Below are 72089 nucleotides of genomic sequence, written 5' to 3'. Positions count from 1 at the left end.
GACGATGGCTAGCTAAACCCTCAAGTCCTAGTGGTGGTGATCGTGAGATAGATGTATGTCTGTGTAAAGTTACAAAATGTATATAACTCCTAGAGTGACTTCATGTCTCTAATCCTCAAACAAGACCTCTAATCTCTATTGCCTCTACCATAACCCTCATATTCTCATGTTGCAACTAGTCTCTCTCAGCCCGCATTCGATCTACCTTAGCCTATAAAAAATTCACACAAGAGAAATCTGCCATCCTCTCCTCATACATTACTCTTAGTCGTGTCACTAGCTCAAATATGTATGCGCATCTCCCTACACTATGTGGAGGCCTCCAAGTAGCTCGTACTAGTTGATGGGTGTCTATGGAAGAGACAATCTTTGATATGACATGACCCACAAAGTCATGCCATCCTTGTGTTCCAACTACAAGAGAAGTATAAAAGTATGGAATTAGGAATCTCATCATGTATATGAAAAATTGAAATAAAATTACAGCATATAAATCAAATACATATACATAAAATCTTACTTGAATCTCCATCTCGCCAATTGAGATCAACTACAATGGTAGGAGTCTTTGACACTATAGCTTTTTCTATATTTGGGGAAATTGTAGCATCAAATCTACTCGACTCCCCATGCTCATAACTAATTTGTTCTTGAACTAAAGATGGTGGTGATCCTAATATAGGTGCTTGAGACTTAGGTATCTCTAACCATGTATCATCATATTTGTCCTCTATATCCTCTATTCTCCTCACCCTATCCTTTACAATTGGTGGGTCCTGATCTTGGTCTTGATCCCAATCTCAATCCTTATCCTCATCATCACCATCTCCATCATCATCCTTCTCAGCATCCTTTGAGTCATGTCTATGACAAGCCCATAGTTTAGGATCACCAATGGGATAATCTTCAAGAAACACAGGAGCAAGACGAGCAGTGCACCACCATCTAGTTGCAATATCATACAATTGTGATCCCTGCAATTTTAACCACATTTGGGGTCCTCAACTTGGCGATGACATCTCCTTCCCTAATCGGGAACTATTTCTACATTTCCAACCCTTCACTCTCTCTCTCCTTCATGTCATGTATCTTCTCTAGACCCTGTCCGGACCCCAAAATAGGGTAGCAGAGTGGCATGGCGCCCTTTTCCCCCTAGGACATGGGCATGGCAGCCCTGTCCCCACCTCTTAGGGTGACCCTATGTCAAGTCTGCCCGATCTCATATGCACAATTTGTCTTCGGGGTTTGCAATTACTCCTTGTCAGCCTTCGGTGGTTGAAAATTAATCCTTGAGGCATGTATAAAAAGGAATTCAATACCCTCATTCATGGACAAATGGATAACTAAAAGACATATAAAGAGCATACATAGAAGATACAAGATTTCACAGTCATCATTAAGCATTCAAACATTCAAGTCTTCTTCACTCATCCATTGGAGCAACATTACAACATTCATTTGCAAGCATGTGTGTGTGTGTTAGGGTTTTGTCATGTTACATGCCATTTCATACAACATTTGTGGTTACATTCAAGAAGCAAATCAATCACCATCAACAAGTTACAGATCTACAAGGTATACATCTCCATTGTTTACATTCAAGCATTTGCAATTACTTTCTTTCAAGGTTGATTCCTCAATCGGGATTTGACTGAGGAAAACCCCTATCCACAACCCCCCTTTCTTCTCTTTTCTATGTGTAGGTTACAAGTGCGCAGCTATAATTGCAGGTTTGGGTTTCATTCGCAGAGACGTAAAAACCCTTTTCATTTTGTGGATTTTGTGGCGGACCATGTACATTCCTACCCTAGTCCTGAATAATTTTCTCCAAATTTGTAGAGCATATGTGCGTCAGTTTAATTAGCTCATATCCGAATTTACTGCATGATCCCAAATTGGTAGCTCCTCATTTCACTCGTTTCCTCTATCTTTTCTGCATAGTCAACAAGTCAACTTTCTCATTTACAAATAAGGGTAAATCACACTTCAATCCTTGCAATCCATTTGGAATTCACATCCTTGTTTCCCTTGGATTTGGATCTAGTGGATTCAAGCCCCTCTTTTGAATGTAAAGTTCCTCCTTAGTGAAAATCATCCTAGTGGCTTCCTTTCTCTCTCCTAGGTGGGGAGTCACTAGGATCCAATTTTCTACTTTACACTAGTGTATCCTTGGGATGCACCTACATCATTCTCGATAGAGACTATAAAATAATCTCACTCCTCATCATTTGAATCACCGAGGACAACATCTAATGTAGTTGATCGAGGCTCATCTCCTGGTCTCACTGCACTATGAAATGACTGCACATATGTTGGTACTAGGCGAGGAGTTTGTTGTATTTGTCCAAGTTGTCATGTCGCTCGGTCATAGTAGAATAGCATAACAATGTATTCATGTCAACCAACAAGGAGTTGATACTGTTGCATCATTGCCATTTGTCGTGTGATGTCTTCCCATGATCCCGTACTCCTATATGGCCTCCATAGGATATCTTTTAGGCTCTAATATTTCAAATACAACTCTTCAGTACAACAAATCACCTCTTTGCCATGGTATGTTTAGTGGATAGGCATGCACTCATGATCTCACCCAATCAACCTCAATTGGGTATCCTAGGTATCCCACTAGCCTTGTACATGTAATATGCTCGAATGCCCACACCTAGAGTAGTGTGTGGGTCATCAAGCTATGCACCTCATAGTGAACATACCGACCAAGATCATAATAGAGGTGTGCTAACATACTTCAAGGCCCCATGCACAGACAATCTTTCTCTCCTCCATTTCTTAGATAGTATGTACAAGGCCTCCATGTAGATGATTTCCTCACCCATTAGGTGCTATGACAAGAGCGACTATAGCAATCAATATCTTCTATAGGATAGGAATGTCTGCAATACTTTCTAGAAACCAGTGTAAATAGATGTGGCCTCTTGTGTCTCTTGGTATGACCTTCCCTATGCAATACATCTGGTCCTCATCATTTATGCTAGGTATATATGGTCCTACTAGTCTCACAGTTTCACCTCACACTAGAAGACACAAAATTCGATATATATCCTCTAATGTGTTTGTCATCTCCCCTATCGGAAGATGGAAAGTGGAGGTGTCAGTGTCCCATAACTCCATCAATACCATCAACATCACATTATGAAATCTCATCCTTAGCATGGTGTAGACCCATCGTAGCCCAATATCTTGTAGATGGGATGCATCCTCTTGTGATATGGGTTGTACATGACCACATAATAGGTTATATATGCCATTGCTTGAGTGTTCTCGCATCACTGGATGGGCTTGCACAACATCAAAGAGATTTAATTAGTAATTTTCATCACATTAAGAAATTCCTATTAATCTCACCAAGTTTCATGTAAAATTCCCAAGACACATGTTTGCACTCTGGCACTCAAATAAGGGCCAAAATGGAACTATGGTTATCAAATTTGGACAATAGTCAATATGACCTACCTCATGGGTTTGGATGCCCCCCTTGATGTGTTGTCTCAACATATCAAGTCTAGCTGGATGATATGCTCACTTGTGTGGCATCCTTGCTCTCACGCTAGTGTGGAACTCTCTACAATAATGACAAAATTGAATGACACAAATGAATAATAAAACTAGTATAGATATCTTGAATACATCTATCTAAAGAAATTTCAATAGATATCAACTGAAACTATTTTATTTACCTTAAAATTATTTTATTCATTTTAAATTATATTGTACAACATAGAAAAATATTTAAATTATCTTGTATCTACATTATTTATTTTTTCCTATTTAAATAATATTGTATTTACATCTTTTATTTATTTTAAATTATTTTTATATGGTGTTTATTTAAAAAATATTAGTTTAAAATTAATATTAATATTTTGACATGTGAATGGTTGTCAAAATTAAGCTAAAAGATAAAAAGTTAAAATTAACAAACTTAAACCATTTCACTCCACCCTTGTATAATGTCTAATGACATTAGAAATTAAAAGAGATTTCACTATTCAAGGTCAAATAGTGAAATTCTCTCTAAAATTATAATTTAGCACAGATTAATATTTTCATCATAACTTGAGCTAGATATCTTTGATTTGCATGTCGTTTATTGCATTGGAATTTTGATTTCATTGTTGTTCATACCAATTTCTCTTTTAACATGTTGTCATTTTGTTAAATGACCCTATTAGAGGAATTTTCATCACCCCTTTTCACAATTTGACGCGGTACACATGATACCCTATTTCTACCCACATAAGAAGCAAACAAAAATAGGGGGCATATATCTACCCTCAAATTTTATCACTCTTAGTAATAATTCTAAGTGATTTTGATTTTGCAAACAAAGTGGCTTTACAAGATATGATTCCTAATGTTGTATTGTAGGTATTGCTACATTGGCAACTTCATTGAACATCCTTATGACTATCATTTTTCATAAATGTTTACTTTTTTGTAGTTTATCTTGCATATTTACATAGTATCACATGACCACTAAAGTCTAGGCTAAATGTAGTGTCTTAAATTCTACTCCTTAATTGTGAACCAAATTTCACTCTCTATTTAGCACTCCCCTTGACAATTTTAGGACCATTTCTTGCCTTGAATTTAATCCCCTACTCAAGGATATGCATCTTATCTAATTTAAAAACTTAATTATCTTATTCTGCATTTAATCATCTTCAAAACCAAAAATTAGGGCTACATCTAATACCACGAGCCTAAAATCTCCCATCCCACTTTTGGAGATCCTATTTTGGCTAGGATTATGCCAAATCGCATGCTAGTCCCACCCAAACCTTTTAGAATATCAGATATTTTATGTCAAATTTTTAATAAAATATTAACCTTGTGGCTCATATAAAAGCTAGTTCTTTCCTCATTTCGATGTACAATCTTTATGACAAGGAAACTCTACCGAATTTCATCACACAAGTCTACATATTTGAAGAATAATTAGTAAACTAAAATCTTCATCAAATCTTTATTAATCATATATTCACCATTATTGCAAAGATGATGGAAGCTTCAAGGAATGTTAGAGGATCATAAGGAATTACTAATTGATGATTATATTGTACCCCTCCTCAAGGGTTTGGTATAATTTCATGTTATCTCACATTTCTAAGTTTTAGCTCTAGATTTAATTAATTTATCACTCTAATACACTTGAGTAGGCTCTTGTTTATGTTTATGTTTATGTTTATGCATATTATTGCTCATCATACTCTTAGACACACTTAAGATTTAGAGCACACACTTTTATTTATCCATGGTGGTGGAAACACCAAAATAGGAGTTTGACTAAGTCAAGATTCCCATTTTTTCTCTCTGTGTTTGTGCATGTCAATATTCATAATTTTATGATGGCCTGCAAGTACAAGAAGACTTAGTAAACAAAGATGGAGACAATTGTCCTAAATGATTTTATATGAAATAAATGGTAATACATGTCTTGATGTTTCAATCTAGTTTTTATGGAGAATTTTTTTGACAACTAATAAAAATGTAGCAGATGTGGCTAAAATGTTGATTTCTCAAATCCTTATGTTTAAAAATGTTACAATTTTTACAAAAAATTAACTTGCCATTTAAAATAGTAAAGAATACAAAATTAAATATTTATATAGGTGAAAATGAAAGTTGAGATAGAATTTAAAAGAGTTTTAGAATTGAAAAAACACTACGGTATAGAGGAGATTGCAAGCATTCTAGAAGAATACAAAAATGATAGTGATTGCTCTAGTAATGCATTGTTAGGTCTAACAAAAACTTTGGAAGTCAAAATCTCTACATTTTTAAGGATCTAGATGAGGGTTAATAGGAGTTTAGAAAGCATCATCATGTTAAATGATAATACTATTTCGTGCAATGAAACTTCTTGGTGTTCAATTTCAATTAAATGAAAGTCAATATCCTCAAGCCTTTTGAATGTTGTGAGATCAAATTTGAAATATTACTCTCCAAAATTGATTTGCAATAAAAATAAGAAAGAACACTCTAATGTAGTTACTCTCTTGCAAAGCATCAACAATTTGACAATATGATATAATTACTCACCTACAAAGCTTCAATTGAAACCTCTATTCTCAAAGAACAAGAATCAACTAAAGACTACAACAAAGGTCTAATACCATAAGGGATTTAATAAAATTCTAAATAAAAAATCTAGATTTATCATATACTTCAAAAGATTAACAAAACTCGTAGATTTTGATCCAAAATTTAATGTTGTAACTATGTATTATGATCTATATTAATACTTTTACAATTTTTACTTTTATGTATTTCTATAATTGTAATATTCACAAACTATTGTTTTTAGATTCTCCTGCATTTATCTTTGTTCTCTTTTATTATTATTCTTTTATGATTTTAAATGGTATTTTTAATTTTGTTTACATAATTCTTATCCTTTTTATTCTACTAATTCAATATAAAGAAAACAAATACAAAACATACTACTAATTACCAATTACAAAATAATTTAAATTTTTCATCCAAAAAAACAAATTCATACACTAGGCAAGTTGAGGATGATCATTCAATATGGATAACATATATAATTTGTTATGGCAACAACACATAAACCTCATTTTCTTTTAAAAGGGCATTATGCTGGTTTTGGATAAATACAAACAACATTCCCTAAGCATATAATTTCCCATTGTTGAATGGAAGATCTAAGGGGTAAGTTGAATTCTTTAGCCACAAGCAAGCTTTTTAATTGTCTTTTCTCTAGAAATGGTCCATATAAACTTGATTTGGGCCATATTTGAGGAGCCCACATATCTTAGTGTTGTACCTGCTAACCAAACAACAACATCATCTGGCAAGCATATCATGTCATGAATTGCAAGGATGGCAAATATAAGTTAAAATATGGCATTGAAAAGGTAGGAGGACATAACTATAATAAAAAAAATAGTGGATTATATATATAGAGAGGAAGTTTCTAATGCCAACACCTTGTTGACCATAGATGGCTAGATGAAAATTAACAATCATATCTTGTGAGTGGGGTCTAGGGCTTCATCATATCTTTGTAAATATTTCAAACATTTTATGATGGTGTCATAAAGCAAGGAGACATGTCTTCAAAGCCACATATTGAGAATGTGTAAGCCACAAGATTAGTATTGGACGCTTCTAGATGGCGTGCTTTCCCAACGGATTATAATAAGACCAAAAATATTCAATCAACTCGCACGATTATTTGGAACGTTTTATTATTTAATGAACATTATTAAAATAGACTTTTTAAATCGCTATGCCAGTTTTCCGTGTGCAGTCTTTTAAAAGAAATGGGCATTTTTTAGTTTATTTTATATAAGGATTTTCTTTCGATGTCTTTAAAAACAACGACCTTTTAAAATTTATTTTGTATATTTTTAAAAAATAATTATTTATTTAATGTAATCATTTTTTTTAGATTATAAATGTTTGATAAGTTTTATAAGTGTTTTTGGATTATATAACATGGTTCATATCATAATAATAATTTTTGTATCAACATTTCAGATCATTATCTTTATATTACATGATCCATAGAATGATAACACAAAAACATAGAGTTAGAAAAGATAGTGATATGAAATGTTGATGTTGATGTAAAAATTATTAATAGTTAAAATCTGGAAATATCATTACATTAATATCATAGACTATAGGTTTTTGTGTTGCATGAATAATATTTTTCTGGTTAAAAAATAAAGATTGGTAGTGTCCACTTTCAAATAGTTAAGGATTGAAGCATGAGCTTGACCTAATCTCTTATTTATTGCATCTTTTCAAGTTTGAATGTTGGTTGATGATTCAATCAAGGAACATACTATCATCTTCACCAATTGTGGTAAACCAATTGAACAAAAAATCTTTGATATCATTGTGAAGTTTTGAAATCAATTGCTCTTGAATTTTTATGGGACTAATTTTTTATTATATTCTCCCTAAAAAATATATTAAAAGATTCACTCTATAAAATTTAAGTTTATTTAAATTTGTGAATTTCAGTATTGATATTTTAATCTTGAGTGTTTTCGGATTAGATTGTGTATGAGTTTTTTGCATCAACATCATCAAGATGACAAATAGCAAATAGAGAGCATGCAGAAGTGAGAAGATAGATGAAGCATGATCCAAAAACGTTGATGAAAAATTCAAACACACAATCAAATACATAAATCGTCAATTTAAATTATCATAGCCTACATAAATCGTCAATTTAAATTATCATAGCCTCTAGAAATGTCAATAATTCAAGGTCTCTTTCCAACTCTTTTTTTAAATCATTATTGCAATATGAATTCCAAACACATAATTTGTAAGTTTTTCTTTTTAAGTCATTTATTGCAATAAAGGTTTCAAACACATACATTTTGTAAGTTGTCATTTAACCATTTATGACAATGATCTCACAAGCTTAAAAAATAATTAAGTTGACCAAACCTAATATAAATATGTTTGTATGTGCTACCTAGTGAAACAACATTCATGAATTATATTATATTGAACCCTACCAAACTTGACCATGTAGCCCACACATGCCATACCCTCCTCTTGACCATGGAAACTGATGAATTATATATTACGATGTGATGTATGCATGTGCACAATCTGTTTTATTTATAATCATTTTCTTCGTCCCACAGTGAACTGAATGCATGATGTTTCAATAAGACAAATGGTTAAATAAGCTTCATGTCACTCTCTGTATGTACAGAAAAGAAAAGGTTAGGGTTTTCAGGTACTGTCTGTATTTCCAAAAGACAAATGACAGCACACAAATCCAGACGGCGAGGAAACAAAGAAAGGTCATGCTTTCATAGAATCCAAGAAGTACATCCGACATTTTGCACACAAATTTAGCTAAAAAATTCACATTATTGAAAAGATTGAGAGCACAGTACACTTCAAAGAATAATTTGCTACAAATTTTGAAAGCACGGTCCTATTTAAATAATAATTTGCTGAGATTTTTAATTATTTTGTAGCTGACATGCAATTTGAATTCTCAGTTTGTTTTTTTGTTTTAAATTCTGTGATCTGGAATTTGCATGTGAAAGGATTATGTCATTCAATCAAACATGTAAATGGCTACGAATTCTGTGAAATATGTAACAATGACTAACAGTTAAATTGAAAAACAAAATGATAGGGTTGATGAGAGATTTAACATCAAAAAGTTCATTTCTTACTTGTCAGCGCTGTTCCGGATCGGCTACGTCGAATCTTCTATTTAAATATTGGAATTAGCGAAGGGATTCGAACTCGACACCTTTTCTTTTCAGAGCCTGCCAATAGGAATTGACGGGCCCCCTTGCAGACTTTGCTTTTAAATTTTGGAAGAAGCAGGGGGATTCGAACTCGACACCTTTTTCTTCGGTTCCCTGCAACAGGAATTGAGGGCCCACCTTCGCAGAAGTTTTCAAGAGAAATTTAATTGATAAGAAGAGCCGTTTTCAATGAATTGGACATCTTTATGATGTATATAAATATGTTCTTTAAAGAATAATTTGGTTATTGACTTTATCTTGTCGGCTTAAAAGATATTGATAGGCAATAAAAATGATTTAATTAATAAATCAAGAAGAAATATATATTTATTATTAATAATTAACTAATGATATAGGTGCAAAGATTGATTTAGGATAATTTAATAATCTCTGTATTTAGTGGTAACGGTATTATTATATATTTGAGGATTAATATGTCTAGATTAATTTATGGTATACATCTAAGGATTAATGTAATAATATGGAATTAAAGGTTAATGCAATATGGATTTTAATGTTAATATAATATGGACTTAAATGTTAAGATTTGACGATAAATAAGAAAATAAATATATTTAATTTGAAGATTGAAAATTATTTGTTGTTATTATCTTTTTGTCAATAAAATATTTTGAATCTTATATTTAGTTTATTGGCACCTCATTTTGAGTATGTCCATTTTTTTTGGCACCCCCTTTTAAGTATGTCTATTTTTGTTTGAGTCATGACCCCCTTCTGTATTGGGGCCTTATCTAGCCCATCATTTATAATCAACTTGAGAAATTTTTCTAATGGTTTTCTCTCAATCAAAGTTTGCCTAAGTTTTGTTATTCATCACCCCCATGTATCTACTAATGTTGACTATTATCATAAGATCACCTTTTATTTGTACTATATTATAGTACATGATTTGTAAATTTGTAACCCCGAGAAAAGGGCTGGGCTTCCACCTCATTGTTTGTTCCTACCTTGAAGTTGCAAAGACAAGACTTATGTTCACAAGAGTTAAAAAATACGTTACATATTTTAGATCTTTACTGTGCCATCTTTGGTTCTCAGTAAGCTCACAAAAAGATTGAATTTATGTTGTCTCAAGTTGGGCCTACTCCTAATTGGATTCCAAAGAAGTGGAGACAAATTCACCATGGAGAGATTACTAGGTATCTTGGTATTCCCTTTGGGGTAGGGGTCTCTCTTTTTGACATGTGGGTTTGGTTTCTTATCAGACTTAATAATAAACTTTTTAACGGGGGCAATAGATTTTTATCTTTGACTGGAAGAATTCAAGTCTCATGTTTATTATTCTTCTTGTTGATGCTCTCCAAGAACAAGTATGAGGACGTAACTAAATTTTAATCACACGATTTCTTTGTCAAAATAGGATGTTAATAATGGTTTTATTGTTGCTTCTTGGTCTCAGTGTATCCAACCGAGGCATAAGGGTGGGTTGGGAATCATTGATCCCAAAACTCAAGGTTCATGTCTTGCTGCTAAATGCATTAAATTAGAGCTGCTAAAGGGGAAAAACCATGGAAAATTCTTGTTCGTAATAGAATTTTGCAAGCTGCAACAAATAGAAAATGACAATTTGTCAATTGGTCTAATAAAGTTATTATGGCTCTTTTCTTCAAAATCAAGGCCTCCTTTGCCCTACAATCCATTTGGAAGGCTTGGCAACATGTTTGTCAATTTCTTCAGTGGAATGACCTCTCCTTGTAGCATGGTTTCAACTTTGCATCATCATCTATTTGGTGGAACAAACTTGTTAATTACCATAACCAGTTGCAATCTATTTGCTTTCCTAAACATGCCACTTATTTGTATAAGAAAGGTGTTTGGCATTTTAAGGATATTTGGAACTTTAAAACCCTTGAATGGGCTTCGCGGCTGAGTATCAAGATTCAATATGCATTGAATGAAAAATATAGAGCATTTCTTATATTTGTGCAATCATTAGTTTTAGCTGAGTTGTCTATTAAAATTTGTACTTCAGAAAATTGCAATTTCTTCAAAGACTGGAAGTGGTTTGCCTCATCTCATTTCAATCATCCCCCACTTAAGTCAATCTATCTAAATTCCTTACCTCATTAGGAAATTATTCCTCATCTTAATCAGAAATGGAAGTGCAAATTTAGTGCTAAAAGATGGACTAAAATGAGTGCACAAATATGGAAATTTAAAGCTGATGCAAAGACTCAAATGTTGTCCTGGAAAGTATCACATTTTAAGTTGCCCGTGATAGACTAAATTGTATTACAATTCAGCCAGTTAATTGCCCTTTTGCAGGTGTATTGAAAATATTAAGCATATATTTTGGGATTTTCACTTCATTAAAAAGAAATGGAATATTGTCTTTAATTATTTTTTTGCTATTTTTCGTCATAAATGGAATTGGAAAGAAGCTCTATTTGGTTTTGGTTTGCATGATGATATCATAGTTGGTTCTATTCGACAAGTTATTTTGAGACATATTTGGAAAGTTGGGTGTACTACAATGTTTTCAAGCAATTCTTTTTAGGAAATTGGTATTCTAATGCTTTACTTTAACATAGTTTTTCAAGTTGCCTTTTTGTTGTCACAACTTCTAGATTTATCCAAAAAGAATGCTTCAACCATGGCACAACTTCAAAAAATTCAAGATCAAGTGATTCAACTTCAGAATAGTTGCAATATGAACCTATGCAAAGTGTTTTGTCGTGTTTCCGCTTTGTAATGCCTTTTGGCTTATTGTAATTGTTTGTAATTTGTAAGTGTTTTGTCATGTCTCTTCAAACAATGTCATTTGCTAGCTCGTTGTATTTTTATTTTTTTTCATTTATAGGTTCTATCTGCTACTTGTGTGATTTAGTTTAATGTTTCTCTCTTTCAGCTACAACTCTTGTAGTTGCTATTCTTTGTAATTCTACTTTGATTAAATATAAAAAAAAAGACTAATGTTCACGTAACTAATGATACTCCATGTATTTGAAGGTCTTGGATTGCCTTTGATAGTGCCATCAAATTGAATTTTGACCATTCCTTAGAAGGTTTCTTCCACTTGATACCTACCCATTAATTTAAAGGAGTTAACTATCCCTTGAATAAGAATTTTTTTCTTCTCTTTATTTATACTTTAAATTTATTTTAAATTTCAACATTAAATAAATTTAAATTATACAAATAAAAAAATCATTTATCAAAACACAAAAACATTTTATTATGAAATATTTTAAATTTTTAAACATATTTTAAAAATTAAATATAGTTTTCTTATTTTATCATTGATTTTGAATTTGAACTTTGAAATACATTTATGATGTACAATGTAAACACTGATCTCAAAATTAATGAGAAAATTTGTATTTCAAAGTGAATGGTTTGAACTTTCCTTAATTTACTCTTTTATTTTCTAATGAATTAGGATGTTTTAAATATGAAAAACATCAATCATTTCTCTTTTATAATTTTTTTTATCTTAATTTTTTTTCTGTATTTTCGTATATCTTGAAATGTTCATGTTTTTCTTTCGATTTCTTAAGATGTTTCTAAAAATAATATTTACTTATGTGCTCTAATATTTTCACTTGATGATAAATTTGATACATAGTTGCTTCTATACTTCATATTTTGGTGACTCTTTGTTGTACACCTACAATCTAATCAAGTTTTAAATTAATTGTATCACTTATCTAATGATAGGTTGATCCACAAAGAACATAAAGGTTATATAAGCTCCTGACACTCAATTAGAATTCTTTGTCTTCTTCACATGATTTAGATAAAGTAAATTTGTGATACAAGCACTTTAGAAATACAGTTGAAGAGGGAAATAATTTATTAAACCAAGTCCTTTGGCTAGTTGAGCCATTAATTTTAATCTTTGGGGGTGTTATAATTGAAATTAATATGTCTTTTACATTATGTTGTTTTTGGAAGTGATTAAACTGCACTTGAATGTTCTATGGTCCAATCACTTCGTGAAACATTTGAAGGAAAACAACTTTTTCAAGAGAAGGCACTCTCAAAGAAAACAAATTTGAGCAAATTTGAAATTACAATTTTGAAGGTTGTTAACAATAAAGTTCTTAGTTAAATTTATGATTTTAATGTAATAAAATAAATTCAATTATTTTTCTTGTTTTAGGTGTGTTATCATAATGGATGATGTTTTTTAATTGATGCTAATTAGTTCATTATTTTTATGATGGCATTTTTAAGATGTTCATTTTTATATTCAAATTTTTCATAATGGTTGTTTATTTAACAAAAGTAGATTTTCTTATTGGAAGATTTGATTTATGTTCTACAATACTATGTTTGCAACCATAATATTAGGTGCACAAGTTATTACCTCATTTATCCTAGAGTCAAGGTTTGAGGGATATTAATTCCACCAAATTCACCCAACATTATAATATCAATGAGAGCACAAATTATCGCCTCTTTCTACTTAGAACCAAGATTTGAGGGGTGTCAATTCTACTAAATTCACCTATTTTTGCAACTATGGCATCAAGTGCACAAATTATTCGTCTCCTTTGAATTAGAGCAAAGGTCTTAAGGGTATCCATACTACCAAGTTTGTCCTCTTTTCAATTGTAGACTGAGTGCATGAAACATTATTTCTTTTAGTTTATAACCAAGGTCTACTAGATTCACCCAATTTTGTAATCATGGCAATAGGTGCATGGATTATTACCTCTTGCAACTTAGACCCAAGGTTTGAGGGGGTTTTGTTCCATGTTGAATTCACCCATTTTTTATCACCATGACATTAACTCCATAAATTTATCACTCATTTAGCTTAAAGCCAAGCTCTAAAGGGTATACATCCACCAATTTCATTCAATTTAACAATTGTAGCATTGGTTGTACAAATTATCACTTATTTCTACTAGTGTCAAGGTTAGAGTATGTATGCAAAATTCATCCATCTTTACAACTATGACATCATGTGCATGAATTATCACCTCCTTTGGCCTAAAGCCAAGGTCTAAGAGGTATACATTCACTCATAACACAATCATTATTCCATTTCTTATGGATGACAATCCATTGCAATTACCAAGATTTGATCCTTCATAAGATCTTTCGAATCTAATTATGCTTCTTGTTTGATTCTCTTTGTACAAAATTTTAAAACTTTGAAGTAAAAAATATATGAAATGAATAGAAATAGTAGAGTACACACCCACACAATCACAAGCACAAAACTCTATTTTAAGAGCAGAAATTTCTTCTTTATACCACCCTGTAGCTGATCATTCTCATAATAATTACTGTGTTCTTTAGTGAAATTAATGTGAAAAAGAATGAAATTTTTTACAGATGTGTAGAAGTTATATCATTTTTTTCTTTTCCGAAACCTGTATTATTGCACGTTCCGATATAACTTTGGTCAATTTTTCATGCAAAACATAGATCTATATAGCGAACTAGCTTTCTGGCACACTTCAAAAAAAAAAATGTCTAAAATGTAAAATTTCAAGGTCCCACCGGGATTCGAACCCAGGTCGCTGGATTCAAAGTCCAGAGTGCTAACCACTACACCATGGAACCTTGAACTTGTCCTTTAAATTTAAATGTATAAAGCAGAACAAGCCTCTAAATCTTCATGTAGAAGAGTCCCCTAAATCTTTTCCAATTTATCTCTTGATGAAGACAAAACGCAGCAACCATTTTTGATACAAGATTAAATTACATTCAATGAAGGATTTCTTTTTCTTAAAATCTAATATTGACGTGAACAACAATCAATTACTTGGGCAAAGACTGAGTTGAGTAGAATTGCATTCAGAGAGTAGACAGCTAGAAAACAGAAAGAGAATTACTTAGTGGTAATTTGCAGCATTTAAGATTCAAACAGTTTGTTTAGGACAAGAGCTTCAAAGTAAATCATGTTTATACATTTCTTCACCCCCAAGTAACCAAAGTGATTCTGAGGTTAGACTCTTTGAGATTCAGAGTGGATTTATGTTGAATTATTGTTAGATAATTAGTACCATTAGCACTGGAATTGTATGATGTAATGAATAATTTTGTTGGAAGAGGTTCATAAGCTTGGTCAAGGTCTAGTCTTCTTCCAGTTTATGTGGTATTAGAGGATCGGTTACACCAATGTTATCAGTCATGTTAAAAAGTTTACCAAATGCACTTCAGTTTATAAAAAGACTCCTCGATTTTTGTTGTCTTAAAAGAATGCTCAAGCTCTATTTTTTGAGCTTAACTTTGTGGTCATCTTAATATAAGAAACATCTAACTTGAGGGAGATTTTATAATAATTATAAATACAATTCAACCAATTAAAAAACTAACATTATGTCTCTGGTCTGGCCATTGCAGGATGCTTTGTCCTCCTCTATCCAGCATATATAGAGAAATCCATTCAGGAGGAGACTTATTGATCAATCAAGCCATATATATGGAAGCAAATTATGTTGTTGGTTACAAGGCCGAGAGATAGGCACTGTTTGAGACAAGTTTACATTATAGGAGTTGGGTTGAATTTAGAATAATCTAAGATAGAAGTAGAATAATATTATTCAGCACAGTGAATAGCATAAACATCACAGACAAAATGAAGTCTCAATCTCATGGGTATTCTTCCTTTTCAGTGTGCAGGTAGCTTTTATCTTATTTTAGTTCAAGAATGGCATCAACTTCTTTTAGCCATGGAGGAACCATTGTGGAAATGAACGAGTGGATGTTGACAAGGATGAAACTATACCATCTCCAAAGGAAGTAATTGCTGTTGCAGAGAATCAGAAATTAGGGGAGCCTGAGTATTTACTCCCTCCATCATGAGAGGTGAGACATCTATCTATGCAAATACAACCATGACTTTAGATGATAGCACTTCAACTTCCATTATAGCTCTCAGCTTGCTACTTGGCTCAAAATTTTCTTCATCACTTAGTTTATTTTCTTCTATAGAACTCTCAATGTGGATTACACTTGATGCTTTGTCAAATTTGCGACTTTTTAAGCTAGCTGAGCAGGAAACCTATTCATATGCATGCTATAGACATAAAAAAAACACTAATGGCCACCACTCACTATAAAACAACTTTATGATCAGCACAAAATATTCTCGTGTAAGAACATAAAACAGCAGTGAATTGGTAAATATATTTCAAAGAACAGTTTTGCTAACAAGACACAACATCCTTGACCATCTAAGAAAATAGCTGTACAACAACATTGACAATTTTTCTTCTGCTCAGCCATTTGTCTCTATTCTTTCCCTAGTTCTGCAATTCTTCACAAATTTGGTGTTGCACCCATCATGTTGTATAAGCTCCATCATATAGAAATTGTGCCTCGGGTAAGCAGAGTATCAATTGAAATAAAACAACATAAGCATTGACATACCATCAAGATTTAGAATTTTGCCAGCATTAGTGATCGTACATTTGTTCAGCAAGTCTCTTACTAATTAATAATTTTGGCCACTTTGCATAATTTTGTTCTAATGGAATACATACTGTTTTACAATCTTCCATATTAAACCTTTGGATCAGTTTCTTTGGATACTTAATTTGAGTAATCCATACTTTAATTCCTAAACAATAATACATTTTGTCAAGATGTTTCATTTCAAATGCTTATGATAAATTTATTTTAATTTCATTAATCAAATCTATAACGCTTCCTGTTATAATTAAGTCATCCACATACAATGACATCAAAACAACATTTACAGATGCATCATTCTTTATGTACAAATTTGGATCATTTTTATTCTTGATACACCCTTGTTGAAAAAAGAATTTATCAATTTTCTCATACAATGACCTTGGTTCCTGTATGAAACCATACAATGCTTTCTTTAACCTGTATACCAAATGTTCTTTTCCCTTGCAGCCAAACTAGTAAAAAATGTAGAATTTTGAACCTGACCTATCCTCTCTGAACCAACTGATTAGCAATTAATAACAACAAAAAGAAGAAAACACCAATATCTTTATTGAAGCTTAATTAAAAAATTACATAGAGGTTGTATATATAAAGAATTTGCAGTCTAGAAGAATAAATAATAACTGCAGTTCTAAATATAGTCCTAGCTTTGCATGGAAAGCTACTAAGGCTCTCAAAAAAAAAGCAAACTACTCCCTAAATTAAGAATACAATAAGTGCATGCACAACATGCTTTATTTACTAAAAACAAACTCATGCAAAAAGAAAAACTAAAAATGGTCCTAAGGATTCATGCATGCTGGAGTACATGCTTTATTTGCATGAATAAAAAAAAAAATATTAACTAAAAATAGCTTATGCATGGTGATGAATGGATAGCTTCATGTCCAAACTGGAGTTGCATGGAGTTGCATGCTAGAGCAGCATCACTTATCAACATACTCCCCCTTGATGTTGAGAGGGCTGACGATCTTATCTCATAGTGCTATAAACTGAGCTTTCACAACCGCTTTGGTGAATATATCTGCTAGCTGATCCTGGGTGTTGATGTGCTTCAATTCGACATCCTTCTTTTGCACCAAATCTCGTATGAAGTGATATTTCAAATCAAAATGCTTAGTTCTGCTGTGATGAACCGGATTCTTAGCTAACTTGATGGCACTCACATTGTCACAATAAATTACTGTAGGCTGAATTTGTTTTTCTCCAATTTCTTCCAAAACTTTTCTGAGCCAAAGGGCTTGTGTACCTGTTGAGGTAATTGCAACATACTCTGCTTCTGTAGATGAGAGGGCAACAATACTTTGCTTTTTCGAGCTCCAGGTAATCAAACCAGAACCAAAAGAAAAATAATTTCCAGATGTAGATTTACGGTCATCCATACTACCTCCCCAATCTGAATCACTAAAGCCTACAAGATTGAACTTTTCAAAAGAGTAGTAATGAATACCAAAACTTGATTTCCCTTTCACATACCTCAAAATCCTCTTGGCTGCCTTCATATGTATTTCAGATGGATTTGTCATATACCTTGAAACAAGTGAAACTGAATAGGCAATATCAGGCCTCGTGTGGATTAGAAACATCAAGCTCCTCACAATACTTCTGTAAGTTGTCTCATCAACTAAATCAGCACCATCATCTCTACATAACAAATCTCCATGAGCACTTGGAGTGGAGGCAGGGTTACAATCAGTCATATTAAATTTCTTCAGCATATCCTGTGCATACTTTGTTTGACAAATGAAAATCTCATCCTTACTTTGATAAACCTCCATTCCTAGAAAATATTTCATTAGACCAAGATCTTTCATCTCAAATTCTTTCATCATAGCAGCTTTGAATTCATCTTTCATCTTAGAACTACTACCCATATACAAAAGATCATCAACATACAAACTTATGATGAGAATATCAGTACCTTCTTGTTTGTAGTATAGGGTAGGATCACTCTTACTTCTCTGGAAGCCATTCTCCTGAAAGTATCCATCAATCCTGGCATACCACGCTCTTGGTGCTTGCTTGAGGCCATACAAAGCCTTCTTCAACTTGTAGACATAATTATCTTTTCCTTCCACTTTAAAACCTTGTGGCTGCTCCACGTATACTTCCTCTTCTAAGTACCCATTCAAGAAGGCACTTTTCACGTCCATATGATGTATGCTCCACTTCTTCTGAGCTACTAATGAAATCAGCATTCGTATGGTTTCTTGTCTTGCTACTGGTGCAAATGTCTCTTCATAATCAATTCCATACTTTTGTGTGAAGCCTTTAGCAACTAATCTCGCTTTGTGTCTTTCAACACTCCCATCACTGTTAAATTTGGTCTTGTAGACCCATTTGGTGTCAATCCTTTTTTTGTCATGTGGAAGTTCTGTTAACTCCCAAGTGTCATTCCTATGAATGGAATCCATCTCTTCTTCCATGGCTTTCACCCAAACTTCATTAGTACATGCATCTTCAAAACATGATGGTTCAAAATCAGCCATGGCTAATAAAGCAAAATTCACTGTCTCACCTATTGGGTTTTCTTCATGTACTTGATTTCCACTCTTCTGGTAGATATCACTCAATCTCCTTACTTTCCTTGTAGAACTTGGAGAAGAAGCTGGACTTGAACTTGGTACTAAAGTACTTGATGAAGGATTGCTTGGTGGAGTTAAACCACTGGATATAGAAACATTAGATGGCTGCTCATGATCAATATCAGCAATTATATCATCATTCAAAATAGATTTTGGCTTCTCAACATGGCCTTTTTTATGACTATAAACTCCCCCTTCATCAAAAATCACATCTCTTGAGACAATAAGCTTGTTAGTGAGGGGATTATACAATCTATAAGCCTTGCTTTTCTCACTATACCCAATAAAAATACATGACTCACTCTTTGCATCTAACTTCTGTCTATTCTGATCCGGTACATGCAAATAAGCCAAACAACCAAAAACTTTGAAATGATTAACATTAGGCCTTTTACCATACCAAGCTTCATAAGGATTCATCTTTTCTAGTGTACTGGTGGGGCTACGGTTGAGGATGTACACCGCTGTAGCAACTCCATCTCCCCAATAAGAATTGCTCAATCCCTTGGTTTGTAACATGCACCTTGCCATTTCAACCACAGTATGATTCTTCCTTTCAGCTACTCCATTTTGTTGAGGTGTGTATGCAGTAGTAAGCTGCCTCTTGATGCCATTAAAATCACAATAACTTTGGAAAGCCTTTGAGCAAAAATCTCCTCCACGATCAGTCCTTAAACATTTGATCTTGCACCCTTTCTCATTTTCTACAAGGGCTTTAAACTTCTTGAATGTATCCAAGGCTTCATCTTTGGCCTTCAAAAAATATACCCAACAATTTCGTGAGTAATCATCAATAAAAGTGATGAAATATGATGACTTACCCAAACTCTTAGTCTGCATAGGACCACATATATCTGAATGAACAAGCTGAAGTGGGTGATGAGCCCTCCATGCATTGCCCTTTGGAAACTTTTCTCTTGCATGCTTTCCTTTAGCACAACCTTCACAAACCTCCTTGTGTTCCTCAACCTTGGGCAAACCAGAAACTAATGCATGTGAGGTTAGAAACTTCAAACTATGAAAATTTAAATGCCCATACCTGAGATGCCATAACCAACTTGAATCCTCATAAGCCATATTTGCCAAACTGTTGTTATGTTCACCAAACCTCAAGGGGAACATCCTATTTCTTGTCATAGGAACAACAGTGATCACCCTATTATCCTTATTCTTATCATAGATAGTACAAGTCTTATTCTCAAAGACTACTTTATAATTTTTCTCACATAGCTGCCCAACACTTAACAAATTGTGCTTCAATTGTGGAGTATAATAAATATCATGAATACTCTTTATACCTTCTTTTGTTTGGACCTACATAGCTCCTTTGGCAGCAACGTCTAATGATTTATCATCACCAAGCTGCATCTTGGATTTGAAACTTCCATCCTTTGTTGAGAACAACTTCTCATTCCCTGTCATATGGTTAGAGCATCCAGAATCTAGGTACCAAACATCTTTACTAGTATTTTCACCTTTGGCATAAGATAAAAATAAGTGATCAGGAGGATTGTCACTACTTTCTTGAGCATAGTTAGCACTTTTACCTTCTTTCAATCTGCATTCTCTTTCAAAGTGGCCATACCTATTACAATGGTAACATTGAACATTTCTCTTATCAAATCTGCCTCTACCTCTTCCTCTGAAACCACCACTTCCTCTTGAGCCACCTCTTCCTCTGCCTCTTGAAGAATTTTGGCTTTGTCCTTTACCTTGGCCTTGATTGATTTTGGCACTACTGCTGCTTGTATCTTCATCTTTTGTGATTAGCAATTTAGAGGAAAACGCTTTCTCTACACCTTCAAAAGAATCTTTCAATCTTTCTTCATCAGACATCAGGGATCCAACCAGTTGATCAAACTGTAGTTTTGTCAAATCCTTGCTTTCTTCTATGATTATTGCTACATGATTCCATCTGGGTGTCAAAGATCTCAGCACTTTTTTTATCAAAACTTCATTGCTTACAATTTCTCCAAGTGTAGCCATTTTATTGACCACATCTTTGACTCTGACACAATAATCACTTATACTTTCAGCTTCTTGCATCTTCAAATTCTCGAACTCTCGCTTCAATGTCTGAAGCTTGACCACTTTAACTTGATCACTACCCTGGTAAGCTTCTTGTAGAGTCTTCCAGGCATCTTTGGCAGTTGTTGCTCCTGATATTCTTGGAAATAAGCTCTTATCAAGAGCTATCTGAATGTGAAACAAAGCTTGAGCATTCTTTTTCCTTGCTTCCTTTCTTGTTGTTCTTTCATTGGTTGTAAGGGCATTCCAATCAGTTGGCTCTTCATAACCTAATTCAATAATCTCCCACAAATCTTTTCCAATCAAAAAGGTCAGCATATTAATGCACCAATAATCATAATCATTCCCATCAAATTCTGGAACGAGCATATGGTTAGAATTCGACATGATTAACTTTGGCGAAATTCCAACAATAAAACTTTAACCCAAAACAATTTTACTTGCTCTGATACCACTTGTAGAATTTTGAACTTGACCTATCCTCTCTGAACCAACTGATTAGCAAACAATAACAACAAAAAGAAGAAAACACCAATATCTTTATTGAAGCTTAATTAAAAAATTACATAGAGGTTGTATATATAAAGAATTTGCAGTCTAGAAGAATAAATAATAACTGCAGTTCTAAATATATTCCTAGCTTTGCATGGAAAGCTACTAAGGCTCTCACAAAAAAAAAAAACTACTCCCTAAATTAAGAATACAATAAGTGCATGCACAACATGCTTTATTTACTAAAAACAAACTCATGCAAAAAGCAAAACTAAAAATAGTCCTAAGGATTCATGCATGCTGGAGTACATGCTTTATTTGCATGAATAAACAAAAAAAACTATTAACTAAAAATAGCTTATGCATGGTGATGAATGGATAGCTTCATGTCCAAACTAGAGTTGCATGGAGCTGCATGCTAGAGCAACATCACTTATCAACAAAAAAGACATAATAATTACTCACCATTCCAATTCAAAGTAATAGTTATTAGATAACTACTTGAGACTTGTTCACCAATACTAGTTAATTTATCCCTTAAATTTTCACTCTAAATAAATAATTACTAATACTAATACTTTCATTTGCATCCAGTAGATGTAATGATATCTCGGCTAAGTTCTTTACAGACATGCACAAGAGAATCTTACCAATCTTGAACAACAGCTTGAGACATATTAGGTTTAGCCTCATTACCATTGACAATGTTCCAAACATTTTACCCTTCCATTAGAATCTATATTGTGAACTCCCAACTAACATAATTAGAACCATCTAACTTATTTGATTACGTTAGATAAGAATCCATGAGATTTGCCATTAGAAAATCAGAAAGAAAATAAACTTTTTAAATTTACACTTTGATGGCAAAAGCCTAACCCGAAAATAGAATGTCGATCACCCAAGACTTGCAGATTTGCAATTTCTGAGCACAATTCGGCTCAAACATGACAACTTTAAAACACTCCAAGCTGATATGGCTCCCATCTCTATTTGAGACTTCTTCAAAATCCCTTTTACTTGCTTCTGCAGCGTCCTTTTCTGTTGTTAGCAGCAGCAAACAAAACAAACACCAGACTCATGTTTGATGTGGCAGCTTATGACCGAGCCTTCTCAACACTTGTGGCTGCTCAAAAACTCTCAAATGGACACATGTCACATACCCATTGCCTCCTTTCAAAATCTCGTCGACAACACACCACTCGCAGCATTCAAAGTTAGCTATGATACCAAAACAGACGTAAAACAACAGGAAAAAACAGAGAATGGAACAGGAATAAACACAGAGAATAGAAGAACTTGGTGGTATCTCTTATTATTATTATTATTTTATTTTATTTTTTTGATAAAAGTGGATGAGATCACTAAAATTTTATTAATTATATATATTTTTTACATGGTGTCTGGTTTAAAGAGCACTGAGGGGAAAGAACCAGTAAGAAAACCCCTCAGTTTAGCTCAAAAACATAAGCCTACCTACCCAATACAATAACCCATAAGCAACCCAATAAACCTTGATTACATTCTCAAATACATTAGATATAAAGGAAGCTTTTACAGAAAGCTTGTACTAGTACTTCTGTAGAGAGGATATAATCCAAAAAATGCAGCCAAGTTCAGTGACATCCCCAACCATTAATCCACTTATGCACCACATGAGTCCAGATATCTGCAGAGAACAAAAAACACAATGAAGAGGGAACCAAGGAGAAGTAGGCCTGACAGCATGAAAATGGTTAGCATACATAAACCTATCCATATAAGAAGTAGCAGAAGATGGAGACAACCCTCAGGAAACATGGTGAAACCAATCCATATAATGATCCATAGGAGTAACCAAACGAGTAACAACATGACAAGGAGCCATTTACCCCACCCAAAACACTGCATTTTCCAATTTCTCAGAAGAATCCACCACCCACCAAATTTGCCCAAGAGATTCCACATCCTGTGAAGCATTGCATAATCCAGAAAAATAAACAGACAAATATGTGTCATACCTAAACAGTTAGCCAAGATATATAACAGAGCAGGGGTTATCACTGTATGATTATCAAATCATCATAAAAAGAATACCCAGCCAGATAACACCTCTGAATGATGAAAAGAACGCTTCACAACAAACCCAATCAATGAAACGAATGACTCACCAACACTATATCCGCAAAACATAATGATTCATGAGCAGAACGTGAAACCCAAAAGTCATGACACAAACACCCACCAATGCCTACAAGATTAGCATAGAATGCAGAGCACGGAATTAGGCTAAACCACAACATGTAATGATTACCATAGCAAGCAATATAAACCGAAAACAAGGCAACCAACTGTCATGATGGAAGAGCTAGTAACTTCCAAATCTGCACTTGTCAAACCAATGTCAGCTAATCTCAGAAACTACCACCCTTCATCCTTAAAAATGGCTCCACTACTAGGAATGACTATAACTAAGGTGCTATCATAAGGGAAGACAACACCCTTCTTATAGCCATACAAAGAAGTAAAACCCTCATAAGGCAAGGAAAATTTCCAACGCTAATTCTCCCAATAAATGACAATAACAATGGTATCATTCCAAAGATAAACACCCTCATTATTGGCACTTACGAAAGAACATCCTCATCAAGAAGGAATTTTAAGATAAAATTTTCATACATGAGATAGGAAAGTCCAAGGGTGTTAATTCTATGTGGTCTACACCATCACTAACAACCTTATTTGCAAGAAAATCTGCAAACACATTAATTTCTCTAGAGCAGTGAGAAATTGAGAAAGTGGAGAAGCCATTTAGTTGAAGAAGAATGTGCTCCAGAAGGTACTGCAAATGCCAAGAGACACATTTTTTGGCAGCAACCACCTGACAGACAAGCATCGAATCTCCTTCAATAACAATATCTTTAATATTTAGAGAATGAGCCAGATCTAGACCAAAGGAAAGAGCCTGAAATTCAGCCATGTTATTAGTGCCATACCCAATGCATTTGCCAACTACCTTGACAATTTTTGAAGAATGGTCAAAAATAATAACCCCAATCCCAGACTTCCCCGGATTGCCCTTAGAGGCCCCATCAAACTGAAGTTTGAAAGAAGGAAAAGGGGGAGAACTCCACTTAGCCATCTTTCGCTTAAGATGTGAAGACAAAGCATCCGAAGTAGCCCCATGAGAAGGAAATAAATGCAGAGAGGGCCATCTCCATGTAACCCAGTTGTCCCAATGAGAAAAGGTTGTTAGATGCCCTAAATTTTTGTGAATGAAAGAAAGCACTACTTCACTAATAGAGGCTTGGATCTTACTTATGACGCCTATCACAGATGTAGACTTATGATTAAAAATTCTTGAATTCCTTTCAAGCCACAGATTCTAGATCACCAGAGATGGAGCAACTATCCATAAAGATGAATAGAACGAAGCGGGAAACAACAAGGGCCATAATTGAAATTGTGAGAGAAGATTTGAACAAAGATAAGAAGACCACCCTAACATACCAAACAACCAATACCAACACTCAGAGGCAAAGGAACAAAGCAAGAAGAGATGATCCACCGATTCCATGCAATAGCCACAAAAAACACAAGGAAACACTGCCGTAATCCCAAGCCTATCCAACCACATTCTAGTGAGGATTCTATCTTGAACTGCTAGCCAGGCAAAAGCCCCTACTTTCGGAAGACAAGCAGAGTGCCAGAATAACTTAGTAGGCCAGCAGACAAGTACAGGGGTCTGGATCAAAGAATTGTACCCCTCTTTTACCGAATAGGAGCCTGCCGCATTTTTAATCCAAACCAAAGAATCTTCTTTAAATTGAAAAACTACAGATCTCTTACGAAGTTGTTCAATAAAAGCTAAAACGATATTAATGTTAATAGCTAGGGGAGGGATATCCTCCCATTTGACCACTTCACATGGCCCTGAATTGTCAACGATGAAATAGTCTACAACAAAAGGTCCCCAAAGAGTTGAAAGGATATCTAACAAAGGGGACCAATCACGGATAGATGAGAGAGCAGGATACCCATTCCAAACTTCATCCCAAAAGTGGGCCTTTCTCCCATTATGAACAACCCAGGATAAATGAGGCAAGATCACATCTCTACAAGAAGTTAGAAAATTCCAGAACGCAGAACCCTTCGGAAGGGAAGTTGCTGTAAAAATCCTTTCTCTGGGTGATCCCCTTAAATATTTAGCAAGCACAACAGAGGCCCATTTACACCAAGGAGTTGTGTATAATTTCCAGATCAACTTAGCCCCCAATGCCTTATTTTGAATAGCCAAATCACGAATACCTGCCCCCCCCAGCTCCTTGGGACAACAAACTTTATCCCACACTAGAAGGGGAATTTTATTCTTTCCTCCTAAATTATCATTCCAAAGGAAGGCTCTGAGGGAAACCTTTATATGCTTAACAACTTGAGAAGGAGCTTGTAGGATAGACATGAGATATGTAGGTATAGCACTCAAGACTGATTTGATTAGAAGAATTTTGCCTACAATTGTTAGCCATTTGTGATTCCAGGAGGAAATTCTAGAGGAGATAGAATGAACAATTTTATCCCAAAAAGAGTTCTTATCTACCCCCAAAAAGAAGGGAATACCTATATACATACAGGGGAAAGACCCAACTTGAAAATTCCAAAAGCGGGTAAGGTTGTCCCTAACTAAAGTGGGGACATTGACAAAGAAGATTTTGGACTTTTCCTTATTAACCTTTTGGCCAGAAAAGGTTGTATAGTCAGAGATAATTTTCTCAATAGCTCGGGCTTCTCTCATAGTGGCCTTCCCAAACAAAAGCGTGTCATCAGCAAAGAAGCAATGAGATTGTGAGGAAGGAAGGCCATCCATTTTGATACCTGACCAAACACCTGAGGCCGTCGCATTAGAAATAGCCCTACTTAACACTTCCGCCAGAATGACAAACAAAGAAGGGGATAAGGGATCTCCTTGCCTAATACCTCGGGAGGAGGCAAAAAAACCCGAGGGAGACCCATTAATTAATACTGAGAAGCGGGCGGAGGATATACATGAATAGATCCACTTAACCCAACACCTTGAAAACACAAACCGACTCAAGACAGCAAACAAGGACTGCCAATTGACCCGATCATATGCTTTAAGCATGTCTAATTTGAGGATCATTGCTGACATCTTTTGCTGAGAAATAGAATGCAGGATTTCGTGAGCTACAATGGCACCTTCAGGGGTTTCCTAGCCATACACAAAACCACCTTGCTCTAACAAAATAATCCGAGGAAGGAGCCTAGATAATCTAACCGAAATTGCCTTAGTAAAAAATTTTAAATTTTTTTTATAGAGTGGTACACAAGGCAATTGGACGAAAGTCTGAAAAAGATGTAGGATTAGCTACCTTAGGAATGATAGCAATAAGAGTAGTATTAATTTCTCTTAGAATCACCCTATTCCTTTTAGACTCCTCCAAGGCTAACAACACATCTTTCCCTACAAAGTCCCAACATTTCTGGAAGAATAATGTTGTAAAACCATCCAGTCTCGGTGCCTTTTCCGGGTGCATGGAAAAGACTACCTCTTTCAATTCAGCCAAGGAAAATGGAGCCATCAGCATCTTATTATCTTCTTGAGAGACAAGGGGAGGTATCGAATTTACAAAACCCTCATCAACCACCATTGGCTCTACTGAAAGAAGAGATTTAAAAAACCTAACAGCTTCAGAAGCTATTTCATTTTCATCTAGCAGAGTATTCCCATTAGAATCAATAATACAAGAGATTCGACTACGAAGTCTCTTGAGCTTAGAGGAGGAATGAAAGAATTTGGTATTTCGATCACCTTCAGAGAGCCAGAGATCCCTGGATTTTTGTCTCCAATAAGATTCTTCCCTAGCTAGAATCTCACTCAACTGAGCGTTCAATGATTTAAGGTTGTTGTACATTGCAGCAGACATACCAGAAGCAACAAGTATTTTATTAAGTTGCTCAATCTCCTCCTAAATCCTGGCCTTTTCCCCAAAAACATTCTTATTATTATTAAAGTGTACACAACGATACATATTTATAACTACAAAGAAACTCAACAATGTTTGTTATAAACTTGTGAAACATTTTGACAGCAAACTGGTGAAGATTGATAGGTAACCGAAGATGATGCACAACACACCCACATAATTATAATAAAATTTCAAACTAAATCAATGATTTTAAAAAATACATAAATCCTATCAATTTTATTTATTCTTTATCCTCAAAACATATCTTAATTTTCATAAACATAATCTTTCTTTCAAAAGTATAACAAAATATCTCTAAAAAGCTCTCACGTCCCTCTAAAATTGAAACCCGAAATTTTAAGAACAAAAACAAAAACAAAAACAAAAGAGATTCAAACTTACCATGAGTTAGGGAAGACACTTCATGTCCCAAAAAAATATAAAAATTTGATATTCTTCTTAATGTAAGAATAATAAAATGAAGTAAAATCCTAAAACAAAAAGTGCCCAAAGAAACCAAAACTAAACAATTACTTGAAAAGCTCTAATTAGAAGCAGAGAATTCTTTAAAAGTTCCTCTACAAGCAGAAATTTTTCTTTATACCACCCTGTACCTGATCATTCTCATGATTAGCCCTGTGGGAGGCACTCCCATCGGAATTGTCTCACGTCGGTAAACAGTTGTCTTGAAACAATTTTTTGAACGTTGTTTGCCGATCCCTGTTAGTTGTTTCCGACAAATGTCCCGCTGCCTCTAGCCTGCAATCAAATTGTGAGTATTAAAGTCTGCGAAAGTGTTGTCTCCATCTCAGCAACTGCTTGTTGGTTAACTGAATGCACATCTATCTATGAGCAAAGTGCTGGTTCAACTCCAAATGACAAAGCTACCTTTGCCTTCGCTGATGGGTCAATGGGTTATGAATTACTGGCATCATCTTGAACTACTTACTCAGATGCTTCATTTTCTGGAACTGATAGCTTAGATGCTATATGAGATGCTGGTGAGGATGTTGTCTCTAACGTTGGTTAATCAACGGATTATTCGATGGGTGAAGCTACTCGCGTTGCTGCTAAAGAAGCTGGTGGCGTTCTCTCTACTGATGGTGGTGAATCAATGGATGCTACTGCTAGCTTTACTGTTGCCTCCCCTCTCTTTTACGTAGACTTTGCTTCTTCCGCAGGCTGTACTGCTGCCTCTATTTTTGTTGTTTGCTCTTCCAATCCTATTTTCTCGGCCGCTTCTTACTCTGCTCCCTCCACCTTAGCTACTTGATCAACTGAAGCTATTAGCACTCGATCCTTTTCTTCCACCAGAACGATCCTTTTCTTCCACCAAAACGAAACTGCGGAATTTTTGGGCCCTTTATAAGTTGTGGGAATTTCATAAGATGCAATGTGTAGATTCAATCCATATGACAAGGAGTGTATGTACACCGTCCCTTACAATATTCTTAACAGGATTTTATTAACTTTAGGTAATTCTATTACAATATAAGTAGATTATTAGCTACCTAGGTTCATAATAGGGCTCTTTTTACCTTAAATTTAGCTCTACATGTATAATTAATTTTATTAAGAAATTGTTTTCTTGAATATGAAAAGTTATAAGCTTTTCTAATGAGAAGCATACATTTCGTTGAAAATTAGCAACATTCTTAAATCTTAATTAAAATGATCTCTACAGTTATTATTAACTATTTATAGTTGCACCAATGTCATATTGGTCCAAAGAGAGTTCATAATTGTAGAGCCATGTTTCCAAAATAATTTGAACTCTTTTGGATTATAGTATTGTATAGAGTTCACTATAAGATTCCCAACCTTAAAAATAGATGAAAATAAACTTTACATCACAAAGATATGGTTAATTTCAGGATTGATTTACTAATACATAAAAACAAATTCAAATATTTAAAACAATTAAAATTTTAAAAAATTGCTAGACTACACCACTACAGACCAAATATCCCCTTTTCTCACTACTTTTCAAATTGTGATTTGGTAGGAATTTGATGATTTTGATTTCATTTGAAGAGTAAACATAAAAATTGGTTTAGTGGCATTCAACCATGTCAATCATCTTCATAAAACATGGAAATTATGTTGCATTTTGGTATCTAAATGTCAAATCAAACTATTTACAAACAAATAAGAAATATTTTATTTAACCTTAAAAATCTGTCAACACAAACCTCAAATAACTATAGATGCACATTATATAGAATCATGTCATGTAAGCCTCAATATATAGCTCATTAACCACACAAATTAACCGAATAACCTCTGGCTTCAAACTAGCAATTTTAATTGTATAGGGTATATGTTATTAGTACTTGAGCTAGGCCTTACATTCAATAAGACTTTGACACCTTAAGATTTTAAATATTTTCAAAAGAAATCGAGGACATGTTTTTCATGAATCTAACAATTGCTCCATGATTCTACACCTTCACTCAACACTTTTATAGGTTTTAAACAAGACCTTCACTCATTCATTTCCCCTAGCTTGCATTATAATTAAGAACACTGGTAGCACTTTTGAACACCTACACTATTTGTTGGAGTATTGTCATTAATGTCAAAGGAAAGATCTAAGGACATCATGTTGCCACTTAAGGAGGGCCAATGGAGAAGTTTTATACTCGAGCAACATTAAATAAAAAATAGGAAATCAAATTAATTTATTATTTTGGGCTAACCCCTTCTACTTTGGCACCCAATTTAGAGTTTTAAAAAGTGCCTAACATAAATGAATTCACATTTATCGTGTGGGCTATCCCTTGATATTTGTGTGCTCCTCCTTGTAATTGACAAGTAGTGCAACTAAAACACGACAAGCATGGACTTTAAACCAAATTAATACTTGACAAGTAAGAGAACCATGTGATAGGAAATGGATTAGAATCAATGTATTATGATTCTATTTTGTTATTTATCTTTCATAAATTGCATTTGGTCATGTAGTTTCACATGTTCATAGTTTTTGGTTTTCTCTTTTATATTTCATAGTTACAAGAATTTAAATGATGCATTGGATTTTCCAATTTTAGTTATTGAAAGTTCAATACATGATCAGGAATTTTCATGATCCATAGTTCCTACTTGTCAATGCATGCTCTCAAAAATTTTGACAATTAATTTACAATGGTCACAATTCACACATTTATATTTGAAGGTTATCTATAATGTAATATTTTGGGAATTGGACGTTTTTTCTTAGATGAATTAAAATTTTTTAAAGTTAAAGCATTTCGAATAGGCAACTTGGACACACAAATTAAAAATGTGTCATAATTCTGAAATATTACTAAACTATTATTTTCATACTAGAATCACAATTTTACATATCAAAATTGCATACCCCCAATTCCTTGTCACCCTCCAACCAATAGAAGATCTAACCATAAAGACATCTTATAATAACCAAATAAAACTTGTGCATTTTTTAAATTAGACAAATCAAAATCTAAAATATACTATTTAAATCCAACAATAAATTAAGCAAACCATTCCAGCTCAATACAAAACAAACAAACAGACACATAGATAGAGATTTACATGGTTGCTAAAGTGAATCTCACTAATTTAAATTGAATATTGGAGTTCAGTTATTGCCCATTGTATTTAACATTTTTTACATAAAACATTGACTTTTGGGGGTATATGGCTTGTGTTGGCAAGAACATAAATTATTTTAATCTAACTTTGTGAGTAGATGGCTTGTGCTAACAAAAACATAAATTAATTTAATCCAACAAAATTCTCACTGCTTCAGACTTACCATTACCCTCCACTTCACATAAGAGGGAAATCTCTCCACAAATCTTCTTTTGGTCTTGGATAGGGGGATGTTGTTGGACAGTGTGTTTGAAATGATTTTAAGATTTTGAACGCATGATAAGTTTAATATCAAATTTTTTTGACTTATTCTATGAACTATTATGAGGATCATATTTTTTTTCTAATTCTTAATTCATTCTTATATTATATTTTTAGATTTTCATTTAGTAATATTAGTAAATAAAAAAAAAAAAATTTAAATTATATAAATTACTATCGGCTTACCCATTACACAGATGCAAGTGCTAGTAATTATTGTTTTCCTAAATGAAAATTGTTATAGGTGATGTATATGAGTTGTATTTTTGTGTAACGGTTGTTCTGAAAATTTACTTTTGCATCTGGAATAATCTCTAAACCTCTATCATGGGACGTTACAATTTAACTTGTCAATTTTTCATGCAAAACATAGATCAATATATTAGCGAATTGGCTTTTTTGGCACACTTATTAAAAAAAAAAAACTGGAATAATCTCTAAACCTCTATCATGGGACGTTACAATTTAACTTGTCAATTTTTCATGCAAAACATAGATCAATATATTAGTGAATTGGCTTTTTTGGCACACTTATTAAAAAAAAAAAACTGTCGAAATGGAAAATTTCAAGGTCCCACCGGGAGTCGAACCCAGGTCGTTGGATTCAAAGTCCAGAGTGCTAACCACTACACCATGGAACCTTGAACTTGCTTTTTAAATTTAAATTTCTGCTCCAGCATAAGAGTTTAAATCTCAAGGGAGAAGAGTACCTTAAATCTTTCCCAATTTCTCTCTTGAAGAAGACATAACACAGCAACCGTTTTTGATACAAGATTCAATTACATTGAATAAAAGGAATTTTTTCCAATATTGACTTGAACAACAATCAATTACTTGGGTAAGACTAAGTTTTGAGTAGAATTACACTGAGAGGGTAGACAGCTAGAAACAACAAAGAGAATTACTTAGTGATAATCTGCGAACTATCAAAATAATGTTTATTGAAGGTGCCATCTTTCAAGTGTATGAAGGATTGTGAATCATTTGAAGGGAAACTATATGATCTTTCACTCTTTAGATTCGAAAGACGGAAGGAGGTGCATGGTTCAAAAAAAATCACTGTGATCTATCAACTTCTATCTATATCAATGAATTTGCAAACATTTGGCGATGGGTATCTAAGTGGTGAACAAAACTTCTTTTTTTTTGTTGGGAATGTGAAAGCCAACATTTACATGATTATTTATCTTTTCTCAAATCTTCATTTTTTAGCTGAATACAATTGTATAAATGGTTGTGTGCGGTTCATGTATGAAGTAGTATTGGATAATGATTAATTAATGAAGAGATTTCCCCGCTTTTCCGTTGATGTATCCAGTTATGGTGAACCGTGTAATTCTTTGTGTTGTGTGTTATTTGTGTCTATTTTACTTTCGTTGTTTTATATTTTCTCTGCTCGTTTATAATTAACAACTAGTATCAGAGCTTGGTGAAGTTATTGAGCACAAATGGAAGAAGAAGATAAAGCCGATTTAGTCATCGAAGAATTTCTTCGCAATTTAGGCTCGACAGAGTAATGGTGTGCAAGTGAAAGTTGAAACGAAACACTATGTACATTGGTGGGATGGTTGGAAAAATGATGAGGATTCGGCTGAAGAAGAGAACGTTGAAGCAATTGAAGATGAACTTAAGGAAGATGAGACATATGATGCCGAAAACTACCAAAAGAACAAAAATTTGAGGCTGAAGGAAGAGAATCTGTTTCTCATGGATTTACTATTTTTATGAAAGATTCTTTGACAAGAGTTTTGGAGCTTGAGACTATGTAAGTCTAAGGGAAAAAGAACCGAAAGAAAGCTTAAATAGAGCAAGAGTAAATATTAGTAGCCTTAAAGATATATCAAATGAAAGAGATCTTGAACTTGAGAACTTGTAATAGCTCTGGAAAATAATCATAACAGTTCAAAGGCTAAATTGTTTGCTTTTCAAGAAGATTTGCAGAATACCCTCTTGAGAGAAACTGAACTTCAAGACAAACTAAAGAATGTTGAGGAACAATTGACAATGTCTCAAAAGAATTATCGGCTAAGTGTACAGAGGTGGAGCAGAAGTTGAAGTCCCTCGAAGAAGGCTTCTCAAAACATGCAGCACGTGTATCTGAAAAGGCGGTGGAACAGAGCTCCTACGCTGCTCTGGAGGCCAGATTTGCTTATACAAGCAGCAATCACTATGGTATTGCCCGTGCTAGGGTTGCGATTGAGGATAAAGGCGTTTCCGTTGATACTAAAAGAGGAGTCATTACTGTTGCGGATTCTGAAATGTATGGAGGTGCGGACGAGCAGCTTGATAAAGTTCTTAAGACTGATCGGTTTAGGCCTAATAAAGGATTTGCGGGTGATACACAGGTACTGACATTTGCTGATATGGAAGGTGGTGAAACATTCAATCCATCATTCCTTGGAACTACGGATGAGATTGTAAAAGATCGCATTCGTGAAAGAGAAGTAGGTGATTTGCGAGACCCACAAGGGAGACAAAGAGTCACGGTACAGTTGAAGAGCCTGCTTTTGAATTGAATTAATATAAGGGAGTGGCCCCAAGCTCACTATATATAAAGATTAGGAAAAAAAAAAAAAAAATTTGCTTTTCTAGATAAATGATTGAGAGAAATTAAGATATGTGGAATCAAATTAATCTTAGTGAGTTAATTTATATTTTTAAATTTTTTTAATGAATTAAAAATAGATTATAGTTTTATTTCTGATAATGTTATCACAATGGATGACGTTATTTTATAATTGGTATTAACTAGTTCATTGTTTTTTATGATGTCATCTTTAAGATATCCATTTTATATATAATTTTTTCATAAGGATTGTTTATTTAATGAAAGGAGAATTTTTTTTATTGGAGGATTTGAAATGTTCTACAATGTTATTTTTGTAGTCATGGCATTAGGTGCACAAATTATCACCTACTTTCTAAAGCTTAGAGTCAAGGTTTGAGGGGTATTCATTCCACCAAGTTCACCAAATTTTGTAAACATGTCAATGAGTGCACAAATTATCACATGATTTTACGTAGAGCTGAGATTTGAGGAGCATCATTTCCTCTAAATTTGCCCATTTTTCCAACTTTGACATCTAGTGCACAAGTTATTGCCTCCTTCAACTTAGAGCCAAGGCCTAAAGGGTATCCATTCTACCAAATTTGGTCTCTTTCAATTTGTGGAATGAGTGCATGAAATATCATTTCCTTTAGTTAAGACCCAAGGTCTAAGGGATTTCCGGATACTGAATTCACCCATTTTTGTAATCACTTATTTAGCTTAAAGCCAAGGTCTAAAAGGTATCCATTCCACCAAATTCATCCATTTTAACAATTGTAGCATGGGTTGCACAAATTATTACCTCCTTTGGCTTAGATATAAGGTCTAAGAGGTCAAATTTGCCTATTTTAACAACGTGCGACATCAAGTGCATGAATTATCACCTCCTTTGGCCTAGTAATGGGTTCTTTGTGAGTCATTCAATTTCACTAATAGACAAGGAATAGTCAACAATTCATAACATTCATTTAATATTCTTATAGATTCCTTGTCAAATTTATGGTGGTCATGGGTTTAGAAAAACAAAGTAGGTGACAATGACATAACAAACTTCATAATAATTCATACTAGAAAAGTTTGATTTTAATTAAATAGTTCACTCTTTTTATAATTAAAAAAGTGTTATATTGTTTGGATTCTACATAAAAAGAAGCCTAATAAAGAATACAATAAAAGTAGTGCATATACAATTTGGACAAAACAATAACAAAATAAATAGAAGGTCAAGACTTTTCACCTAGGAAGTCATTTTGGTTAAAACATATATATGGAAAAGTAAAATTTTCATATTATAAAAACTCAATAATTCTCTAATATAATAATGACTTTATATTACTTTATCCTTAAGCATGTGCACATATTAATAATCACATGAAAAGTGTTTTTTACAATAAATTTTTTTATATTGAACAATTTTTTGATTGAATTATGCAAAAGATAAATATGAGTGCTTTAAAACATGGATGAAATATCATTCATGGGTCTTCCTCTGCTGCTCATGGGGGTTTTGGGGTTTTCTCCAGCTACGGATGTACCTCCCCTGTCTCTAGCTACAACTATCTTTTGGTTTACCACTGTGATGCTCGAGACTCTTGAAAATTTAGTGTGTGAAGAAGTTCCCCCCGCTATTGTTGTGGGTGTTGGGGTCCCTCCTCCAAAGCCTTTTTCTACTACTAGTGGACAAAGATTTTCTTGTGTTGCCAGATCTACTCCTGCCCTTCCTCCCAAGCTAAAATCTCATCCTCTTGCTTGTGCCAAGATCTCCACTGTTGTGTTTTATGGCCAAGATGTGGAAAATGTGGACTTCTATTAACATCACAGGTTGGTGTGTAGAGTCGTTAGTCTTTGGCCTTTTCTCCTGAATCTTCATCAATGGGTAATGGATGCTTGGAAGCCCTTAGTTTTAGGTAACATTGATCTTTTCCCTTGTGCTAAGGGTTTTTTATTGCTTCTTTTGTTTTTATTGTTGATTGTGATTTGATTTTGACCAAGTTGTGGGCTTGGGGTATACACTCTCCATTGGCCAAATCATGGACAACCTCCTTTAACCCTCTTACTAAAACACTCAGTGTGCATCCAGTGTGGGTTCATCTTCCCAATCTTCCCCTTCTTTTTTGGGAAGATTCTGGTTTTGAAGCCATTGGCAACTCTATCGGTCACTTCTTGAAGGTAGATAATACCACTTTCTTAATGAGTCTTTCTACTTTTGCATGTATTCTGATTGATATTGACATCTCCATGCCTCTTCCTAGGGATTTAATTCTCATTGTTGGGGATAGGCCATGGACTCAGTCATTGGATAATGATGATCTCCCCTTTCAATGTCAATATTGCTTCTCTACCAATCACTTAGCTACGAATTGTTCCTCTTGAGGTGTAAAGGGATTGCCACTTGATGGAAGAGCACTAATGGTGATGAATTGACTATTTTAATTTCATTAATCAAATCTATAATGCTTCCTGTTATGATTAAGTCATCCACATACAATGATATAAAAACAACATTCACAAATGCATCATTCTTTATGTACAAATTTGAAACATTTTTATTCTTGATATACCCTTGTTGAAAAAAAGAATTTATCAATTTTCTCATACAATGACCTTGGTTCCTGTATGAGACCATACAATGCTTTCTTTAACCTGTATACCAAATGTTCTTTTCCCTTACAGCCAAACTAGTAACGAAGACAAAATAATTACTCACCATTCCTTTTCCCTTGCAGCCAAACTAATAACGAAAACATAATAATTACTCACCATTCCAATTCAAAGTAATAGTTATTAGATAACTACTTGAGACTTGTTCACCAATACTAGTTAATTTATCCCTTAAATTTTCACTCTAAATAAATAATTACTAATACTTTCATTTGCATCGAGTAGATGTAATGATATCTCGTATGTGAGGGATGACTAAGTTCTTTACACACATGCACAATTTGGATTCTCTTTTCTTCCAATCTTGAACAACTGCTTGAGACATATTAGGTTTAGCCTCATTACCATTGACAATGTTCCAAACATTGTACCCTTCCATTAGAATCTATATTTTGAACTCCCAACTAACATAATTAGAACCATCTAGCTTATTTGATTACGTTAGATAAGAATCCATGAGATTTGCCATTAGAAAATCAGAAAGAAAATAAACTTTTTAAATTTACACTTTGATGGCAAAAGCCTGACCCGAAAATAGAATGTCGGTCACCCAAGACTTGCAGATTTGCAATTTCTGAGCACAATTCGGCTCAAACATGACAACTTTAAAACACTCCAAGCTGATATGGCTCCCATCTCTATTTGAGACTTCTTCAAAATCCCTTTTACTTGCTTCTGCAGCGTCCTTTTCTGTTGTTAGCAGCAGCAAACAAAACAAACACCAGACTCATGTTTGATGTGGCAGCTTATGACCGAGCCTTCTCAACACTTGTGGCTGCTCAAAAACTCTCAAATGGACACATACTCATTGCCTCCTTTGAAAATCTCGTCCACAACATACCACTCGCAGCATTCAAAGCTAGCTATGATACCAAAACAGACGTAAAACAACAGGAAAAAACAGAGAATGGAACAGGAATAAACACAGAGAATAGAAGAACTTGGTGGTATTTCTTATTATTATTCAAGTGTACACAACGATGCTTATTTATAACTACAAAGAAACTCAACAATGTTTGTTATAAACTTGGGAAACATTTTGACAGCAAACTGGTGAAGATTGATAGGTAACAGAAGATGATGGACAACACACCCACATAATTATAATAAAATTTCAAACTAAATCAATGATTTAAAAAAATACATAAATCCTATCAATTTTATTTATTCTTTATCCTCAAAACATAATCTTTCTTTCAAAAGTATAACAAAATATCTCTAAAAAGCTCTCACGTCCCTCTAAAATTGACACCCGAAATTTTAAGAAAAAAAACAAAAACAAAAACAAAAGAGATTCAAACTTACCATGAGTTAGGCAAGACACTTCACGTCCCAAAAAAATATAAAAAATTGATATTCTTCTTAATATAAGAATAATAAAATGAAGTAAAATCTTAAAACAAAAAGTGCCCTGAGAAACCAAAACTAAACAATTACTTGAAAAGCTCTAATTAGAAGCAGAGAATTCTTTAAAAGTTCCTCTACAAGCAGAAATTTTTCTTTATACCACCCTGTACCTGATCATTCTCATAATAATTATTGTTTTCCTGAATGAAATTACTGTGAAAACAATGAAAATTGTTATAGGTGATGTATAGGAGTTGTATTATTGTGTAACGGCTGTTCTGAAAATTTGCTTTTGCATCTGGAATAATCTCTAAACCTCTATCATGGCACGTTACAATTTTACTTGTCAATTTTTCATGCAAGTCGAAATGGAAAATTTCAAGGTCCCACCGGGAGTCGAACCCCGGTCGCTGGATTCAAAGTCCAGAGTGCTAATCACTACACCATGGAACCTTGAACTTGCGCTTTAGATTTTTATTTCTGCTCCAGGATAAGAGTTTAAATCTTAAGGGAGAAGAGTCCCTTAAATCTTTCCCAATTTCTCTCTTGAAGAAGACATAACACAGCAACCGTTTTTGATACAAGATTCAATTACATTGAATAAAAGGAATTTTTTCCAATATTGACTTGAACAACAATCAATTACTTGGGTACGACTAAGTTGAGTAGAATTACACTGAGAGGGTAGACAGCTAGAAAACACAAAGAGAATTACTTAGTGATAATTTGTAGCATTTAAGATTCAAGCAGTTTGTTTAGGACAAGAGCTTCATAAAGTAAATCATGTTCGTACATTTCTTCACACTCAAGTGATCATAGAAAATTACTGAAACTAAACTTAGAGCCAGAATTGATTCTGAGGTTAGAATCTTTGAGATTCACAGTGAGTTTATGTTGAATACTTGTTAGATAATCATTAGTATTGGAATAATTTTGTTGGGAGAGGTTTAGAAGCTTGGTCAGAAGGTCTAGTCTTCTTCTAATCATCTGATATGCCAATGTCACTCGTGACGGAGGGCTACCCAATTCCTACAGCCTAAAAAAATTTCATGCTCAACTTTGCCATCATCTTGATATAAGAAACATCAAGCTTAAAGAAATTTTATGATGATTATAAATGCAATCCAGAAATGCAGTTCAACCAATTCAAAAGTTAACAACAGTATGTCTCTGGTCTGGCCATTACAGGATGCTTTGTCGTCCTCTATTAATCATCCATAGAGAAATCAATTCAGAAGTAGACTTATTGACCAATCAGACCATATATATGGAAGAAAATTATCTTGTTGGTTACAAGGCCGAGAGATGGGCACCGTTTGAGGACAAGTTTAAAATATACCTGAGTTGGGGTGAATTTAGAATAATCCAAGCTACCTTCAGCTTATGATTTATTGGCTGAGCGCATCATGCATGGTGAATACTGCGAACTATCAAAATAATGTTTATTGAAGGTGCCATCTTTCAAGTGTATGAAGGATTGTGAATCATTTGAAGGGAACCTATATGATCTTTCACTCTTTAGATTCGAAAGACGGAAGGAGGTGCATGGTTCAAAAAAATCACTATGATCTATCAACCCCTATCTATATCAATGAATTTGTATACATTTGGTGATGGGTATCTAAGTGGTGAACAAAATTATTCTTTTTGTTAGGAATGTGAAAGCCAACAGTCATGTGATTATTTATCTTTTCTCAAATCTTCGTTTCTTAGTTGAATACAATTGTATAAATGGTTGTGTGCGGTCTATGTATGAAGTAGTATTGGATAATGATTAATGAAGAGATTTTCCTGCTTTTCCGTGGATGTATCCAGTTATGGTGAACCATGTAATTCTTTGTGTTGTGTGTTATTTGTGTCTATTTTACTTTCGTTGTTTTATGTTTTCTCTACTCGTTTATAATTAACAATTGGTATCAGAGCTTGGTGAAGTTATCGAGCACAAATGAAAGAAGATGATGAAGCCGATTTCATCATCGAAGAATTTCTTCGCAATTTAGGCTCGACAGAGAGTAATGGTGTGCAAGTGAAAGTTGAAACGAAACACCATGTACATTAGTAGGATGGCTGGAAAAATGATGAGAATTCGACTGAAGAAGAGAAGTTGAGGCAAGTGAAGATGAACTTAAGAAAGATGAAACATATGATGCCAAAAACTATCAAAAGAACAAAAATTTGAGACTGAAGGAGGAGAATCTGTTTCTCATGGATTTACTATTTTTATAGAAGATTCTTTGACAAGAGTTTTGGAGCTCGAGACTATGTAAGTCTAAGGAAAAAAGAACCGAAAGAAAGTTTAAATAGAGCAAGAGTAAATATTAGTAGCCTTAAAGATATATCAAATGAAAGAGATCTTGAACTTGAGAACTTGTAATAGCTCTGGAAAATAATCATAACAGTTCAAAGGCTAAATTGTTTGCGTTTCAAGAAGATTTGCAGAATGCCCTCTTTAGAGAAACTGAACTTCAAGAAAAACTAAAGAATGTTGAGGAACAATTGACAATGTCTCAAAAGAATTATCGGCTAAGTGTACAGAGGTGGAGCAGAAGTTGAAGTCCCTCGAAGAAGGCTTCTCAAAACATGCAGCACGTGTATCTGAAAAGGCGGTGGAACAGAGCTCCTACGCTGCTCTGGAGGCCAGATTTGCTTATACAAGCAGCAATCACTATGGTATTGCCCGTGCTAGGGTTGCGATTGAGGATAAAGGCGTTTCCGCTGATACTAAAAGAGGAGTCATTACTGTTGCGGATTCTGAAATGTATGGAGGTGCGGATGAGCAGCTTGATAAAGTTCTTAAGACTGATCGGTTTAGGCCTAATAAAGGATTTGCGGGTGATACACAGGTACTGACATTTGCTGATATGGAAGGTGGTGATACATTCAATCCATCATTCCTTGGAACTACGGATGAGATTGTAAAAGATCGCATTCTTGAAAGAGAAGTAGGTGATTTGCGAGACCCACAAGGGTGACAAAGAGTCACGGTACAGTTGAAGAGCCTGCTTTTGATTTGGGATGGTTTAGCACTCACAAACTATTGAATAATGACCTCCAGCCGAAGAAGCCAAGCACAGCAGTTGCCATGGTGTTTGCCGAGGCTCAGAAATCCCCGACAAAACTATGTCGTTTCATACTGTACCGGTCTCTTGTTTGCACGTCGGGTGTTGAAGCAGTTGATGATGGATGATGAATATGTTGGGCAATACGAAGAAGTTGCCTGGGAAGAACAGCTCAAGAGAGAGCAATCCACAAGAAGGGATGCCAAAATGGACAAGGGAAATGCCCGTGAGGTTCTAGGTTGGAGCATGGCAGCATGGCAGCATGATCGTGTGGAGATCATTGCAAATGATCAGGGTAACAGGACTACCCCGTCCTATGTAGTGTTCATTGATACAGAGCGGCCAATCGGTGAGGCTGCGAAGAATCAGGTGGCCATGAATCCCAACAATACTGTGTCCGATGCCTCCTATTTGAAGCTCTTGTCCTGTTTGAGTCTTAAAGCTGCAAATTACTACTAATAATTCTCTCTACTCGCTCAATGTAATTCTACTCAACTTAGTCTTTACCCAAGTAAATGATTGTTGTTCAAGTTAATATTAGATTTTTTTTTTAAATTATCCTTTTATTTAGTGTAATTTAGTCTTGTATCAAAAATAGTTGCAGTGTATTTGTCTTCATCAGGAGAGAAAATGGGAAAGATTTAGGGGGTCTTCTACCTGGAGATTTAAACCCTTCATCTGCTACAGAGAATTAAAATTAAAACCCACGTTCAAGGTTCCATGGTGTAGTGGTTAGCACTCTGGACTTTGAATCCAGCGACCTGGGTTCGAATCCCGGTGGGACCTTGGAATTCTGCATTTTTACAATTGCTTTTTTGGTATGGTTTTAGTAAAACATTTTCTAACTATAACAATTTTCATTCTTTTCACAATTATTTCACTTAAGAAAACAATAATTATTATCAGAATGATCAGCTACAGTGTGGTATAAAGAAGAAATTTGTGGAGCTTTTAATAGAATTCTCTGCTTGCAGATTTCTTCAGGCACTTTTGTTTTAGGGTTTTAGTTCTTTTTTTTTCTATTACATTAGGAAGAATATCAAATTTATTTATTTATTTTGTTTTTTAAGGGGAGGGGAGTGTTTGTAATCTCATACAAGCCTTTCAAACTTGTCCACACAGTGATAGCTCGTATCTGAGGGATGACTAAGTCCTTTACAGACATGCACAAGAGAATCTTAAATTTGGCTCAAAAGCTCTCAACACTCATCGCCTCCTTTGAAAATCTCTCCCACAACACACCACTCGCACCATTCAAAGTTAGCTATGATATTAAAACAGATATAAAACAACAGGGAAAAACAGAGAATGGAACAGGAACAAGCACAGAGAATAGAAGAACTTGCTGCCATTTCTTATTATTCGAAGTGTAAACAACATTACATATTTATAACTACAAAGAGACTCAACATTGTTTCTTATAAATTTGCTAAAACATAGATCAATATATTAGCAAACTAGCTTTTTCGCACACTTTAAAAAGAAAAGGTTCACTGAAACCATACTGAAAAAAAAAAAATCCAAAGTTGAAAATATCAAGGTCCCACCGGGATTCGAACCCAGGTCGCTGGATTCAAAGTCCAGAGTGCTAACCACTACACCATGGAACCTTGAACTTGTGCTGTAAAATTGAATGTCTGCACCTCAACAAGGATTGAAATCTCCCAATTTCTCTCTTGATGAAGACAAAACACAACTACCATTTTTGATACAAGACTAATTACATTAAATAAAAAGGATATTATTTTAAAAATCCAATATTGACTTCAACATCAATCAATTACTTGGGTAAAGACTTGAGTAAAGTAGAATTACATAGAGAGTAGACAGCTAGAAAACACAGAGAATTACTTGGTTGTAATATGCAGCATTTCAGATTCAAACAGTTTCTTTAGGACAAGAACTTCATGAAGTATACATTTTTTTACACCCAAGTGATCATAGAAAATGACTGAAAGTGAACATAGAGCCAAAATTGATTCCGAGGTTAGAATCTTTGAGATTCACGGTGGGTTTTTTCTTGAATATTTGTTAGATAATGAGTCGATCATTAGCACTTGGGATTGTATGACGTAAGGAATAATTTTGTTGGAAGAGGCTCAAAAGATTGGTCATAAGTCTCTTTCAGTTCATGTGGTATCAGAGGGTCTGTTATGCCAATGTCATCGATCAAGTGAAAAAATTTATTGAATGCACTGCAGTTTATAAAAGGACTACTTAATTCCTCATGTGGTATCAAAGGGTCTCTTATGCCAATGTCATCGATGAAAGGATAGAGGGACAGCCTATCCCAGAAATTGATTGGAATAGGAAAGGGGACGATAGCATTCAGGCCACAACCTTTAATGTGATCAGAAGAACAGAAAAATGGTTGAAAGATTGTCGCTTCAGACAAAAGCCTAGATACCTGCACTTAAGGATAAGAAAGTTGGTCGAACTCGTGCGACTTCCCAAACATCTCTTCCTTCTTCTAATGTTGTTGTTGATATTGCAGGTGAAAGGAAACAGAGGACGAAGAAGGCCAAAATTGCAAGTCTAGGAGAGTCTTCTGTGGGATCCACCTCTGCCCATGTTACCAGATCACATAGTAGGAAAAGTAACCAGAAAACCCTGGCAAGTTCACTGGTAGAGGACCTAGATTCTAGGAAGAAACTCAAGAAGCAATGGATACTTAGATGCAGGACCAGCCCATCACAGATGTTGCAGATAAAGGAAAGGAAATCTTGCAACCTAAAGATTCTGGGAATACCATGGTTGTTATCACCATTAACCAACAATCACCATTATCAAAGGAAACATCCATCACTCCTAAGTGGCTGAGTGCCTCACTTACTAAAAAGAGGAATGTAATTCCTATTTCAATCCCAATGGAGGATATAGTTAGCAAATGTATGGGAAGGACTTCAAAGTCCAAAAGACTCAAAACAGAAACCATGATCGATGTGGATGAGCAAACGGGACACTGGGTTGCAGAAGTGGCTAGACCCCCGACAGATAAGAAGGTCGAGAATGTCACTGAGAAAGATTTTATCATTGAAAAGATTGATCTAGGGGAAACTTCCCGGGCTGCTGATGTTAAACATTTGGAGTCTTCAACCAAAAGGATTCTCACAAGGACTTGGAAAGATGAAAAAGACAAGAATGAGATGAAGTAGATTATAATACAGATGGCTCAATATATCATTGCTATCCAGAATCCAAATCCGCAGCCTCTTTCCCAAGTTTCTTTATTACTTGATTAGGTTCAAAGGAGCCGAATGATTACAAATGTCTTTAGCAAATGGCTTGAATCAATCGCACAACAGGGAACTAGTTATATTTTTGATTTGGTCAAAGTGTTTGAGAATGTAGAGTCTATTGGGAAAGAGTTAGAAACATAAATAGTTGCTTGGGAGAAAGAGAAAAGTAAATGGTTGGCTGTGTTAAGGCAGATGAGAGATACACAAAGATATGGAGTGATGAACTTCCTCGCTGAGAAGTCGGTGCACGACCTTGATGATAATGTACTCTTCATTTGCAAAGAAAATATTGAGTGGAGAAACTCAATCATTCAGCAAGGACATGAGGAATTCCTCAAACTTCTCAAAGAATTGAAGGAATTGATTGACACTATGCGAAAAGACATGAAATATATAGACCTTCAACTTCTAAAAGAGGATAAGCAAACGCTTGAGGATTCATCAAAGATGACTCAAGTTTTCAAAGATTGAATACAACAGATTCAGGAAGCAAAGTCCTTGACAATTGAAGATTTCTCAAAGGTTGCAAAAATTGAATCTATGTTGGTTGTTTGCTTCAATCATCTGGAAATGCATAAGGGTAAGGTCCTACAGGTAAGCAGAAAGAAAGAGGTATGGAAGCAATGAATCCTACATATAGGCCTCCCACATTACCAACTCATTCTAAACTTCTCTTCAGCTCACCTAGAATGGCGGAACATTCGAAGGACTCCCACATCACAAGACAAACAAGTTGAAGCCACGTCATCTGCTAAGTCTAATCGTGCCTCTGTTGCTCGCGGCTAATGCCGCTTTTCTAGTTTAGTTATTTCTTTCCATTTTAAGAAACTAAACTTCTTTAACTTTGGGATAGAGTTAATCATTTAACTCTAGTTTTATTTGTAATAGACTATCATAGCCTAGCGGCTATTTATATGGTGCTAAAAGTCTTTTTAAAGGTCCAAAAAATTTTGATTGAAAGAAACAGACATAATTTTCTTTGGATTTTCAATATAGATATTTCTGGTACTTGAATGAAATGACATTTTGATACAATCTTCAAATTTGCGTGTTTGAAAGATTAGCAATCTCTGTTGGGATATATGCTTAAGTGCGGAATATGCTATTTCATTACCAATTCTTTCTTAGTCCATGAATTCATTGATTCTCTTTGTTTAAATGGTATTTCATTGCTGTTTAAATGACTCTGATCCCCCTTGTCCTGTGAGGCATGACCGAGAATCGATCAGCATTTACACTACTTTGAGTATTTTGGGTGGAATAAAATTTTATATTGAATGGATATGTGCAAAGGTAAATTCTGTAAGCTTTACACTTCTTAATAAATATTTTGTAGCGTTCTTTTGTGTTGACAAATGAATGTGAAAGCCTTTCTCGCTTTCTGGTGAAAAGTGTGTTTGTTTTTTGAGTAATCTGCAAATAAATTTATTGAACATCTTACGAGGAGCTGCACTCTCATGGAGAGGGTAAACCTAAAATTGGTTCACCCAACTATTGGTGCATTTGCTTTTTCATGAAGGGTATGCACGAGTCATGATTTTAAAAACATATAAAAATCAAAGAAAAGGCAAATCTGTTAACCAACAATTGCTTATTTTAATCAAATACATGAATATATTCACTCTATCCTATAGAGGATCATATTAACAAGTCATATTATTATTATTATTAGTTATTTGAACATTACTTCATTACTTTGTATTCATTGAAAAAGATTTTATTGTAAGTATCACGACTACCACATTACTTTATATACTTTATCACAACCAATTATATTCAAAATGAAAATGTATTGGATGTTTCTCTCAAGAGTAAACTTAGAGATAAGGGTTACCATTAGTGATCTTTATTTTGTTTTTGATTAATTAAGAAAGCAACAAGAACAAGGGTGTTGACCCTTAATACAATAGCCCGTAGGCAGTAAGAGAAAAACTAACGATGGGAGCAAGCCCTAAAACAACAAGGTCAAACAGGTGAATAGGAAAAAAGCCTGTCAAACTATTAACAACCCACACCCAACTCAAGGAGGGGTAGAGACACATGAGCCTTGACAAGGAGGAGTTAGTGTGAGGAGGGAGGAATTCCCCTTCTGCTTATAAAAAACCATAGTCTACGTAATACAGTCATTAGGACCATCAAGAGATAGATCAAGCAAGAAGGACACTATAGGGTTACAATCAATAGTGGCAGTAGAGTGTTGTTGTAGAACTGCAACAAGCTGTTGTAGAGGAACAACATCAAGAGCAGAATCAGTAGGAGTAGAATGGAGTTGCAAATCCTTAGGGAAAGAAGGATCTAGAACAATGGCATTAACAGCAGCATCAACGATAAGAAGCAGATCATCCCGGGAGGAGAACTCATCATCTTGCGAGGAGCCAACCAAATCAGAATCAGAATCATAGATAGTCAGGTGATCAGGTGTAGCATCCTTTCACCAAGTAGCAACACCTGTGTGACATGAAATAGAGCAATCTGAAGCTAAATGACCTATGGAGAAGCATTTCTGACAGCAAAAGGGGAGGCCCTCAAAATCCAACATGCATTTTTAATATTAAATTCCAAAATCCAATAATCTTTATTTGTTGTTATGAACATAATGTGCATTTTTAATGTTAGAGTATCATTCAAATGAGAATAGTGAGTATTGTTGTTAACATAACTTGCATTTTTAATCTTAAAAGTATCAGTCAAATGAGAATAGTGATGATTATTGTTAGCATAACTTGCATTTTCTATCTTAGAGTATCATTAAAATGAGAATAATAACAATATTCTCAACAATTTGAAGAAACTGATTTCAGAGATAACAATAAATTTCAAACTTACCCTTTCCATATCACCAATACCTACTTTGGCCCTTTCTAATATCAATCCTTAACTTGTGTATGGTTAGAGGCTATACCATTTTGATGAAAAAATGTGTATGATTATTCCTTGTAATATGGAATGGACAATTCAATGATGGACACCTCTTTTAAAGCTTTATGATTGGAAGAAGGATTTGCTAGCAATCTCATTTGTCTCCAAAAATAAAGATTTGGGGAGAAGGATTATTGTATCATGATAAAGTAAAAATATTTGGAATAACATTTTATACCAGCAACTTGGGGTTGGTTGGTTTTGTCAGGTTTAGTTATATTTTGTCTTTCGTAGTCTCGTAGTTGTTCCTCTTGGTTGTTCTTTCGAGTCTAGTTATACTTCTTGTTTGATTCTCTTTGTACAAGGTTTTAAGCCCTTTCAAAACCTTTCTTACATACTCAAAAACATATGAAATAAATAGAAATCGTAGATTATTAATGTCGCACAACACACCCACATAATTATCATATATCATGATCACACACATAAAACTTTAAACCAAATCAATGATTTAAAAAAATACAAAAATCCTATCAATTCTATTTAATTATTATCCTCAAAACACATCCCATTTTTCATAAACATAATCTTTCTTTTAAAATTATAACAAAATATCTCTAAAACACCCTCACGTCCCTCCAAAAATTGACACCTGAAATTATAAATTTGATATTCTTAATGTAATAATAATAAAATAAACTAATATCCTAAAACAAAAAGTGCTCGGAGAACCTTGAAACCAAAACTAAATAATTACCTGAAAAGCTGTAATCTAGAAGCAGAGAATTCTCTTAAAAGCTCCTCTACAAGCAGAAATTTCTTCTTTATACCACCCTGTAGCTGATCATTCTCATAATAATTGTTGTTTTCCTAAGTTAAATTTACTGTGAAAAGAACGAAAATTGTTATAGATGAAGTGTAAGAGTTATATAATTTTTTTCTTTTGCATCCACAATGAGCTTGAAACCTCTATTATGTCACGTTCCAATTTACCTTTGGTTAATTTTTTATGCAAAATATAGATCAATATATTAGCGAACTAGCTTTTTGGCACACTTTAAACAGAAAATGTTTAATAAAACCATACCAAAAAAATCAGAAGGGTTTAAAACCATACCAAAAAAAAAAATCTAATATTTACTTGAACAAGAATCAATTATTCAGGTAAAGACTAAGTTGAGTAGAATTACAGTGAGAGAGTAGAGAGCTAGAAAACACAAAGCTCAAAGAGAATTGCTTAGTAGTAATTTGCACTAACACTAACACTAACACTCCCCCTCAGGAAATAATAGAATTTCAATGGACTCTTAGCATATCTCTACATAGTAGAACTAGAAACTTTATCTTATTCAATGGTTTACTAAATACATGAAGCTGTCTTATCATTGGTGTTACAATATTGCAGTTCTATCTTACAATATCTTTAAGAATCAGCCCTAACCAAACAGGTTTAGAGGTAGCACTGCACAATACTCTCTACTTAGCTTTAGTAGATGTAAATATGAAATAGTTGGTTGCTTGTCTAGAACTGCTCCACGAAACAATGCCTGAAAGAAGTTGTTGATTTACCATCATATGGATCACCTGCGCAATCAAAATTTGAATAATTTATCAACTCAACATTCAAATGGTTAATGTCTTCAATGATAAAATATATGAAATGACTCTCTTTGTTGCTTGCTAATGAGTTACAATCTTTTAATATCATATTAAACCTTTGGATCAATTTATTTGCATATTTAATTTGAGTAATCAAAGTCTCACCATCTTGTCTCCATACTTTTGATTTCATCAATCAAATATATAACACTTCCTGTTAATATGATCACATACAATGAAATCAAAACCTGTATACCAAATGTTCTTTTCCCTTGCAGTAAAACTAGTAACAACTCACCATTCCAATTCAGTAAAACTAGTAACAACTCACCATTCCAATTCAATGTAATAATTACTAGATCACTACTTGAGACTTGTTCACCGATATTAGCTAATTTATCCTTTAATTCGTTAACTCTGGATAAATAATCACTAATACTTTCATTTGCTTCCTTGAGAGCAATTTTCTCTTAAAAAACAAAATTCCATTTGTGTTTGTAATCTCATACAAACCTTTCAAAGTTGTCCACATAGTGATATCTCGTATCTCAGGAATGCACAAGAAAATCTTAAATTTGGATTCCCTTTTCTTTCAATCTTGAACAGCAACTTGAGGCATACTAAGATTAGCCTTACTACCATTGAGGCATCTTGAACTTCCAATTAATATAATTAGAACCATCTTCATTGTTTGTTTACGTTAGATAAAAATCCATAAGATTTGCCATTAATAAACCGAAAAATATATATTAATTAAACATTTAAATTTACAATTGATGGAAAAAACCTCACCCAAAAATGGATTGTCGGTCAAAGAAGGCTTGCAGATTTGCAATTTCTGAGCACAATTCGGCTCAAACATGACAACTTCAAGGCTTGAAAACACTCCAAACTGATATGGCTCCCATCTCCATTTGAGACTTCTTCAAACAAAAGCAACATATCCCCTTTACTTGCTTCTGCAGCGTAAAGGTTCACTTTAAACCATACTGAAAAAGAAAACTGCCAAAGTTGAAATTTCAAGGTCCCACCGGGATTCGAACCCAGGTCGCTGGATTCAAAGTCCAGAGTGCTAACCACTACACCATGGAACCTTGAACGTGTGCTGTAAAATTGAATATCTCCAGCAGGATAAAGATTGAAATCTCCCAATTTTTCTCTTGATGAAGACAAAACACAACAACCATTTTTTATACAAGACTAAATTACATTAAATAAAAAGGATATTATTTTAAAAATCCAATATTGACTTCAACATCAATCAATTACTTGGGTAAAGACTTGAGTAGAGTAGAATTACATCGAGAGAGTAGACAGCTAGAAAACACACAGAGAATTACTTGGTTGTAATAGGCAGCATTGAAGATTCAAACAGTTTCTTTAGGACAAGAACTTCATGAAGTAAATCATATTTATACATTTCTTCACACTCAAGTGATCAAAGAAAATGACTGAAAGTGAACATAGAGCCAAAATTGATTCCGAGGTTAGAATCTTTGAGATTCACGGTGGGTTTTTTCTTGAATATTTGTTAGATAATTAGTCGATCATTAGCACTTGGGATTGTATGACGTAGGGAATAATTTTGCTGGAAGAGCTTCAAAAGATTGGTCGTCTCTTTCAGTTCATGTGGTATCAGAGGGTCTGTTATGTCAATGTCACCGATCAAGTGCATTGCAGTTTATAAAAGGACTACCTAATTCCTCCAGCCTTAAAAAGAATTCAAGTTCTATATTTTTTTTAACTTAACTTTGTTCCATCTAACTTAGAGGAGATTTTATGATAATTATAAATGCAATCCAGAAACTCAGTTCAACAAATTCAAAAATTAACAACAGTATGTCTCTGGTCTGGCCATTACAGGATGCTTTGTCGTCCTCGATGAGGCATCTATAGACAAATTAATTGAGAAGTAGAGTATAGGAGTTGGGGTGAATTTAGAATAATCTATGATTTATTGGCTGAGCGCATCATAGCCTAAGTTGTCATGGTGAATACTGCGAACTGTCAAAATATATGAAGGATTGTGAATGACTTCAAGGAGTACACCTATATGATCTAACTCGTTAGATTTAAAGGATGGAGGGGATTGGTTCTATAAAATCACAGTGATCCATCAACTCCTATCTATATTAGTAGGTTGGTATACATTTGGTGAACAAACCAACTTCTTCTTCTCTCTATGTGAATTTGATGTTGGTCAGCAATCAGAGGTGGATGGCTTACTTGGAAAATATCTGAGAGTTGCAGCTAAGAATGGTACTCTAAGACAAACTTTGGTTTGATCCTCTTTGTAACTAATGGTTATTAGGAGATGAATTTTGTTTGCATCGAATCATTATATGGTTAAGACTGATATAGCATCAAGTGCACGAATTATCGATCTTTCCAATTTAAAGAGTCTTTTTTCTATCTTGAATTCAACCATTTTTATAATCATGATATCAACTATATAAATTATCACTTATTTTAAAATCTAAAGAGTGTCCATTCTACCAAATTCATCCAATTTAACAATTGTAGCATGGGCTGTACAAATTATCGCTTCATTTGACTTAGAGTCAAGGTCTAAGAATATTTATTTTTCCAAATTCACCCATTTTTACAACTATGACATCAGGTTCATAAATTGTCACTTCCATTAGCCTAAATCCAAGGTCTAAGAGGTATACATTCAACAAAATTAACTCATAATACAATCATAGCCTCATCTCTTATGTGTGACAATCCTTTCCATTTAACAAGATTGGATCCTTAATAGGCTCTTTGTAGTCATTCAATGTTACTAATAGATCAAGCTCGATTGACATTTCATAACATTTCTTTATATATTTTTATATATCTCTTGTCAAAACTATTCTAGTGTTGCATTTAGTGATATGAAGCAGGTGACATTGACAATACAATCTTCATAAAGCTTCATACTATAAAAATTTGGTTTTAATTAAATAATTCATTCTTTTTATAGTAAAACATGTATTAAATTGTTTACATTTTAGATAAAAAGAAGCCTCATAAAATTATATAATAAAAGCAGTGCATATATATTCTACACAAAACAATAACAAAGCAAATAGAAAGTCAGGACTTCTGGGAAGTTATTTTAGTTAAAACATATATTGCAAATTTAAATTTTCATATTATAAAAACTAAACCATTATCCAATATAATAATGACTTTATCTTACTTTACCCTTAAGCATGTGCACATATTAATAATCACATGAAAAGTATTTTTTACGCTTATTTTATATTGACAATTTTTTTATTATTATTATTTTAAATTTTTACACATTGCACAAACCATGCAAAAGATGAAAATGAGTGTTTTAAACATGGATGAAATTAGGAAAAACTAAACCAACAACAACAACAACAAAAAAGTACACAACACTTCTCTAACATGAGTAAAATATATGTAGTTCCTATCAGTTTTTTCTCTTTTTTTGGACTCACTTTGGCCCTTTGTCTAAATACATGTTTCTATGCAAAAGTTGACAAAATAATCTAAACCCACCTTCACACACTCCAACAATTCAAACTTGATTTATAAATTTACCGTTTCTCTTCCTTGGGTGGAATTTGCTATGCAGATTTTACCCTCAAATTCTTAGTTTAAAATTTTAATATAAGCTCCCAAGTCAACCCCTTTCTTTGTCAACCTTTGAAAAAAATCAATTTGTAAATTAGGGTGTTGCATCAAAGAACATACCCTAATTCATTGTGATCATAAAAGTATATTAATTTTAGAGATTAAAACAAAATCATATACTTGTCTTTTTGTGTAATACGTATTGTTAGATGCATCATCACTTCTAGAATACAATTCAATTTTAATGTTCTTCTATTATCACAATAAGTTTATATACAAGTGCAATGTGCTACATATAATGCAAACATTTGATATAGAAAAATCAACATATATTCAAAAAAATAAGCTTAATATATATTATAACAACGTGAATATTTTGACTCTATCCTATAGAGGATCATATATTAACCAGTCATATTATAATTAGTTGTGTGAACATTACTTCGTTGCTTTGTATTAATTGAAAGAGATTTTATAATTGTAAGTATCAAGACTAACACATTACTTATCTACATCATATAATTTTATCATGACCAATTATATTCAAAATGAACATGTATTGGATGGAGTAAACTTAGAGATAAGTGCTACCATCAATGATCTTTATTTTGTTGTTATTATCATAATGTGCATTTTTAATCTTAGAATATTGTTCAAATGAAAATAATGAGTATTGTTGTTAATATAACTTGCGCTTTTAATCTTAAACTATTCAAATGAGAGTAGTGATGATTATTGTCAACATAACTTGCATTTTTAGTATCATTGAAATGACAATAATGACAATATTCTCAACAATTCAAAGAAATTGATTTGGGAGATAACAATAAATTTCAAACTTCCCCTTTTCATATCATCAATATCTATTGTGGCCCTTTCTAATATCAATTGTTAATAATTGTGTATGGTTAGAGGTTTTACCATTTAGATGAAAAATTGTGTATGATTGTTCCTTGTAACATACGTAATCGACAATTCAATGATGGACACCACTTTTAAAGTTTTGGAATTGGAAGAAAGATGTCGTCAACGATCTCATTTATCTCAAGAAAATAAGATATGGGGAGAAGGATTCTTGCATTATGATAAAGCAAAAATATTTGAAACCAACTTTTGAAACCACCCTAATGTGGAGTTGGTTGGTTTTCATAATCTCACACAATAAAAATTCAAACCAAATCAATGATTAAAAAACAAAAGAAATTCAAAATTACCATAAATTAGACAAAAAAAGACCTCCTCAGAAAACAAAAAAAGATAATTAAATTTGATATTCTTCCTAATGTAATAATAATAAAATGAACTAAAACCCTAAAACAAAAGTGCCTCAAGGAATCTGCAAGCAGAGAATTCTCTTAAAAGCTCCACAAAAGTGAAATAATTGTGAAAAGAATGAAAATTGTTATAGCTAGAAAATGTTTACTAAAACCATACCAAAAAAGCAACTGTAAAAATGGAAAATTCCAAGGTCCCACCGGGATTCGAACCCAGGTCGCTGGATTCAAAGTCCAGAGTGCTAACCACTACACCATGGAACCTTGAACGTGGATTTTAATTTTAATTCTGTCTAGTGTGTCAAGAGTTTAAATCTCCAGGTAGAAGACGCCTTCAAATCTTTCCCAATTTCTCTCCTGATGAAGACAAATACACTGCAACTGTTTTTGATACAAGACTAAATTACACTAAATAAAAGGATAATTTAAAAAATAAAAATGTAATATTGACTTGAACAACAATCATTTACTTGGGTAAAGACTAAGTTGAGTAGAATTACATTGAGCGAGTAGAGAGAATTATTAGTAGTAATTTGCAGCTTTAAGATTCAAACAGGACAAGAGCTTCATAAAGTAAATTATGTTTATATTTTTTTTACATCTAAGTGATCATAGGAAATTACTGAAACTGAATATAGAGTTCGAGTTTCTTTTTTGGCTTAATTGTCATCAGTCACATTAATTAGATTCCTGCATTCTGAAAAAAAACTCAAATTCTATTTCTTGAACTTAACTTAGCCATCATCTTGATATAAGAAACATCTAATTTAAGGGAGATTAATGATAATAATAAATGCAATCCAGAAATACATTATTTCTCTGGTCTGGCCATTATAGGATGCTTTGTCCTCCTCTATTGAGTCTATACAGCATATATAGACGAAAATATTACAGTATAAATTAAATACAAATTAATAATGAAGAAAGTAAAATAAAAGAATAGAATAATAAAGACAGATTTACGTTGTAAAATTTGGATAATATATCAAAAAATAATTACAAATCTTCATAACTATTACTACTACGATTACAATAACTTTGTGTTGAAGATAAGAAGAAACAGTAAAGAAGAGAAGAAGTCACAGAAACATGCAAATCCTTGAAGCGACCAGGATCTAGGATGGTGGAAGCATAGAATGGTGTTTTGTGCTCTCTGAAGAGTAAGGAGGAAGAGTACAGTTAAACATCTAGAGATATGCTCTTGAACTAAGGGTATTTTTCCTATATTTTCCCTTCTGTTTAAATGTTTTACGTTGATGATATGTTGTTGTAATTCTCTTGGGCATTTTGATCCTGCACTACCTGTTAGTGTCCGATGCTTAGCTTGGGGGCTCTTTTGTTATATTTAAAGCGTAATACCTGTGTAAAATATCAATATGCTAGTAATATGCTGCTAGATTGGTTTTGTATGAACAAAAATGTTAATATCTCATCGGGGTTTACTTTTATTTAGATTAATTTTTTATTAGTTTATTTTATTAGGTTTTTCTGTTTGGGCAGTTTTGTATAACAGTTTACAACTGTTTTTGCCTCTTTTTATATCCGATTGTCATTTCGCAGCTTTCTAGGGAATCAAAATAGGAGACAAAAATTGATTCAGGTGAAATCAATTTATTTATTTTCACAAGAATTTGATATCTTGTTATATTTGGTAAAGTTTGGCAAGAGATTTTGAGCAATCTTATAAATTTGCAAACTGTGCAAATTCTATATACATTTATTTTCAATTTACAATGCAGACTATTGTTTCATTGATTGCGGAAATATTAACAGGAAAAGATACTTGGTTGGAATGGCATAGAAAAGTGGAAAATACATTAATTAAAATTAATGATTTATGGTATAAAATATGTGATGTTAAAGAAAAAGAAATTTGGAATTATAAAAATTCAAAAGCCTTGGCTTTGATAAGAGCTTCAGTTAATGGAGATGTATATCGTCATATACAAGGATGTAAATTTGTTTGGGAAGCCCTTGACAAGTTACAAAATTTATTTGATTCACTCAGAATTAGAATTTATTCAGTTACAATTAAAATTGTTCAATCTTGAATTAAAAAATGGTGATATTATGAGTTTGGCTTCTAAAATTAGAGCCATAAAACAAGATGTTAATGCTGCTGGTGGGAAAGTTGATATTTATCTCACTGCTTTTATTAAGGCACTCCTTCCAACACATTCTACTTATCTAGAGTCCCTTCAAGCAAGTAACCAATTGAAAACCATTACTTTTGATTTATTGGTTGAAAAGTTGGTTGAACGTGAAAAAGATTTTGGAAGAAAAATAGATAATACTAATGAAAATGTTTGTTTTGCTCACCAAGAAAACCCTCTAAATAAGAGCTCTTCAAGAGGAGGTTATAATGATAGAGGCAAAGGTAGAGGTCAATGGAGGAAAAATGATAGGCAACATTTATATTGTAAAAGATGTGGTAGAAAAGGAAGTCATGAAGCACATGAATGCAAGTTGTCTTGAGATAAGATAGAAAGTTTTAAAGAAAATGCTTTTAAGCAAAAAGATAAAACAAAAGTTTATAATGATGATAAATATTTAGATGATAAAATTCCAGGAGCAGTCCAATTTGCTTGTGATAGTGATGGTGATCAATATGTGCTTTGTGTTTCTGACTTTGCATCTAATTCCTCATGGTATGATTCTTGGATCTTAGAGACTCGAGCCACACGACATATGACATTCCGATGTGATTACTTTGAGGAATTTCATGAAAGTGCATGTGGTCCAATTTATTTAGCTGATAAATCAAGTCTCAAACCTATTGGAAAAGGAACTATTCGATTTAAGTTGCCTAATCTTCTAGACTTTGTGCTTCATTATGTATTGTTTATTTTTAAATTGCAACGTAATTTGTTGTCACTAATATTGATTTGACGACAAGACTACTATATTATGTTAAAAGATGGGCAAGTTGTTGTTAGAAAACAATCAAATAATCAAGTTGTATTCACTCGATGTGAGGATGGGAGATTATTAAAACTAAATGGCACTTCTTCTTTTTCTAAAATTTTTGCATATCTTACTAAAGAAGGAAGTCTATCTCCTGTTCTTTTATGGCATGCAAGACTTGGGCATATTGGTTATGATAACATTCATATCCTACAAAAGAATGGTGTTGATGGCTTACCTGTTTTGCCTAAAACAATTGAAAAATGTGAAGCATGTATTCTTACCAAGCAACATAGAAATTCTTTTCCTCACTCCACTTGGAGAGCACAAAGAAAATTGCAATGTATTCATTCTGATTTATGTGGGCCTTTACCAGTAAATTTTGTGGGAGGATCTAAGTATTTCATGTTGTTTATTGATGATTACAGTCGCATGACTTGGATTTATTTCTTGCAGAAAAAATCAGAAGCTTTTGAAATTTTTAAAAGGTTTCGTGTTATGATTGAAAAACAAACTCAATCTCAAATTGGTACTCTTCGAACAGAAAATGGTGGAGAATTTACTTCTCTAGTTTTTGAGGATTATCTACGTCAAAATGGGATCCAACATCATCTTACTGTTCCAGGTACTCCTCAACAAAATGGTGTTGTTGAACGAATGAATAGAACTATCATGAATATGGTTCGTGCAATGTTAGATTTTAAAGGAATCAAATTACATTTTTGGGTTGAAGCAGCAAGAACTGCAGTTTATCTTCGTAATAGATCTCCATCATCTGCATTACACCAATCTATTCCATATGAAGTGTGGTTTGGATATCCTCCTTCTGTTCGACATCTTCGCATTTTTTGTTCCACTTGCTATGCTTTAATTTCCAAGGACAAAAGAAGTAAGTTGCAGCATCACAGTATTAAGTGTATTTTTCTTGGTTATTCAGATTCTTCCAAGGCATATAGGTTGCATGATGAAGTCAACAAAACTTTCTTTATTACATGTGACATTGTATTTGTTGAAACCTCCAACATTGCTGAAAATGATGAATGTAAATTCAAACAGCTTGATACAATTACAAATTTTTCTCCTTGGATAGAAAACTCTTGTGAGATTCCACATATAGAATCTATATCTCCAAGAAATCTAATTCATGTTGCTCCATCAATCAATGACCAAGAAAAAACCCATCATGATGAGCTTGAACTCTCTGAACCATTAACCACTAATACAATATCTAGTAATGAAATGGTCACATCTTTTGTGCAACCAAAGTCTTCTCATAAGTGGGCAAAACAAGTCCAACAAACATTGAAAGATTTATGACCTGATGAAATAGGTAAAACAGGTTCAAGAAGCTCTTACAAAGCAAGGATCCAAGCTCAAACCAATAGTGCGGATAACTTGGAGACCATTGGTGAACTCAATCTCATAATTGACTCTGAACCATCATCCTATAATGAAGCTAAAAATATTACAGTATGGAGGAAAGCTATGCAAGATGAGTATGATGCTCTTTTGAAAAATGGCACATGGGAGTTGGTTGATCCTCCACTTGGTTGTAAACCTATTGGCTACAAGTAGATTTTCAGAAATAAATATAAAGCAGATGGTACACTTGACAAACACAAAGCCCGACTTGTTGCCAAAGGTTATGCTCAAAAGAAGGGCATGGATTATGATGAAACCTTTGCACCTACAGCAAAATGGACCACCATTCGTGCTTTGTTGGCCCTTGCAGCTCAATATGGGTGGAAAATTCACCAAATGGATGTTAAAACAACATTCTTAAATGGTGATCTCAAAGAATCAGTTTATATGACTCAACCAGATGGGTATGCAGTCAATGGGAAAGAACATCAGGTATGCAATCTTGTCAAATCATTATATGGTTTGAAACAAGCTCCTCGAGCCTGGTATGAAAAACATACCGAGTATCTCTTAAAGTTGAATTTCCAGCATTTTGAATTTGATGATGCCACACTTTTTGTTAAAAAACTTGATAACATTATTGTCTATCTTGTTGTTTATGTGGATGATTTATTTATCACTGGTCCCAATGAGAATAATATTCACAATGTGAAAGAACAACTGAAGCAAGTTTTTGATATGATTGATTTGGGCCATCTTCATTACCATTTGGGTATTGAGGTAACTCAAACACCTCATTTTATTTTTATCACCCAACATAAATATATTGGTGAACTTTTGCATAAGTTTGGCATGGCTGATTGTAAGCCCCTTAGTACTCCTATGGAGAAAAATCTTAAGCTCTCTTCAGATGACCCTTCAGCATTGGTTGATGCAACCATCTACAGGAAACTTGTTGGTAGATTGATTTATGCTTCAACTACCCGTCTGGATATTTCTTTTGTTGTTGGAGTTATTTCAAGGTTTATGCAACAACCTAGAGAAACTCATTGGTTAGCTGCCAAACGCATTCTTTACTGTTTGCAAGGTACTCAACACTATGGGCTCAAATACTCCAAGACAAACCAATTTTCTTTGGTTGGCTATTCTGATTCTGATTATGCAGGTGATTCCACAGATGAAAAATCTACATCCGGATATTTAATGTATCTTGGATCTGTTGTCATCTCTTGGAGATCTAAAAAGCAATTTGTTCCAGCCACCTCTTCTTCCAAAGATGAATATATGGCTGCCTTTGAAGCAACTCAGGAAATCTAATGGCTTCGAAGAATTCTTGAAGACTTGCAGACACCACAGATTTCATCAACTTCACTCTTCATTGACAATCAATCTGTTATCAAAATGGCTAAAAATCTAGTATTTCATGATCGCACCAAGCACATCAATTCAAAGATTCATTTGATTTGGCATAATGTGAAAGATGGCAGCATATACTTTAAATATTGCCCCACTGCAAATCAACCAGCAGATATTCTTACCAAGGCTTTGGGCAGAGAAAAGTTTGAGAAGTTCAGAGAAATACTTGGTTTAACCCCTTCAGATTAAGGGGGGATGTTAATATCTCATCGGGGGTTTATTTTTATTTAAATTAATTTTTCATTAGTTTATTTTATTAGGTTTTTTTGTTCTAGCAGTTTTGTATAACAGTTTACAACTGTTTTTGCCTCCTCTTTATATTTGCTTGTTTATTTTATTTTGTTGAACATGGTTTTTACGAGAATACAAATTATATTCAGATTGTCATTCTTTCCATTTTTTTCTATCTGCTAACAGAGATTCCAGATTATTATTTTATGCCTGGGCTATCAAAAAATTGTGTGCTTTTCTATTTGGAATTAATAGAAGGGGAGTGGCTCCAAGCATATAATTCAGGTCGTGGTTATTCTCTATACAAAATGATATCCGATTAAAAACACAAATTTACATAAAACAATTATATTTCAGCCAATTTTTTACATTTTTACAGTATTGAGAAGGCAAATTAAGAGGAACAAACCAGTAGAAATCACATAAAATCTGTCCTGATTTGCAAATTTTGTGTTTTTCATCAAACATTGTTTTGTATGGAGAATAGACGGCTCCTATAATTCATATATGAAAAAATAGATTAGAAAAATAAAAAATCTTCATGTTTTTAGATAAATGACTGAGAATAAGTAAGATATATATAATCAACTTAATCTTAGTGAGTTAATTTATATGATTTTGAGAAATTCAATGCAATAAAATAAATGATTATATTTTTACTCTCGATGATGTTATCTTTTAATCATATTAATTAGTTTGTTATTTTTATGATGTTATCTTTAATAGATTCATTTGATTGTTTATTTAATGAAAGTAATTTTTTTATTGGATGATTTGATTTATCTTATAATATTATTTTTGCAACCATGGCATTAGGTGCACAAATTGTCACTTCCTTTAGCTTATAGTCAAGGTTTGAGAGGTACTCATTCCACCAAATTCACCCAACTTTGTAATGATGTTAAAAAGTGCATATATTGTCACCTCCTTTAGCTTAGAGTCAAGGTTCCAGGGGTATTCATTCCACCAAATTCGCCCAATTTTGCAACCATCTCAATGGGTGCACAAATTATCACCTCTTTCTACTTAGGGCCAAGATTTGAGGGGCACCAATTTTACTACAGTGCATGAAATATTATCTCCTTTGGCTTAGACCTAAAGTCTAAGGGGTTTTCATTCTACTATATTCACCTGTTTTTGTAATCTTGGCATCAAATGCATGAATTATCACATCCTCCAACTTAGGGACAAGGCTAGAGGGATTTTTGTTCCATCTTGAATTCACCCCTTTTAATAACCATGACATCAATTATATAAATTATCACTCATTTATCTTAAAGCTAATGTCTAAAGGGTATCCATTCTACCAAAACCTTCCAATTTAACAATTGTAGCTTGGGTTGTGCAAATTATCACTTTCTTCAACTTAGAGTCAAGGCTTAAGAGTATGTATTTTTCAAATTCGCCAATTTTTACAACTATGACATTGTGTGCATGAATTATTACCTCCCTTGACTTAGAAACAAGGTTTATGAGGTATACATTCAATCAAATTCACTCATACCACAATCATAGCCTCATCTCTCATAGGTGCCAATCCTTTGTATTTAGCAAGATTTGATCTCTAATAGGCTATTTGTGATTCATTCAATTTCACTAAAAGACCAAGGGCTAGTTGGCATTTCACAATATTTCTTTAAATATTTTTAACCTCCCTTGTCAAAATTATGTAGTGTTGGATTTAGTAAAAGGAAGTCCTTTTGGTTAACAAATATATAGTGCATTGTAAAATCTTCATATTATAAAAACTCAACCATTCTCCAATATAAAGATGAATTTATCTTACTTTACCCTTAAAAATGTGTAAATATAAATAAGCATATGACATAGGCGACTTGACTTATGAGGAAGCAAGAAAAGATGAGAGTTGGGTAAAAGCAATGGAAGAAGAACTAAATTAGATTCAAAAGAACAAAACTTGGGAGCCAGTACCTAGACCAGTGGACAAGAATGTAATAGGAACTAAGTGGGTATTCATGAATAAGTTGAATGAGCAAGGATAGGTGACAACCTGGAATAAAGAAAGGCTAGTATGTAAAGGATATTCTCAAGTGGAAGGTATAAACTTTGAAGAATTTTTTCTCCAGTAGCAAGAATGGAAGTTATTCGAATGTAGAAGATCCAGATATAGTATGCAGATTGGAGAAGGTGTTGTATGGACTCAAATAGGCACCCAAAGCCTAGTATGCAAAATTGGATAGGTATTTGCTTCAACAGAATTTTAGGAAAGGTACATTAGACAGTTATCTTTATTTCAAGATTGATGGAGATAAGTTGTTAATTGTCATAGTTTATGTTGATGACATTATAATTGGAGGAGATGATAGTTTATGTAAATAATTTGCTAAGAAGATGCATAATGAATTTGAAATGTCAATGATTGGTGAGTTGTCTTTCTTTCTTGGGTTTCAAGGCGTTCAATCAAAAGATGAAATTTTTATTTCTCAGAGTAAGTATATGAAAGAAATATTAAAGAAGTTCAGTTTTGATGATTGTAAACTGGTTACAACTCCTTTAACCATTGGATGCAAGTTGAGTAAAGATGATGCATCTCCGAAAGTTGAACAGAAGAAGTATAGATCTATGATTGGTGGATTGTTGTATTTGACTGCATCCAGACTAGATATCATTTAAGTTGTTTGTCTAGTAGCTAGATTTCAAGCAAATTTGAAGGTAACACACGAGCAAGATGTAAAGAGAATTTTCAGATACTTGAAAGGTATTGTGGATTATGGACTTTGGTACAAAAAAGGTGGAGATTTGATGTTGAAAGCCTATACTGATATAGATTGGGTTGGAAGTGTTGATGACCGGAAGAGTACTAGTGGTGGTGCATTATTTTTAGGGGACAAATTAGTCTCCTGGTTCAATACGAAACAAGATTTAGTTTCCCTATCTACTGTTGAAGAAGAGTATATTGCAGCGACATCTTATTGTAATTAGGTAATGTGGATGAGACAAACTCTTAAGGATATCAAGGTAACATATGATGAAGCAACTCCTATTATGTGTGATAATACTAGTGCAATAAATATTTCAAAGAATCTAGCTATGCATTCAAGAACAAAGCATATTTCAATCAGATATCATTATTTAAGGGAGAAAGTTGTTGAGAAGGAAGTTCAATTGGAATACATTTCTATGAAAGAGCAGGTTACAGTTATTTTCACTAAGGCATTGGCAAAGGATAATTTTGAGTTTCTTTGGGAGAAGCTTGGGGTTATTACCCCTCTTTCTTCTATCTAGGTGCAATATGGGGATGCATCTTTCCAAGGGGAGCTTTCATGCCTGTTTCTTTTCCTGGATTGATGTTGTGACTACTCTTAGGGAGAGGAGTGGTGTGTCTAGTGTTGTTATGACCTTTTTCCTAGATGGAAAAGGGGGAGAGATTGAGTAATTTTTGGAAAAGAGGAGAGATTGAGTAGGTGTGATAAGTTGGGAGAGCTTAAGATCGACAACTCGATAGTGCAGAAATATGACATGTAGATTTTTGGAGAGATATTAAGCAGTATTACTCTTATTTAAAGTTCAAGTGTCATCAAGTCTTGCCATCAATGACAAAGGGGGAGATTGTTGGAAGTATGCATTGATGTGTTGTTGTGGTTTTTATTGATGTCAAACTTGTTGTTTCGGATTGTTCTGGAATGTCTATGTTTCAGAACATCTATGGTGTAGAGTTATCTTGTTATGTTGTTGATGTTGCAGTTGTCTTATTGGTTGTTCTAGAAGTGCTTGGGTCCAGGATTTGTTGCTAGTGTTCAGCTTAGTTGTTATCCTCATTGGATATAGTTTTGGTATCATGGATATGATGGTTTTTTTGGTCTGGAATCATCTTTGTGTTCTTCAAGTATTGTGACATTGTTCATTCTTGGTTGTGAGATTCTATGTTTGACCTATCCTTAGGTCTAGATATGAAATTTGGAAGCATGTTTGATATGTTATGGGTCTCACCATAGCATGTGGAGATCCAAATTTTAGTTATTTGCATTGGAGAGTATGTTCTTGACCGTTAAATTCCTCATATGGATGTGTAGCATGTGGATATGTTGATGGTTATGTTCTGTTGATTATAGATCGGTGAATTGATCTTTGGAAGACGTGTTTTGGTTCCCTCTTTCTCCTAGAGTGGATCAATGTGTGTATTTTTGGATCGAAAAGTGTATCTTGATTCAAGCCAACTTCATTTAAGATTTGATGATCTATCTTGTATATAAGGATGAATGTGATTAAGGATGATGATGATGAAGATGATGAGGTGTGGAGTGTAGATGTATTATGCAAAGATAATCAGTAAGGTTCAGTGAAAAGTGGAGAAGAAGAGTTGTGTTCAAATGATATGCAAGTTGTGTTGAGACTGTGACAAAGATTTGAGACAGAGTGTTGGCAGTTGAGATCAGAGTTATGTGTGTTGATGTTGGTCGCTTGATGCAGAGTTCAAGGACAACTTCATGATCGGGAGGGACTTCTTTTCCTATCATTTTTGTATCTTTCCCTGACTGTAATTAGCTTCAAGTTTTGCAAGTCCTCTTTTTGTATCTTTCCCCATGAGTAGTTAGCCTTGGTGTGCAAGTCCAAATCAGTTATCTCTTTTCTTTATAATACATAGTTCCAATATATTTTTGTGGGTAGGTTCTTGCTGTGGTTTTTCCCTATTTGGATTTTCCACGTATAAATCTTGGTGTTCATGTGTTGGATGTGTGTTGAAGTTTAATTGTTTATGTGCTGCAAATAATATTTGTTTCAGACTAATTCAACCCCCCTCTCAATCTTGCCTTGGGTTCAACAGATTTTTTGTATTTGTTTCCTTATCTTATTCATCTTCCACTTCTTGTTGTGCTTTTTCCTTTTGAAGTTGTACATCTTTTTTCATTCTTCTAATCATTTTTACCTCTATATTCCTATGTTTTTGAGCTCTGATCCTATGTTTTTGCTTCCAACAAACTCTTAATAGATTTTGAGTTTCCAGAAAACTTGTCATTTGAGGCTACTTGGGTTTCTAATCAACCACATCAATCTCATCACAATCCTTGCTTCATTTCCTAGTCATTCATATAGTCCTTACTAATTAAATCACAACATCTTTCTTTATCACATAAAGTATTGTAAAAAATCAACCTATTTCTTCCTAAATCATAAATTTGTTGTTTGTCCTCTTAATCTTACATCAAATTTGACATGACTAGGTGGTCTTTTGCTTAGAATATATCATCTTTGCCTATAGGAGACCATTTTAGTATTCTTGAGTAGGATTAACTTGGCTTGGAGTTAATCATCTCCTTGGTAGTCACATCCTACTTAGGACATCAACTTGTGGCTATCTATCATAATCCAACTTGACTTTGTCATCACTCAGTTTTAATATTAGGATCCCAAAGTAAACTCTTAACTTCTCTTCATTTTCTCATCTTTATTTGAACGAAGTCGTCATCTTTCTCTCACTCTTGTCATCTTTCCATATCATTTTTTAGGTTGAAACCCCCTTTGTATGGTCCAAGCTAGAGCCCAAAAGCTTAGATAGAGAGAGAATTCAAAGACTTAAAGAAATGGAGCAAAACCAAGATCCCAACAAATTTTCTAATTAGGAACCCCTTAGAAATTGTGTGTCTATATATTAGGATAAGCCATCACAAGCAAAAATTAGGGGAGTCTTGGAATATCATGTCTTTAATGGGATTCTCACAACAATGCTAAATTTAAATCCAAATCGTTACTTCTTAGCACTTGCCCAACAACGTGCCAAATTGTGTCAAGAACTTTGTTGTGTCCCAAGTTAAAGATGCCAAAAACACCAGTGATGTTAGTGCTAACGACAAGGATTTGGTTCCATTCCCATACCTGAGTCACCATCATCCCTTTTGCAGCCCATAAGGTCAATTGTCACTACCCAAACACATACCCAACAAGCCCAAGGTCGACACAATACCAACAATGTTCATCAATATGGGTGCTCAAGCAAATAATCAACAAAAAAATATCGATCAAAACAATGGTTCAAACAATAGTTACGCTTACAATGTCAGTCAAAACAATGGTTCAAATAATGGTTATGCTTATAACATCGGTCACAACCATTATCAAAATTCCAACCAACATTGCCAACAATACCACAACTACCAAAACAACTTTCAAATCTTGAATCAACAATATACATACCAACAACAACATCCAAACTTTGTTCGTCCTCTACTACCATCTTTTAACCAAAAAAACATAGGGCTGAATCAAGGGAAGACATTACAACTTATTGAGGCTTTAACACAACAAATCTAGGGCCTACAACAACTTGCCAACATATGCCCCTACCAAGAGGTACATGCTTGAGGATATTTGGACCCTTATCCCTTTGATATGACTATACCAATTACACTCCCCCCCCCCCCCAATTTTGAGATACCTAAGTTTGATATATACAAGGGTAAAGGTGATCCTAAGGACCACATTAGAGAGTTCTACACAAATTCTAGAGGTAGCTTATAATCATGAAACTTATCTAATGTGCTTCTTTCCATATAGCTTAGGTGTACGAGACATGGAGTGGTTTTCATGACTACCACCTAGGATTAGAACCTTGAATGAGATAGCAAAGAGATTCATTACACACTTTTATTACAAAATTGAGCATGAGACATCCATGGCAACTCTATGCAATACCAAACAAAAAAATGGAGAGTCTTTCTCCTCTTTCTTACAAAGATGGAGGAACCTAACAAGAAGATGTCCTTGTCACATCCCTCAAAAATAAATGGTTGATATGCTCATACAAAACTTAAATTGAGAGATAGGTTTTGAACTTCATGCACAATGCTTGAGTTCATTTGAGGTGGTCATAAAAAAGGGTTATCCATGTTGAAAGACTTATTCTTGAACAAGAGTCTATTAAGATTTATGAGGAAAATAAGGACACTCGTAGCTCAAGCAACAATGAGAAACCTTGCCTTTGGTCCAAAAACAATAATATTGTTAACGATGTGGTTGTAGATGTATACACAGTTAAGACTACACAATCTGTATTAATTCTCCTAGGATCTATAATTTTAAATAATCAAGTCAATGCTTAACATAAAATGTTAAGTCCTCCTAATTGAACACATAGAAAGTATACACCTTTGGGAGAACCTATGGAATCATCCTTGCAAAAACTTGTTGTCAACAAACTTATCAAAATTCCTGAGGCTAGAGCATTCGAACCTAAAGTTACATCTGCATGGTGGAAAAATTCAAATTTTTGTAAGTATCATTGAAATAAGGGACACAAGATTAGTGATTGCCATAGACTTAAAAATGTCATCCAAGAACTCATATACCAAGGCAAAATTGAAGTTGAAGGCCACTCATCTAATGATGAACATGTGGTGTTTAATAATCTGTTTCTCAATCATGATAAAGGAAAATACCCTAAGAAGACTAATGATAATAATGCCAATTATGCTAATGTCTCTTATGAGTACACCAGAAATCACATTATCGAAGTAGACAAAAAAGATGAAGTTCGTTCAATAGGTCTTATAGATAAGAAGGTCAACACAGGTGAATGACACTCGAACAAGATATGAAAGAAGGCCAACAAAAGGAAATTATTTACAAAGAATATACGACCAATTGGTAATAAATCGCACTTGCGAACAACAATGAGGGTGTTTGGCCAATTACATGGGTAAATAAAACATCAGAAACTAGTAAATGACCACTAATATGAATTATCTAACTATGTATTGCGACTCAAAAAATTGTCCCATGGCCAAAAGAATACAACCTCCAATAAAATCACCATAAACCAGTAAGGGATGTGACAGTGAAAGCCTAACCTATTAGAAACTAGCAGTTGCAGGTGAAGTGCCTGCAACAGGAGGCCGATAGGTCTGATTTTTAAGGCAGTATGTTTGGAGGAACATGAATGAGTCATAACAGTAAAAGGCCTGAATAAACCAAATGAGTGCATTTATAAACCAAGGTTCCCCAATAAATGAGAGTGACTATAGAAGTAAAAAAAAAGGAGACATGAGGTGATCTATGTTGTAGAGTTATAAATATTAACAGTTGTGATATTAAGTAGTATATTGTATTGTATAACTGAATAAGAAATTTTTATTAAAGTCAAAGAGTTAATTGTACAGTAAGACAATTTTTGTGTACATATCTCAACCAATGGTTGTTCCCAAATTTGAAAATTTTCCACCCACCATCCCCCATGCTGGTGTATGTAGCATGATGTACTTGAAGAATATGTCATGAATATAGTTTTACATTTTTTTGTGTAGGCTATAATATTCCCAACCAATTTTTTTTGTTGGACCCAGAGTATTGTTGTTATCCACCCTCCATCCCCCATGCTGGTAAGAGCAGCATGTTATATAGCCTTTTGTTGAATTCCATGTGATGTATATGATGAAAGACCTGCATCATTGTTTCATTTATATATGTTAGATTCGGATAACATATAACTTTGCTGAAGTTAAAAACTTTGAAAATGTTGAAAATTGGAAAGTTAGTAGTTTTTAGTAATATAATACCTGATGGATGTGTAATTACAGAATTGGAATCTCCTGTATGATTCATGAACTTTATGAAAATAAAAATTAACTTTGGTTTAAGATGTGAAAGGAAGTTAAATTTTTCAAGTGGTTATGATATTGTTATCTACCTAAGAGTATTTTTGTAATCTGTTTACCTGTTGTTCTTCATCAAAAGTTGATTTGTTCAGTGAAGAGAACCTGAAAGTGGGAACGGGTGTTAAAGAGAGAATGCAGTTAATGTTGAATTAAATCATAGGTACAAATTCAAAACCTTGAGAAAGCATAATACGTGTAAAAGTTAACATGTGGGCGGATAGTTGAACATCCTAAACAAAGTAAGGAGCCTGGAAGCAGACTTTGGAAATTCAATATATTAAACAAGTATGCAAGGTTTACATACCTTTAAACCAATGAGCTAGCTGCATTTGATGGTATTCTTCACTGAAAGCTTAGTTATCGAATGAAAATAACTTGAAGGTGTAAAGGAATGTTAATGGGAAAAGATAGGTAATGATAAATAGTACAATACTTATGAATTGTAAAGAGAGGCACAATGAGCAAATACCATCACAAATCATTATATGCGTACAAGTCAACAGGTACCTTGCAGACTGAAAGTGGTCAAATGTAGAAACAGTCAAAGAACATAAACAAAGCAAGGAACGTGGAAGTACAGTGGAGCAAATCTGAAGACTATTACATACCTTGAAATTCTTGAGATTGCAAAGTGAAAATGCTGAGGTCCACAAACAGTTAAAGAACATAAACAAAGTGAGAACCTTGTATTAGTACATCATTATTGAAAATTAAATGTTTTTTACTGAAATTTAAATTATTCAATCAAAACAACTTGAAAGTGTAAAGGATTGTTAATTTTGACAAGATAGGTGATGGTAAATAGTATAATACTTACTAATTCTAAAGAGAGGCAGAGTGAGGAAACATGATCACAAATAAATGTGTAAAAGTGAATAGGTCCATTGCACACTGGAAGTGGTGAAAACTACGAACAGTTAAAGAACATAAACAAAGGAATAAACCTGAAAGTAGAGGACAAAAAATTTGAAGAGTGCTACATACCTTCAAATTAGCGAACTTGGTGTACTGGATGTTGTTCTTTTTGAAAGCTAACCTTCACAAAGTATGATACCTATGAAATGGAAGAGGTGCATTTAAAGAAGATAAACAAAGGGAGAATCTTGTATTAGTACATCATTAGTTAATATTAAATGTATTGAACAAGTGTCAAAAAATAGTAATTGTTATATTCATATGATGTTGTTGTTTAGTTGAAGGTGTAAAGGAATGTTAATGAGAAAAGGTAGGCAATGGTAAATAGTATAGTACTTACCAGTTGTAAATAGTGTTGCAGTAAGTAAATAGCATCACAAACCATTATATGTGCAAAAGTGAATAGGTGAGTTGCAAACTGAAAGTGTATTGGAAGCTGTGATAAATAAGAATGTATGAGAAATATTTTTTGGTAAATAGGAGGGGAAAAATTTGTTGAAAGTTACCAAATTGTTGAATAGGAAGTAGGTGTTAGGTGCATACCTTTTTTTTCCAGACTTGGGCCATGTAAAAGGGCTCTTCACTTCCACAGACATTAATTGTGTTGTCCATTCTGAAAAGTATAAATATTGTTTTGTGTTGGTACATTGAATACAAGATATACAATACATGATAATATAATGAAGATGTGATTTGCATACCTAATTGTGTTTGTCCTGTAGGTATGCTTGTTCTGTGTTGTGCGAAAGCTTCAGCAAGTGGGCTTCCTCTGCCTTTCGAAGTACTGTTGATGTTGCACCTTTCAATCAGGAGTACCTTTGGTAGGTGAAGCCTGGGTGTATACATAGGTGTTCAATTGCTTTTACTCTTGAAAGTGTTGTGAATGTTAGGCCTTGTTTCTCTGTTTCACCGATGTCAACTGTGGTAAAGTCTAATGTCAACCCCTGTGATTTGTGAATAGTAATGCCCCATGCCATTGCTAGTGGAATTTGTGTTCGGTTTCCTCTAGTAATTGGTGGAATTGGGACATGTTTTGCATTATGTGGATCCCATGAAGGCCCAGTGTAATGTTCGAAAAGAACAACAACATATTTTGGCAAATCAGGTGGTTTGGAAACTGCATCATAGACAATTTGTTTGATTTGACCTAAAGCACCATTTACAAGGCCAACTTCTATCCATAAATTTGCAATAAGCATAACTTCCTGGTCTATAGAAAGAAGAATTTCAAATGCTAGTTGTTCTTCTTGGTGTGCCCACTTATCTCTTTGATGTGCAATGATTGTTGTTGCACGTGCAATGGGCAAGTGTAATTGTGTTAACATTTTTATGTTGTGTGCACTTGAAGCTGCATTTGTTGTAAACAAATGCTTCTATTGGCTAAAGTGATTATTCTCAGCAAGTGTCAAAGCATGGGTTGACCGCAACTGGAGGGATTCCCAGTCTATCTGCAATGGTGTTGAGTTGCGGATATTAAGCAATATTTCACGGAATCTTATGTGTGAAGAACTTGTTCCTTGTTGATGAAATGGAATATCCAAGGTGACAATAGTATTGAATGTGTGCCATAGAGCCAGTGCCATTGAGTGAGATGCATATAATGGCCTATCCATAACTGGAGGAAGTTGTGCAAGATCACCAACCAAAATGACTGAGATACCTGCAAATGATTCATGTTGTCTGCAGGGAAAAACTTCTTGCAATCTTTTATCAATCTTAATGAGTAATTGAGGGCCAACAAAGCTCATTTCATCTATTAATGTAATGTAAGTGTTTGCATTGCTCTTGAAACATTAATAGGGAATGGCTTGTTAAGGGTTTGTATTCTTGAATGGGTATACGGAGGGTAGCATGGATTGCGGTTGCTTGGATATTATATGCGGACACGCCTGTTGGTGTTAGTACAAGCAAAGGGTATTGTGCATGTTCTATATTTGAATTTAAGTGTCTGCATATGCAGTCAATAAGAAATGATTTTCTAGTACCTATTGTGCCTTGAATGATTAATCGTAATGGTGAAGAATGTAGGTTTTGTTCAGTATGAGTTTTAATAATATCAAGTGCAATCATTTGGTTTCGTGCAAGCTCATAGTTAGTAGGTGCATTTAAATGCGGGTTGGCAAAATTGTGGGGTGCTTGGCTTTTCTCTGTTAAAATAAAGTTAGATGCTTTTGAATGCAGTGGTTCATCAGGTATAGAAGCAGTCCAATCAAATTGTAGATCAAAATCAGTTTTGCCAAGCATTTGAAGAGCAGCAATGTCAAAGTTGTTTGATGCTCCCATTTGTGACAAAAAATCCCATTCGTACAGATCTTCATGAGTTGATTGACGAATATCTTCTAGTTGTAGTTCTTCATCATTTTCTGTGGTAATGTGTTCTTCAAAACCATTTACATGCCACTGGATGTAATCTGTATTTTGAAGAGCTTTCCAATTTATGATAATTTCTTCAGCTGAGCTCCCTATATGCAGAGGAATAATTCGAAATGGTTTGTAAAGAAGCAATTCACTCCAACAAAAACTTTCAAAACTATTGTCTTGTTCTAAAGGTAAAGATTTGTGTTGTGGGTAGACATTTACAATTGCGGGAAGCTTTCTTTTCATCCATTTACATGATTTACGGTGCTCAGAGTATGTATATAGCTGGGCTGAATGAAGCAGTGTCAGATTTGTTAATTTTGATGGTCGTTTCATGTAGTTTGAGATATAAGATATTGAGGTTTGAGATTCTTCATCACAATTAGCTATGTGTTGGAAGATTCTTTTACCAACATTCAGTGTTACAAATTGGCATGTGCAAGATATCAATGGGAGTTTAAGCAGCATGTGACAAGTTTCTTGTGCGCTAATGTCCCTAT

At 33.9% G+C, this 72089-nt stretch overlaps 7 non-coding genes across 7 annotated transcripts; 1 reads left to right on the top strand and 6 right to left on the bottom strand.

Moving 5' to 3' along the window:
- Positions 1 to 14741: 14741 nt before the first annotated feature.
- On the bottom strand, positions 14742 to 14813 carry TRNAQ-UUG (transfer RNA glutamine (anticodon UUG)). Its single transcript has one exon. It is a non-coding gene; the product is annotated as a tRNA-Gln (tRNA).
- A 17373-nt stretch (positions 14814 to 32186) lies between these two features.
- Positions 32187 to 32258, bottom strand: TRNAQ-UUG (transfer RNA glutamine (anticodon UUG)). Its single transcript has one exon. It is a non-coding gene; the product is annotated as a tRNA-Gln (tRNA).
- Positions 32259 to 38554: 6296 nt separating this feature from the next.
- On the bottom strand, positions 38555 to 38626 carry TRNAR-UCG (transfer RNA arginine (anticodon UCG)). Its single transcript has one exon. It is a non-coding gene; the product is annotated as a tRNA-Gln (tRNA).
- Positions 38627 to 41946: 3320 nt separating this feature from the next.
- TRNAQ-UUG (transfer RNA glutamine (anticodon UUG)) lies at positions 41947 to 42018 on the top strand. Its single transcript has one exon. It is a non-coding gene; the product is annotated as a tRNA-Gln (tRNA).
- Positions 42019 to 42770: 752 nt separating this feature from the next.
- Positions 42771 to 42842, bottom strand: TRNAQ-UUG (transfer RNA glutamine (anticodon UUG)). The gene has a single exon. It is a non-coding gene; the product is annotated as a tRNA-Gln (tRNA).
- A 7109-nt stretch (positions 42843 to 49951) lies between these two features.
- On the bottom strand, positions 49952 to 50023 carry TRNAQ-UUG (transfer RNA glutamine (anticodon UUG)). Its single transcript has one exon. It is a non-coding gene; the product is annotated as a tRNA-Gln (tRNA).
- A 3963-nt stretch (positions 50024 to 53986) lies between these two features.
- TRNAQ-UUG (transfer RNA glutamine (anticodon UUG)) lies at positions 53987 to 54058 on the bottom strand. The gene has a single exon. It is a non-coding gene; the product is annotated as a tRNA-Gln (tRNA).
- Positions 54059 to 72089: the final 18031 nt, after the last annotated feature.

Source organism: Cryptomeria japonica, chromosome 3 (assembly GCF_030272615.1).
Source record: "Cryptomeria japonica chromosome 3, Sugi_1.0, whole genome shotgun sequence".
Classification (NCBI taxonomy): Eukaryota; Viridiplantae; Streptophyta; class Pinopsida; order Cupressales; family Cupressaceae; genus Cryptomeria; species Cryptomeria japonica.
The sequence above is the reverse complement of the archived record's forward strand: the minus strand, read 5'-3'. Positions and strand labels throughout refer to the sequence as shown.